Genomic DNA, 72,089 nt, shown 5'->3' on the forward strand with positions numbered 1-72,089 from the left:
CGAGAGGAGTGTCGCAACCCCATAGTCGCCTTTGACTGGACTTAACCATCCAGGGGTCCTTTGCCTTTACCTTTTACCTTACCATCTAAGCAGCACCCAGTGGTGGCACAACCAACAGGGCCTCTGCTGCGATTGTAAGACTCAAAGTGGTTCATTCTGGGCACCACAATTTAAGGCAGATCTTGACAAGCTAGAACGTTTGCAGTGGAGGGCAACTAAGATGATCAAGGGTCTTGAAACCAAGCCTTATGAGGAACAATTGAGGGAGCTGAATATGCTTAGCCTGGAAAAGAGGAAACAGAGAGGCGATAGGATAGCCATATTCAAATATCTAAAGGGCATGAAAGATGGAGCAAGCTTGTTTTCTCTTGCTCTGGAGGCTACGACCTGAACCAATGGCTTCAAGTTACAAGAAAGGAGATTCTGACTATACATCAGGAACAACTTTTCAGTGATAAGAACTCTTCCAACGGTAGAATGGACGCTCTCTGAAGATGGTGGACTCTCCTTCCTTGGAGGTCTGAAGCAGAGGTTGGGGGGCCATCAGTCATGTATGCTTTAGTTGAGATTCCTGCATTGCAGGGTGCAGAATCCATGTGGAAGAAGAATAAATATGTGCCTAGAATTTGGGAGATGTGCTTCATCCCCTGCAAACTTAGGATGCTTCTGAACTGTTGCTATTTTGGAGTTGGATTCAATCACATAGTGGCAAATCCAGGTTGCATAATTATCGTTGACCGGGGAGGTCTTGCACAAACCTACTGCTCCCAAAAGATAAGGGAAGAGCCAGGAAAATAGCCTAGAAAATGTAGAATAGCACTTGCTTTGGCACAAGGTCCCCACAAACAAATCAGAATGAATTGTCATTAAATAGCCAATATCTTCCAATCTCTCTGCAAACACATCAGGGTGAATGCTCCATAAACAGGTCTTTTGGAAGCACCCTCACACATGCCAGAACTCTTAAAAGCCAGGGGCTCTGTGTTGTATAGGATCTAGCAACTCTACCTAACATGGCAACAGCTGCATAGAAAGGCCCTTGCGATTCATCATGGAAGACTAAAGTGCTCAGAAGGGTTAAAACTAGGCCCTCTTGCGTTCGTTCTCTCTCTCTCTCTGGCGTGCCTTGGGAAGCTTTGTTCATTGGAGTATTAAATTCCACAGCTGTAAATAATCTGTAGCAGGAGAGATTATCAAGGCCTTGGGAAGAAGCAGCTTTTATTAATAAGATTGGGTCTCCCTGAGAAAGCTCACGTAGCTCTTTTCCACCCTTTCCTGGCTGCCGCTCCTCTTGTTTTTTGGGTTTGCTTTTTAGCGGGGTGCTCTGCGTCAGGATCCAGGCCCCTGCCTCGAGCTCTCCTATGCTGGCAGGTGTGCTCAGCCTTTGCCATGAGAGCACTTCCTTGCCTCAAGGCCAGCAGCTGGCAAGCGGTGAGGCTGAGACAGTTACATCCCAGTTTTGCTTGGCTGGCTGTGTCTGCAGCCCGATTGGTTTCTTGGGCTGGAAAGAAGGAACCAATGAACATCTTGGAACCAGGCTGCTGAAGTATGAATGTGTGTTATCAAATATTTACATCCCTTAATGGGCTTTGAGCGGGGCCGTCAACTGATTTTAATAATCCTTTTTAAAATAAATAAATATATTCCGGCTTTTGATTTGGGTTGCCAACCTTTCAATCAGCTTCTGGCAGCTCTTGATGGCCAGACATTAGCAGCCGATGGTGTTTCTTTTTCTACCCACTGGAAAGCTTTGCTTGCTGGTTCCTGTAGACCAGGCTGTTCCACACACCCCTCTGGTCATTTGGCAACTTTACATTTCATTTATTAAATCTAAATATGTTTGCATATAAGGTTTTTTTTGCGAGGATATTAGGAGCTGTGTAATTTTCCTCACATGTGAGATAACTGCTAGCTCCTGCCAAGTTTACTCTTTTCCTTTTAATCATTTTAAAACATGGATGATCCCCTACTAAATTAGCTTGCCACAGCAGGATGGTGACGGAGGGTGGGGTAAGCTTCAGAAAAGTAACGAATACTTTCAACATTCTGGAGGATCAACGTTTTCATACAACAGCTTCAGTGCTTCCAGCTTCAATTTCTTCCCTCTTATTTCCATTGCTGGGGAAAAGCTACAACCCACACCATCCTGAGTATAAACTGGTGGGGAGAAATGATCCTTAAAAATGCAATGCTATGCTTGTCCACTCAGAAGTAAGCCCTACTGTGAATCCATCACATCACATGAGGCTGCAATCCAGTGAGTCTCACTTGAACTCAGTGGGGCTTACTTCTGAGTAGACTTGCTTAGGATTTCATGGCAAGTTAATCGAGCAAGTTAATTTAGCTCAGGGAGGAGGGAGCTGAGCATAAAAACTGTCACTGGAGTAGCTAATTCATTCTCACAGTTTCTCTCTTTCTCCTTTGTATGTGGATCTCAGCTGGACATTTTTGTACTCTCTTTGGAAGCCCATTTCAAAGCTGCCCCCGAAACAGGAAGGACTCCCTGAGATTTTTCTTAGCTCTCTATAAGCTCATGGACCTTTGGCTACCTCATCAGTTCTTAGATGCTACAAAGTAGGTTAAATGATATATTTTTAGACCTACTTAGATGGGATACTGCAAGCTTTGATTTTCACGGGGGTCGTTGTGAGACAGAGGCTGCAGCAGAAACACGCTGCCTCCGCTAAACCAATTCAGTCTGCAGAAAGGTATTCTAGTCTGTGTGCTTCGTTTCTTCTGTCTTTTTGGATCAACATGGCAACCGCTGGCCTGGTTCAGATGTCATGACCTCAGTCTCATAAACCCACAAAACTCCCTCATCTTTCCAGAATTTAATTTCCCATTACATCCAAGCCATATCCAGAGTCAGATCCTGGTTTGCAGTCTGAGGAGAAACAACAGTTTCTGTGGAAATGTAAAGAAAATGAAGGAACATTCTTTCACCTCTGGTGGACTTGCCCTAGAGTGAAGGCTTTCTGGGAAATGATATACAATGAGCTGAAAAAGGTATTTAAGTATACCTTCCCTAAGAAACCAGAGGCCTTTCTTTTGGGTATTGTCGGCCAGAGCGTGCTAAAGAAGGACCAAACATTTTTTTATGTACGCAACAACAGCAGCAAGGATACTTGTCGCCAGGCATTGGAAAACTCAAGATCTACCCACACTGGAAGAATGGCAGATGCAACTGATAGACTATATGGAACTGGCTGAGATGACTGGCAGAATCCGAGACCTGGGAGAAGAGACGGTGGAAGAAGATTGGAAGAAATTCAAGATTTATCTACAAAAATATTGTAAATTGTATGAATGCTAAGAAGGATGCGAGAGTATAAACAACTTGGCACCATTAAGCTAGATGAAGTGAATTATGAAGATAAGCTAAATTTAAGAAAGGATAAAAATTGGGAAGTTGTAGGTTATATTTAAATTCTTTAAGATTTGAATAAAGGATAGTTAAAATCAGAGATATAACATTGGAAAACTAGATAATAAGAATAGAAATAATGGGATAAATTTGCTGGAAAAAATTTCAAACAGGAACGCAGGAGCGGGAGATGTGAGGGAGTCCAAAGAAGTGAAGAGATCTATGTCAAGAGATGTTATATTGTATTGTTTATTGGCATTGTAATTTAAACAAAATTGTTAATAAAAATTATTAAAAAAAAAAAAGAGAGAGAAACAACAGTTTCTGAAGTTTGATGTAACAGGAAACTGTCGTTTAACTAACCCTGGAAGTTTTCAGTAGTGGGGACTGTGCAGGTCCAAAGCTTGTTCTTGATCTAATAAACCATGGATAGGCTAAGGTCAACAAAGGTCCGTATAGATAAAGCCAACAAAGGTCCATATAGTTAAAGTTATGGTTTTCCCAGTAGTGATGTATGGAAGTGAGAGCTGGACCATAAAGAAGGCTGATCGCCGAAGAATTGATGCTTTTGAATTATGGTGCTGGAGGAGACTCTTGAGAGTCCCATGGACTGCAAGAAGATCAAACCTATCTATTCTTAAGGAAATCAGCCCTGAGTGCTCACTGGAAGGACAGATCCTGAAGCTGAGACTCCAATACTTTGGCCACCTCATGAGAAGAGAAGACTCCCTGGAAAAGACCCTGATGTTGGGAAAGATTGAGGGCACAAGGAGAAGGGGACGACAGAGGATGAGATGGTTGGACAGTGTTCTCGAAGCTACCAGCATGAGTTTGACCAAACTGCGGGAGGCAGTGGAAGACAGGAGTGTCTGGCTTGCTCTGGTCCACAGGGTCACGAAAAGTCGGACACGACTAAACGACTAAAGAACAACAGGCTAAGGTCATTATGTCTAAAACAAGCCATTGCCTACTTCTCAATCCTGAGGCTTGACTGACTGCTTCTGATCACGCCAACCTCCAGCCTATTTTCCATTATCATAAGTTTTGGCCTTGCTCCCCTCCCTAACCTGCCACCCTCCTGAGCTTGCCTCTTTTCCTCCAATTCTGAAAAGACTTTCTTTCAACCTCTGGTAAAGCTGTGTTCTTGGTGCCTGGGGTCAAGCCTAGCCACACTTGCCATCTTTCATCCCGACAAAGGCTATTTGCATTTAACAGCTGCACAACAGGCAGGATTTCCACCAGTGCAACTACACCCCTGCCCCAATTTGGAGATGAAAAACCCTGGCATGTTCAAAATGCTGAGCCTTTGCCAGAAAATTGTAAATCCAGCTCACAGTCATAGAAAGCTGCCTTGTACCAAGACGAACCTTCTGCATGCAAAGCAGATGTTCTACCACTAAGCCATGGTCGTTCCTGGGTTTTGGTCTTGACTCTTATACACCATTCCACTGGTTATGATCAGACAAAGAGGTGCCATGCCTTCAGATGCAGGAGTAAAGCACCCCAGAAGCCAGGATGCTTTCTACACTCTTCCAATCCTTAGTCTTCCTCCTGCTTCTCCGCCACAGATAATACTCCCCCTCCCTTTACAGTGACTGGCTGCGCATCTTGGAGATTGCTGGCTGCCAACATTCCACAGGCAGCGCAACAGAACGCCTGAGAAATAAATTGTGTTTTAACCTAGTTAGACTCCCTTTAATGGAGACCGGCTGGATAAGAGAGAGTTGCTCTCTGGGAATGGAATGCAAATCAAAGCCCATTCACCTCCATGGCACCTGTTTCATTCTCCGCCAGCTGACCTGGGTGGGGGTTTTTCATATATTTGGGGAGGAAGGAGGGTGCGGGTGATAGCAAATCAAGAATGAAACGTCATGTTCACTGCTAAACGGCTCCAGGCTCGGCCCAGCCTGACCCTGAGGTTTTTCCGTTATATCTCCATGTGCATTCAGGAAGCCAGTTGTTTTCCACATGCCTCCGTGCATTCAGCATGATTAGGCCCTCAAACATTCTCTACCTCCGCATATAGTTACTTTCATCAGCTGCCACCGCCCTTAACTGGGCGATATTTTCAATTTTTAAAAATACAGTGCTAAAAACAGTTGCAGCAGAGGAAAAGCTACACCAGAGATTAAACACCTTGGGGTATTAAAAGGGCTTTATGTGGTGCAGAAGAGACTTCAGCACCAAGTAAGATGCTCTTGAGAAACAGCCTCATAAGTGAGGTAAAGGTAAAGGTAAAGGGACCATTAGGTCCAGTCGTGGACGACTCTGGGGTTGCGGTGCTCATCTCACTTTATTGGCCAAGGGAGCCGGCGTACAGCTTCCGGGTCATGTGGCCAGCATGACTAAGCCTCTTCTGGTGAACCAGGGCAATGCACGGAAATGCCGTTTACCTTCCCGCCGGAGCGGTACCTATTTATCTACTTGCACTTTGACATGCTTTCAAATTGCTAGGTTGGCAGGAGCAGGGACCGAGCAATGGGGGCTCATCCCGTCACAGGGATTCGAACTGCCGACCTTCTGATTGGCAAGCCCTAGGCTCTGTGGTTTAACCCACAGTGCCACCAGCATCCCCATGAGTGAGGAATCATTACTAAAAAGGCCATCATGTAGGTGGCATGGCCCTGAATACCAATTGCTGGGAATTGCTGGTGGGGAGAACGTTGTTGCACTCGGACCCTGGTTGCATCTGAGTCGCCACTGTGAGAACAGGGCACCGTTTTTGTGTTCTCTTTGAAACCACCTGCCTTACTTCAGATGGCAAGGACTCTCTGAAGTCGGCCTTACTAGGCCTCTGCTTTCCTCAACCCCCAATACTGCATGAAATGCAGGTCTCTTGCTGAAAATAGCAGCCCTGGGTGGAGTTTCTCCTCCCTCTCTGTGATGCGCAGGACAAATCCTGGCTGCCTGCTTTAGCCAACACTCCCCCTTGGGCTGCTTTGCCTGGCTCTTCTTTATGGGCTTAGAGCAAAAGCCTTCTTGCCAGTCTCACGTGAAGCCGCAGCATGAGGGAATGCATGTGTTATTTGTTTACATCCGGTGGCCCTAGCACACCTGCATGCACCACACCTGCTTTGGTGTGTCTGAGCCAATGTGGCCTGAGTTAGCATGAAAGTGGAACTTTTATCTGTTCTAGACTTGCTGAGCCATACCCCAAGGGCTCCTGAGGTAATGGCCTGGACACATGCATGCTGCTTTATTACAACTGCTATTCTTTCTCTCCGGCTGATGAGCGGCAAGCCAGCCAGCCAGCCAGCTTGCCATATTCTCTGTGCCCGGGCCCCTGTGTACAGTATACTTTCCCTCCATGCTAACTTTGCTTTGCTGAAATGTTTGCCAAGAAGATAACTTCCAGAAAGTATGATTCCTGATGTCTTGCAGGGCGTGCTATTGTCAACAACCACCACCACAAACCCTTGGGCCTTGCAAGAAGGAGTATTGGACATTCAAATTAAACTCAGTTGTGTGGTAGAGAGCTGTGTGATTATAGTGCACTGAAGGTATCAAGCAGGTAGTTCTATTGCACCATGAGATATCTTAATGGCTCTCAACTCTGGCTTGACTAGAGGCATCACTGGGATTGCCGATTTCCTGCAGCCTCTTGCAGTGGGGACTGGCCCCAATGACTTTAGGCATGTTCTATGGGATGGGATGGTTGCGGGGGTGGGGGGGAGAGACCTCATGCTGCAATTCCTGCATCATGACTGTGTCAGTGATCCCCCTCCATGGCATAGTGGACACTGAAAAGCTGCCCTGTGCCGATCATCCAGGCAGAATAAATAAATTTATGGATTCCCATTCCTGGCAATGAAAGGTAGGGACAGTTGGAGGATTATTTTTGGGGGGAGGAGGGTGGGAAGAATAGCATCATAGAATTGTATAGTTGGATGGGACCTCCGATGATCATCTATTCCAACCCCTGAAATGCAGAAATATGCAGCTGTCCCATATGGAACTGAACCTGCAACCTTGGCGTTATAGTATTGGGACAGCCTGTGAGGGATACATCTCACTTGGCTTGAATCATAGGAGCCAACTCCTAGGGGCCGAGGTACCTTTGCCCCTCCTAAAATATTTGAGGGGGCCAGTCCCCCCAAAAGTTGATTGTCATTCAAATGGTGTGTGTGCCATGTCTTGTGGTTGATTATGCAGGGTGGGGTCGCCCCCATCTTTTATTCAAGCTGGCACCCCTGGCTTGAATCACAACATTTGATCACCATTGCAGAATGCATTGCACACCATTGGATGAGCCTTGTTCTCTGGGGACAAGTTGCAGTTTGCCAATGGCTATTGCCAAGACCTGAGGAGAATTGCAGTAGTGGGAGCATGTCAGCTCTGGTTCCAATGTCAGTATTCATTATACAGAGCCAGGGGTGAAGGACCTGTGCCCCTCCAGAGGTTGCTAGACTTACAGGACTCATCATAGGAACAATAGAAAGCTGCTGAGTCAGACCCTGGGTCCACCTAGCTCAGTATTTGTCTACACTGACTGGAAGCAGATCTCCAGGATTTCAGAACAGTTTCTCTCCCAGTCTTACCTGGAAAAGCCAGGAATTGAACCTGTGATCTGGTTGCAAGGCAGATGCTCTGCCCTCTGAGCCACGGTCCTTCCCTGATGATTTGTCATGCTAGCTGGGGCTGGTTGGAATGGAGGTTCAACAACATCTGGAGGACCACCTGTTCACCACCCTCCCCTGATGTGGAGGCCTCTACTTAGGCATGCAACCACTCTCCACAGCTCTAAACCACAGCTATTTGCTTGCTGGAAGAACCTCATTTTCCCAGCAACTCAGTGCAGCAGTCCAAATGCTACTAATCAATTATTCCACTGCAACCATAAAAAGCATTCGTTGGAGCAACAGCCTTATCTGGATCCTGCTCTACAATATAGCAAGTTTACTGCGGATAGTCCCACAGCTAAAAAACAAAACAAAACAAAGAAGAAGAACCTCACAATCTGAAAAGGAATTAGAAACACATTAAAATGGCAAAGGCATTTGCTAGATAAGTTTCTTGTGGGGTGGTGATAATGAAGAGGTGCTAGTTTTACTGTTTACAGACCGTTGTCTGCAGCGTGCTGCTCCTGTCCCAAGTCACCAAAGAGCCATGAGGCATCTCAGGGAGAGGGGGCTCCTTGCTTTCATTCAGGGCTCCTTGTGCAGATCTCATTCCATCCTGTTCAAGCCCAGAATCCGCCCTCCAAGGAGGTTTGTCCCAGAACAAATGGAAGAAATCACGGGACAAAGGGAAGTGCGGACGAGCCCTCACAATGGTCCCTGACGGGAGGAACCACCACAGAACACAAAAAAGCCACTAGGTGGCGCCCCAGTGTTGAGTTTCTGCCCGAGTCACTGGTCAAAGAAGCAACTATATGGCGAGAGTAAGTAAAGAAATGAGATGAGAAATGAGAAATAATAACAGTGAATGGTGAGTGGAAATCTGAGAAAAAGGAGAGAGGGGGTCAGAAAGGGATTTCATAGCCATTTCCTGCTTCATAGGATCAGCTTCAGGAAGTCCTTTCTCTTGTTTCCTTTAATAGAAGTCAGCACCCCCACTTAGGGGGCACATCTCACCTGCAGGGCAGCTGCAAAACACTCTGGTCTCCCCAATACAGCTGCATGCTGACAGCTGTGGTGTTTCTCTCCCTCCCTCCCTCCCTCCCTGCTTTTCTTTTTTCTGTTTAACAAGGCAGTTGCTGTTGGGCAGATGTAAGTGTTGAGCTAAAGTAGTTTTGAGATAATGCGTTCTGCAGAATTCCCAGCATGCCTTAGTTCCTTGGCACCAGGCCTCGGAGGTCAAGGGAGTATGAAACTTAAAGGGTCTTAAGTTATTTTAGCTCCTGTAAGACTGGAGGCCAGAGGGATGGGGGGAGTATGAGGAACCTGAGTTTCTCCAGAAAATGCTAGGCTAAAGCTCCCGTCATCCCCCCTAACCATTGGCCATGTTGGCTGGGGATGAGGGGAGTCCAGCAACTTTTGGGAGGCCACAGGTTCACCTTTCCTACTGCACACACAGCATTTTTGGGAATCAGATTCCCAAGAATGAAAAACTGTACTGCAGCAGCTACAGCTCAATCTGATGCAGAGACCGACTGATCTCATTGGGTGTAGGGGTGAATCCAACTCTGTGTAGGACTGGGCAAACAAAATGTAGAATTATTATTATTATTTATTCTGTGGATGTGGAAATAAGAAGGGGAAAATGAAAGGGAAGACTTTTTCCTCAGGATTCCTGGCAGGGAAGGGAAGTACCTGCCAGGGTGAGAGTCTGAGAGAAAAAGGGAAGCTCCCAGGTGAGAGCTGGGAGGGTCCACCACTTTCTGTGTGAGACAAAAGTTAAGAGCTACCTTTGAGAGAGGACTCCATGTTTCCTTTTCCTTTTCCTTCTTTCTCTGTTTTTGTTTTTATTTAGATTACCGTCTTTTATCTTATTGTATCATGAAAAAGCTTTAATATAATCTTATTTTTAAAAAAGGATTACTGGCAATTTTGAGCAAGCACAACAAATTTCATACACTAGTAAAAATAATAATAAAATAAAATGAGGTTCTCTAGGTCTGCAGTCACTGGTGGAGTTGTGCAAAGACCGCAAGAGTTGTGCTTGGCTTTAAAAATTCTACAGCACAATATTACTGTTCTATAATGTGTTGCAAGTAACAGGGCGTTGACACTGCAGGCACCAAACGGTATTACTCTAAGGAAGAGGATCTGGAGTTGGCACACATACACTGGACAGAGTGGACTATTGTCTGTTGTACTGGGACTGGAGCATCATCCAGCCAAGCAGCCCCTGGGGTAAAGCTTTTCAGCCAAAGGGCTTCTGCATTCTTTTCCAGGGGCCGGTGGTGGTCAGAGCCAGAGGCAAATGTTGGCTTAGTTTGTCCGCACACTCTGAGACCTCTCTCTACCTACCATCTAGGTAAGCAAGAGGCATCATCAGAGTCCAGGGATGCAGGTGAGCTAGGCAAAAACACCCAGGCAGGCCTTGAAGCAAGGTCAATGTGGGTGTGGCCTAGAAAAAGGGTGTGTGGCCAGAGAGAGGGGGCTGCATTTGACTCCTGAGACTAAGGTTCCCCACCTCTGCCCTAGCACAGTGCTTCAGACCCTATGTCTTCGCTGACTTTGCGGAGGGAGGAAACACACCGCAATTGCCTACATATGACCAGAAGTGCCTCCCAAGTCTCTCACACATTAGGCAGAGGAGTGCAGTCAGTGGCACAGTTAGATAATTCCAGCAGACGCTGGACTTTCCAGTCTTACCGGCTGGTGGCCAGGGCTTGCTCCAGGTTTTTTGTGGGCCTAACCCCTTCTGTTTTTTAATGGTCCTCCCTGCCCATTCATTCTGCCGACTGGTTCTGGACTTCTGCAACCTCGTCCCGCCCTGACAGCACCACCACCGAGGTCAGTCTTAAACAGATCGGACTCTGCAAAGAATCAGGTGTGAAATCTCTGCCGAAATCAGGACAGATACACAGGGCAGCACACAGGTGCCTTAGAGTGCTGTTGCGTCCCTGCAGCCGTCCTAAAGATGGCCACCCTCCATGTCACCATCTCTTTGTCTCCAGAGCTAGGATGTGACAGGGGAAGGATGGCTCTGTTTGAGCCCCACTGCCTCGCCTGCCCTGGTAGGCCTGCTGGCTGCCTTAGGCGGAAGCAACAGCCAATAGTGATGCTGAAGGGAGCTGTCTGGGTCAGGTGCAGCCCTGCGTGCTCTGCCTCACGTACAGAGATGCTGTCTCTCCTCCAGCTATACTGTTTCCTGCCAGCTCATGCACAGAGGGGTTTGCTTCTTTCTTTTTCCTTCCCCCGGCGGAGATGCTCAGGCAGACAGTCAGCTCCATTGAGATTAGCAAACTGGCTGATCCTGCACCTGCGTTTGGAGGAGGAGGAGGAGACTTTTGTACGTGCGCCAGCCGCTTTGAGGCAGGCGTGGGTTGCGGGAGGCTTGCTTTGCAGAAGGGTGGAAACTGAGGCATGGAGGAGCCGAGGCAGCTTGCCCCGGAGGTGACTTGTTGCGTCAAGCTCAGGGTCAGGACACACAGAGTCATGCCCCATGCACACAACAGATAGGATCCTTTCGCTTTGTGTGTGTGTGTGATTGAATATTAGGAAATCTCAAGCAAGAGGAAGAACAGGGACCCTGGAGCTCTCACCCTGGGAGGATTAGAGCGATGGCACCCTAAAGCTCTGGGGATTATTCACCTGTCAGAAGAAAGAGATAGTGCCTGAATCTGTTGCTTCTGCAGGGGCTCTCTTAACCCCTGTGCAAAAAGAAAAGGATTCTCGGGAGTGGGTTTTTCTTCCTTCCCCTTTGTACTTGGCGCAGGTACTTAGAAGGAAAAGGAGTGGTCAGGATAAGGAACAAAGGAAGCCACCAATTATTAGACAATCTATCTGTTCTCTACACTGACTGGCAGTAAGCTTCTGTGTGCATGCACACTTCTTCAGAAAGCTCATACCAAGAACAAACTTAGTTGGTCTCTAAGGTGCTACCTGACAATTTTTTTAATTTTTATTTATTTATTTCTATTGCATCAGACCAACACAGCTGCCTACCTGACTGGCAATGGTTCTTCAGGGTTTCAGGCAGAATTTTAGACAGTCCTGTTTGGAGGTGCTGAGGTCCTTTTTGCATGCACTTGGATTAGCAATGTGTTTATTTTCAGATGTATACACCACCCGGACCTCCTGGAGCCAAGAATACCCTACACTGCCCACCCCAATGTTGCTTACCTACAACTGCTGCAATCCCTGCTGGAACATGTAGTTCAGCACCTGATAGAACATTTCCATCAGGTTGTTCCCTCAACCCTGCTACAAAGAGCTCCCTTGCAGCCTTGCATCCCTATACCGGCCCGGCTAGTTCTATACAGCTTTGGAAATACAGCTCAGTGCTTAGCTCCCGCATTGTCCTTGAGCCCAGCCGTCGCCGCACAACTCTGTTCCGTCATCTGTACTCTTGAAACAAAAATGACCTATACTTAGTGACGAACATGGAAAGGAAACGACATGGTTGCTCACCTTGAACTTCAAGGATAGCGTGGGTTAAATAAATCAAGAAAGCAGCCTAATGCATTGTTGAATGAAATGACAGCCTCGTGATGCAGTTGCAGGGGATTCCCCCAATCTTTTGCAGTGAGTCCTGTATGTTCCAGAAACCTGAGCCATAGACTTTTAAGCAGTGGAAGGAAAACACTTCTGTCAGATGTCAGCCCAGGCCTGGAACAATTCTGGTCACCCATACATAACCTGAGCAAGGTAATGGAGGAGCATCTAGGAGTCTGATCCTTTACACAGTACACACAACTTAGTCCGATGGGCTTTGGACTGCCTGACTCTGCAAAGGATCAGGCTTGGTTGGAGGTTTTCCCCACCTCCTGTGGCATTTTAGGAAGGAAAAGTGATGGAGTGATGGAGATTCACAAATAAAGAAGGCTAGGGGGAAATGGGACATTTGAGAAGTCTGCCACAAAGGAAAATTGGGGAAGAGAGTGTTGGGAAAGGGTAGGAAAAGATGATTTGGCCATGTTCCAGAAAGGGGCACATTTGAAGGGGAAAGAGGTTAAAAGGGAGGCAGTAGAGCATGAAACATCAGGGAGTGGAGGACAGAGGTGGTGGGGGGTAGGGGAGGTAAGGAGAGCCATGTTTTCCCTGGGCTTCAGGTTTATTATCACGTCCAGCTGCGCTTGCCAGATGCCGCTTACTGCTGCATGTGCACACACATGTGTGCCAGTGGTTAATTAAAATGTGGGTGTGTCAGGACCTGAGCCTGCCTAGCAACTGCCCATACAGGACAGTTTGCCAAGGGGTTTCGCCTGCATATATGTTTGCCAGGCACAAGCACAGCAAATTCAGGCCAAGGAAGGACTGCTGTTTTTTAACTTTAACAGGGCAGGTGCGTTTCAAAAGGCCTTCAAAAGAGTGACGTGGTGCTTTATGGATGATCTCGTTTGTGGAGGGGCTCTAGGCCAGTGCTGAAGGACCTGTTTTGCAGGGTGAATGTCCCAGGATCAGTCCCCAAAAGGAGCAGAGAGGCTCCCTGCCTGAAACCCTGGAAAGTCGCTGACTGTCGGTGTTGACTGAGTTAGGCCCATGGTCTGACTTGGAAGCTTCCTTCTTCCCCTCTAGACACCCATCCTCTGAGCTGCAGTTAAGAGTTGGAAGAGACCACAAGGATCATCTGGTTCAACCCCCTGCAAATGCAAGAATCTTTTGCCCAATGTGTGTCCCGAGCCCAAAATCCTGAGATGCTCCACCAACCCAGCTATCCCAGTGATACCATACCAGTGATCTGCTTGCTGGGCTGTGTGACTCTCCATCATGCATACAGCTGCAAAACACACATTTGCCACCAAGTAAGGTGTGAAGTAACCCTAAAGCAGAGATAGTAATTTAAGGGCATGACACTCTGTACCATGCTGGTCAGGGGTCACCGGAAATCTCTGCACACTGTCAATCCAAGGGGGTTAAGGAAGTGTAAAACAGTTTGCAGGCTCAAACAAAACCCTGGAGGGTGGGTGAGTTTGAGATCAGCGGACACTCCTCAATTCCAAGCCCCACAACCCTTATGATAGCCCAGAGAAGAAAATCGGAGACTGTACTCAGCTGTGAAGCTCACTGGGTGGCCTTGATCCAGTCAAGACATCTCCATTTAACCTACCTCAAAGGGTTGTTGTGAGGATGAATTGTAAGGGAATAAAACTGTGAGACCACCTTGGGCTCCTTGGAGGAGACAAGTGAAATAAATGAAATGAAATACACTCAGCATTCACGCCCCCTTTTGCAGTTCATCCTAGCAGCTAGAAGGTGAGACGCAAGTGGCTGTTGGCTTCTTCCTTCCCATCCTCTCCGGAGATGAAGCCGCGTCGCGGAGCTTCGCCTTGTCCAAAACTAGGTGGCAGTGGCTGCTCAATTTTTATGAATGAAGCGGCGTCGGGCTGGGTGGGGGTGGGGAGGCGACTTGCGCGTGAGGCTGCTCCCCCCATTCTGGCTCTGTCGCCGGCTGGAGGGGGGAGGGGGAGGGGGAGGGGTGTGTGGCGAAGGAGGGAGGCGAGGCGGCCCCTCCCCCTCGTATTAGCATAAGGGCGGGGGAGGTTTACATGTCATTCTGCACGTTGCCTTTCAGCGATCCAGGCGCTTAACCAACCGGCCTTGGCAGCCGCCCAGCGAGTCAGCTGCTTCCGAGCGGCGAAGGAGGCTGGGCTGGGCTGAGCGCGGAGCCCCGGCGCCGGTTTTAAGGTGTCCCCGCACCCGGGCACGGCAGGGATCCCGCCACAAAGGGGCCGCCGTGGGGCAAGGGTGCATCGGCAGCCCGGGACGGACATTTTTTTTTTTATTAAAAAATTAAAAATAGCAAAAGTACAGTCTCTTTCTCTAACGCCCCCCCCCATTCATTTCTGTATTTTCTCATCACAACCCAGCAGGATTCTGCTTCCTTCTTGTGTGAAATCCTGCTGTTTGAGGGGTGGGGGAGAAAAGAAAAGAAAAGCAGCCGTGATCTCTCTGCAACACCAACCTGTCAGCGTGATGATTGAATATTTTCAGCAAGGGCTGCGAATCTGTCTTGCCAGGCTTTGACTGATAAGCAATTATCACGTCCTCCTCCGCCTTTTTAGCAGCCTTGTGACAGCTGAAGATTCAACAGGTGAAGCTTTCCCCGAGCTGCAGAAAGCTATGAATGTTGAATGTCTGCCTGTTCCATGTCTGCTCAAGAAAGAGGAGGGCTTCCTGGGGCCAAAATGTGGCATCCTTATTCACCCCCCCCCCGCCCCTCATAGCAGCTCTGCAGAGTGTCCAGCCCAGCAGAAGGGGGAACCTGTGACCCTCCAGAGATTTGGTGGACTGCAACTCCCAGCAGGACTGACAATTGGCCATGCTGGCTGGGACTGATGGGAGTTGGAGTCCTACAGCAGCTAGCAGGCCAAAGGTTAGGCCTCCTCCCTTATACTGAGGGGCTTTAAAAAAAATAAATAAATGAGTGCAATGATCTTCACTAGGTATGAGGATCTCAGTTCCCCTTGTGGGTTTTCCGGATCTGTCACTGCCTTGTGCCTGCTCTGGATCTGACCCTTCTTTTCACGAAGTGTTTGTGTGTAGTATCCTCTGCACAGACACATCTTCAGAATCACTTAACACTGATTAATTACCACTTAACATAAACTAGTCATTGTTCGGTACGTGCAGTTCATGGGCAGTTAAAGGATGGTTTCCCTTGCCTCTTCTTAAATGCATCTTTATGGATTTAGTGCATATTAGTAGCTGTGAGAGTAGGGAACCACTGGAAGATTTTATTTATTTTAAAAATGCAATTGATAACAGAGAGCTAGAAGAATCAGGAATGACAATAAAAACAAATAAACTGCAATAGCAGGTGAATGACGAAAGCAAACCAAACACCTGGAAATGTTTGCTTGGAACTTACTTCCAAGTAAATACATAAAACCCTATCCCAAGCCTGGCAATGCTTGGTCACATCTACCAAATGGAAGATGGCAGGATCTCCAAGGATGTGTCTCTACAAGGAACTGGCTTCAGGCACCAGACCCACTGGCAGACCAACTCTGTGTTGCAAATATGTCTGCAAACGTGACATGAAGGCTGGCAACGTTAACCCCAGTGTGTGGGAATCACCATGTGGGAATCCCTTGCAGACGACTATAGCATCTGGAGACAGGCAGGCAGGTTGAGTATCTACAGCAGCAGCAAGAGGAGGAATGACTGTTGGGAGGAGCACAGAAAGAATAAATGCTGTGAGAGCCAGTGTGGTGTAGTGGTTGAGAGTGGTAGACTCGCATCCCCACTCCTCCACATGCAGCTGCTGGGTGACTTTGCGTTAGTCACACTTCTCTGAAGTCTCTCAGCCTCACTCACCTCACAGTGTTTGTTGTGGGGAGGAAGGGAAAGGAGATTGTTAGCCGCTTTGAGAGTCCTTAAGCGGAATATCAAATCCAAACTCATCTTCTTCTGTGGTGTATCTGCAACAGCACAAACGGCCGCCTTCATCTGCCCCAGCTGCAGCAAAACATGTCTCTCTCTTATTGGTCTTTACAGCCACAGCAGGCGCTGTAACTATTCAACAGTTTGACTTCGCCCCCAAAGGCGCACCCTTCCAGTGTCTCCCAAGACAGGTGGATGCCAACCACATTGAAAGCCAAGAAAAAAGGACTCAATCCAGGGAGAGAGTTCTATTATCTTGGCATCACTGTCAAGGAAGCTCTGCCAAATATCCCAGTCAGCCAAGTCTCTGAAGGCAGAATGACACACAGCAAGGCCTTCAGTGATGAATGCACTCAGTAGGTAGACTTAGAGGAAGGAGACAGTCTTGCATGTAACTTGTTCCTATAGCTAGATGATCAGTTAATCAGGAACAATGGAGTGAAATAACTTACATGCACCCTGATTCCAGCATTATGAAAGAGTCTCTTCTGACAGTAGATTTGGGCTGCCACCCAACATGTTGATCATTTCAGTGATTATAATCCCACCTCTCTGCATCTGTGGGCACCATTTACTTAGGCACTCAGATGTCTAGCATATGCATGTGCACTGACCGATTAACCTTTATCTTTTTTGTGATTAAAAAAAAAACTCCAAAGGCTTCTAAAACTTTAAAGGGAATGAAGTATGTGCATACAGCTGGCATTTGAAAAGAAGGGAATTTGTGGCATCATGTAACTCCTGTTGTGGTGGACAGGCGAGATCAGGGTTCCTGGACAGCTTTATCAGTCTTCTGACACCAAGCATGCCTCTGTCTTGAGACTAAAGCTGCTTCCAGATGGCTTGATTATTGAGCATTCATCCTGATTTTTTGTGGGGAGGTCAGGGGTGATTGTGTCAAGCAAATATTGTCCCACAATTTCCCCATACTGTTCCCTGTCACTCTTCTTATTGCAAGATGTCTGGGGTTTCGGGGGGGGGGGAGTGGGTTAGTTGTGCAAGAGCTCCAAATCAACATTAACTGTGCGACTTGAATTTGTCCGTATGTGATTAAATCCCACCTGAAAAGAGCAACAGTCTGAACAAGAAATGCCCTGATGTAACCATTCCACCATTAACAGAATTTGGGGAGTGACCTTATTTATTGCTGCTAATAATTGATCTGGAATTTTAAACAAGTGCAAAAGTGCTTTACAATCTGTATTGTGTCTCTGCTCACTGTAACTGTTCCCCTTTTATGGATGGGGAGCTGAGGCCAAGAGATTTGCTCACTACCACAAAACAAACTCATGCCACAAAGTTTTCCTAGCTCCACTCCATCTACTCCACCATGCTGGCTCTGGAAAGCTGATTTTCAAATTCTCCACTTTCGTTTGCTATGCTCTTAGTACTAAAATGGCCAGTTATCACCTTTCCCAACAAGCTGTAAATCTCCAGTCACTGGTTTCCCACTAATTCAGTTCACAGGGCCATGCAGGAGTAATAAAACCTGCACAGAAGACATCTGGCTGACTTGGCCGTTTTGCACTGGGCGTTTGGTTTTCCTTGTCTGCTGGGTGGTCCATGGCAGGAAGATTCTGCAGAGAACAAAGCTCCTGAAGCAGCAGCAGCAGCAGCAGCAGCAGCAGCAGCAGCAGCAGGGAGCTTGTTTCTTGGTAGAACACTTTGTAGTTGAGATGCAGCATCCAGGCTTGTGCTGTGATGATGGCCGAAGAATGCTCTTGCTAAACATGGTGATTCTGTTTCAAGTGCCATTGGTAGGAGTCTTCCTGGGCTTGAAGGACCCTAGCTCACTTGTAGAGCATCTGCTATCCAAGCAGAAGGTCCAGGCTCAATCGCTGGCATCCCAGGTAGGGCTGGGAAAAACACCTGTCTGAGACCCTGGAGAATCACTTCCAGCCAGTGAAGACAACACTGAGCTATATGGTCTGACTCAGTGGAAGGGACCTTCTTATGTTGCTAACCCTTCTCAAGTGTGTTAGAACAAGTGATTCAAATACACAATTTCTGCCCTCTGAGGCATTTGTTTACAGGGCAGGTGAGGTAAGCTATGTTCAAACCACATGTCCACCACACCTAGACTATTTGTGTCTACATCCTTGGAAGAAACCAGAGATTCTGATGCTCCCAGAGGGATTGCTCTCCTATTTATCCCTTTTTCACTTAGAGATCAGCAGCTCCCCATTTCCCAGCCTGGATTAAGAGATATCACAACAATCCTCCACAATGCTTTCTGAACACCACAAAAAAGACTCCCAGAGGACAAATCCATGTCTGCCTCACTCCCAGGCACTCGGAAATGTTCTTTCATGACACAGAGACAATGTTCTCAGAGAGCCTCTCAGACTTGCTGCGGTGCAAAACTAATCTTTTCCCAAGTGGTGGTGAAAGCAGTCAGTTGTGGCATGGGCAACCTCATGCTCTTCAGAAGTTCAGAGCAGAAAGGAAATGTGTAAAATCAACAGTTGGCATTTTAGTTGCAAGTGCTGTTGCTGCAACTCGAATGGCCTTCCTTTAATCTTTTCTACAGCCCTCTAAAGAAAGTGAAAATGGTTGTTCCCATTTTCAAGATTGGAAGACTGAGGCTGCAAGGGAGTGACTTTCCTGTGACCACTTGGTGAGTTGGTGGCAGAGATGAGATTTAAACTGGAGTTTTCCTTATTTGCAGTTCAGTCTGTGCAGGGCTACACTAGCTCACTTGCTTTTGCTGCCACTACAATGATATTCCCACATTGCAGCACTGTTTCCCTTAGGGGCAAATGCCATCTATTAACATCTGTAGAAAATTTATGTATGCACGTATGTATGTAGTCAGGGACATTCCTGGGATGGTACTGGGACCACAGTTCTTTGTAGGAGCAGGTTCTACCATTTCTCTTTACATTGTCTCATGTTGCCTATATGGTAACAAGCAGAGGACTGTCCTTCAAGTCAACTTGTAAATGGGCTTCTTAGGTGGGATGGGATACTTTTGGGGTAGGCTGGAACATAATTGATACTGACCCAATGGAAGCTTCTGTCCCTGGACAATACTAGTGTGCGTGTGCGTGTGTGTGTGTGTGTGTGTGTGAAGCCTTCCCCTGTGTTATGGTCCCAATCAGCATCCTGCTTCCCTGCTGCCTATTTTGGGCAAAAGAAGATGTCAGGAACTAGCAGCAACACCCACACCTAAACAGTACAGTGGTACCTTGGGTTACATACGCTTCAGGTTACATACGCTTCAGGTTACAGACTGCGCTAACCCAGAAATAGTACCTCGGGTTAAGAACTTTGCTTCAGGATGAGAACAGAAATCGTGCTCCAGTGGCACGGCAGCAGGAGGCCCCATTAGCTAAAGTGGTACCTCAGGTTAAGAACAGTTTCAGGTTAAGAATGGACCTCCAGAACGAATTAAGTACTTAACCCGAGGTACCACTGTACATTTAAATCACACGGTTCCCCGCAAAGAATCTTGGGGATTGTAGTTTTATCCCCCAGAGACCTATGTAGTTTGGCCCAAAGTTTCCTTTTTGGAGGGATTTTATTTTAATGGAGGTGCATTCAGTGATGTGAAGCCTTGCCTAAAGTGAGTTCTCGCCACCTCAGCGAGAACTTGTAAGTTGTTTTGGGTCACTTTTGTGAGGAAAGTGGCTAATTCGTAACTCCTCCTCCTAAGTGCAGCTTTCAGCAGGTCTCTCTTATTCATGTGTTGTTTGCAGTGTCAATTTCTTTAAAACTTGTGCAAGTTGGAATGACCATCTGATGAGACAGGCTAAATTCACAGTCTCTCGTTACCTTGGAAAGGGCGACTTCCGTGTGCCCTCTGCCAAAAGCCTGACACGACTCATGTGATCTGAGTGCCTTAGGACAGAGGGAACAAGGATGATGTCCCAGCAGGTAGAATTGTTGCTCAGAGCAAGAGCCAGATGGATATAAGGAGCCACCTTAAGAGAGGGGGGGGGGGATTCCAGCAGACCATCCATATGCCCAAAGACACACTCACAGCAAAATGTTTCATCTACCATATTCCATAGCCAAGGCAACCTTAACAAAGAACATTTCCCTTCAGACTTTTCTGTGCTGCAGCTGGGTCTGAAGGTTTTCTCCCTCCCTTCTCTCTTTTTATAATAATTATGTCATTATTCCACCCCCCTTTTCATTCAGAGAAAAGAGAGGAGAGGTGATGCCAATGCAAAAGAATGGGCATTTAAACAGAACTAGATTGAACAAGCAGTGTGTGCCCAGAACAAGAAGTCTTTTTACATTGCATATGAACTTATACATGGCTCCATTCAGCATATTCCCCCCCGGTTTGAGCTCGACGCAGAGAATCAGGCATTCACAGCCCTGGGACTTACATCACTGACATTTCCACATTTTCATACTCAGCCTTCCCTGAGTTTTAGTTAAAAGAATCTAAAACACAGCTGTGAAAACATCAGCTGATTTGTTACAGGCAAAGGATATTCCATTTTTAATTGTTTAAAATTTGATTATCGTTGAATATTCCTAGGACACGGGTATATATGATATGTATGCATGCATGCATGTGCATTTTCCAGAACAATCTGGCTTTGTTGCCACCACCTCACAGCTCTCTCTTCTCTCCCTCTGAATGAAAAAAAGGAAAGTAATTATGGCATTCTTAGGAAGCCAACCCTTCATTGCACTGATGGTTGTCGAAAGACGTGCACCAGATCTGTGTCCATATCACCTGTGTGCGTGATATCTACCTGTGTGTACTCCAAATAGCCACTGTCCTGCTCCATAAGTTCATATCCCATTAAAGATTCTGCAAAAGCATCAGGGACATTACAGTGGTACCTCGGGTTACATACGCTTCAGGTTACAGACTCCGTTAACCCAGAAATAGTACCTCGGGTTAAGAAATTTGCTTCAGGATGAGAACAGAAATCGTGCTCTGGTAGCGCGGCGGCAGAAGGAGGCCCCATTAGCTAAAGTGGTGCTTCAGGTTAAGAACAGTTTCAGGTTAAGAACGGACCTCCAGAACGAAATCTTCTTAAGCATGAAGCCAGGCAGGTGCAGTCAGATGAATTCACATTGCTCCAGATAGCAGGACTAGAATGAATGGGAGGACACTGCAGGGAAATGGGTTTTGGCTAAATATTAAGAGAACATTCCTAACAGTAGGAACTGAGTACCTTGGGAAATGAGAGCTCTCCTTCCCTGAAGCATTTGAGCAGAAACTGGGCAGTCTTCTGTTAGGGATGCTGTCGTTTCATCCTAGATTCTGCACTGAACAGGAGTTTGGACTAGATGGTCTCCGGTGTACCTCCCAGATGTGTGATTCTATCAATCTTGAGGCAAAGCACGTCAGACAGAAACAAAAACATGTATGAAGAATGGAAAGACGCGACAGTGTCACAGTATGGAGAGAAAACTTAACACCGATCACTCCAGCTTGCAACCAAACTACAGCCTACAGTTCCTGACACTGTTCGGCCTTACATTGCAAATCAAGAATTGCTTTGTTGCAAAGTTCTGCTTCTTTTTCAAAGTAGCCACTTCAGGTGACAATTCTGGGAGCCCTCTATGTAGCAACAGAGAGCTGGAGAAATATTAATTAGGCTTCTCGAAGAGGAAAAGGGATTCTCCCACAATTAGCATGCGAAGTGAATTAGCATTCTTTCCATTAGAAGCAAAGGGTTGTCTTAAACCAATCTTCTTGTCCCCATCCATGCCAGGCAAAACCACATTCTTTTATCCAGGAAGCCTAAGATTATACAAGATTAGGTTTTTCTTGATCTCCCTTTTCATACTGATTGAATTGTTCCCCCTCGCACTTTCTACCAAATCCTGTTTCATGACATCACAGGCTGTTCCCATGGAAATAAGGATAAGGTCATTATTTATTTATTGTAGGTCATTAATAATAATAATAATAATAATAATAATAATAATGCAGCCCTTCAATCATACCCCCAATTTACAAGAAAGAATAAAACAATTCATGTGTAAATGCAAACAAAACATAAAATGAAAAGGCCACACAATCACAAAAGCAGCAAAGAACAGCCAGCAAGGTTAAAATCATATCTGAAAAGCTTGGGGAAATAAAAAGGCATTTGCCTGGAACCCAAGTCTCCTCACTGATTTCAACAGGTCTTAAAAGTGCTTACTGTTGTTGCTTAGATTAACAACCTTTAGATATTACTGCTAGTGTTAATGCTTAAGTAAAGTCCCCCCTCCAATACAGTCCTTTCCTGTTATTGTAATCTGTAGCCTAGACTATATACATGCTGTTACAACATACCTTGAATGCCCCACCTGCATTAGATCAATGACAGCATCATAAATGGGTGATTCTCCCAGGATGAATGGGGGCAACTTGTCCCAGAAGTCCCTTTGTCTTGTCAAGGGGCAAGGAACCTCAGTTCCGGGGGTGAAATGTCTGCATGACCCTCAGGACTTTGCCCAGGCCACACCCCTCCTCAGGCTCAAGGCTACATATATTGCTCCACCCACTTTTTGTTGGTGGCAAAGGAAAAAATAGGTATATAGAGGATGAATTCCTGGAAGCCATGATCCAAGTTTGGGGCAAGTACCCCCACAGAACCACAAAATATGCAGTAAAGTGTGGAAATATAGGCTGTTAGATCTTTAAATGTGCCCTTGTGAGTTCTGAAAACTCTTCTCTTTCCCTGGCATAGAAAAAGAGCACATGTTTGGTAAATTTAAAAAAGGGTTTACTTACAAACTCTTCAAAGGTCAGATTCATGTGCTTTCCCATACAGCATTCAGAAAAGTTGCACAGGCAGTAAAACTTGGTTTAGTTGCAAAGTGGTGATAGTTCCTAAATTATTGGTATAGGAACTCAAGAGCCATTTGGTCTGAGCCTGGAGCTGAACTTCTAAGGTGAACTGGAGGGGAGCAAAAGCTTGATCGCCTAGTCCTTTCTAAGGTGAGCTAAGCCTGGCAGCACAGCTTACTCTATGGTCTTAACCCCATTATGCATTAATTAGACTGAAGCATGTTGGTTATATGAGGCTGGCTATCCCACACTTTTTGCTTCTGGTCCTGCCCACCCTGGCATGTGCCCTCTTCCCCCAGGAGTTGCCTATGTGGGAATGCAGCTCATGGGCAGCCCTTATCCTTGTTCCAGCCCTTTCCTTGTCCTCCTAACTTTTAGGGGATGTGTGTTGTCCTCGTTTTTCAATTTCTGTGAATGATGAACACAAGCACACAGGCAGAAATATCCCTGCCATCTTCACCTTAAAGGGTTCATCCAATGCCTGTCTATGTCCCCTCTCATACAACTGTGTGCTTTTGGAGAGATTTCCAGGATCACATATTTAGAACTCAGCCCCAGAGAAAGACAGAGCATCTGCTGCAGTTTTACCACTGACAAACGTGTCTTAGTTTCTGAAGAAAAAGAATCGCCCTTCTCAGACACACATTTGCAGCTCAGCAGAGTTTAACTTTCTTGTGCCATTTCCTGCCCCATGAGCACTGGCTGGGTAGTATAACTTTGCTATCCCAGCCTGGAATCTAGATTAGCGAAAGTTTAGAATGACTGGGAAGCCTAATTTTTAGAAGTTTTATCTTCTAGGCTAGTGCTTTCCAAACTGCATCCAGGGAAAGTTTATCAGGGGCTTCTTCTTAAGAAGACTGGTAAAGGTAAAGGACCCCTGACAGTTAAGACCAGTCGCAGATGACTCTGGGGTTGCGGAGCTCATCTTGCTTTTAAAGGCTAAGGGATCCGGCATTTGTCCGCAGACAGTTTTTCTGGGTCATGTGGCCAGCATGACTAAGCCGCTTCTGGCACAACGGAACACTGAAACCAGAGTAATAGCAGATAAACTTCACTGCAAGACTGTGTGGCCAATGTTTACAACCTTCCTCTGCAATATGCTGTAACGAGAGAGTATTGGGCATGATCAATGAGGATATGGTCTTATTTCACATCAGATGGGAATAGATATAGCTGAATAGATATAGCTTGAGCTCACTGTGAACTCTTGCACATGCCCCTGATTTTTTAAAAAAAGTGCACAGGGGTTCCTTGATGGACAGGTCAATATGGAATGGGTTCCTTGAAGGTAGGAAGTCAGAAAACTAGCCTTCAATGTTCCAAATCAAATTGACAGTGCAACATAAGGCATGATGGAACAGAGGATGCCAATAATCATATGGTCACACTGGTGCCCTGAATCTATGAGTAGTGAGAGGTTTCAGGGGTTCAGCACTACTTGGGTTTGGTTTCTTTTCGAATAAGGTCCTTGGGGGTTTACTGGTGTTTTGCAACATTTTTATTTATTATCAGGCTGTGCATTGGTGGAGGTACAGTACAGCATAAAGCATTTCAACAGCAAGCCTCCTCTTGCCACATCAGGTCCTCCAGGACAACAGCCAACATCTACGATATTCTTTTTATAGAGCCAAAACTCAGATTCCTTATTCTCTTCCATATCTGACTCAGTCTGCCTCAAAACAGCCAGCCTGTTCTCCAGAGATACTGCTTACAGCAGGGGTCAGCAAACTTTTTCAGCCGTGGGCCGGTCCACTGTCCCTCAGACCTTGTGGGGGGCCGAACTATATTTTGAAAAAAAAAAAATTGAATGAATTCCTATGCCCCACAAATAACTCAGAGATGCATTTGAAATAAAAGCACACATTCTACTCATGTAAAAACACCAGGCAGGCCCAAAAAATAACCCTGAGATGCATTTTAAATAAAAGGCCACATTCTACTCATGTAAAAACACGCTGATTCCCAGACCATACGCGGGCCAGATTGAGAAGGCGATTGGGCCGCATCTGGCCCCTGGGTCTTAGGTTGCCTACCCCTGGCTTACAGCATCCCCAACTGGGAAGGAAAAGGCATAACCCTTTTCATATATTACCTCATTCATTCCTAAGGCCAGCTGTTGAGAGCCATTGGCCTATTATCTAGAGCAGAGGCCTGGTATATTAGGCCTGAGCCTTCTCCTGTACAGCCTATGATCTGATGCTCTTGCATCTTTGAGCCAGTCTGCATCACCAGATTTTTATATTTTTGCTAGAAGTAGAAATTGGCGATTACCTTTTTTCAACATATATTAGTCTTGGTTTCCTTGTGAAGATGGAAATACATTGCCTTGTTCTGAGCCATTATCAAAAACAATAAGAGAAGCTCAGTATATTAAAAATATACAGAGGTACATTGTCTTTTGTCATGTAAAAATCATGATTTCTCCGAAAGGCAAACTAGTCTCCTTGGCTAGAGCATTTTCCAGTACAGTGTAATTGCAATATAGATTCTTGAATTTTGTCAGGTCCACGAGTTGAAAATATTTAGCTGGGCATTCTCCAAGCCATATGTATTTCCTTGGACATTCAAGTAAAAACTTCATGGCTGGTGATATCTTAGTGTTACTAATATGAAAAAAATGCCTTTGCAGCATCTTCGCTATTAAAAAGCTATTCTTTTGCTACAATAAGCCAAAGCATTTTGAACATCAGAAACATTCCAGGATTTATTTTTTTTACTGTAATGGATGTTTAGTTCCTCCTTGGTTTGTTGCATATTTAGAGTATGGAATGTTGCTCTCTTTGAAGTCAGTGGATCAGCACTGATTTGCACAAGATAAAGATCTGGCCCCTAAATCTGTACCCATCTAGGGTAATTGAGCTGTGTTAAACGCATCTAGGATTGTGGATATGAAGCACCTACATTTTAGAAAGCTCATTTCTCAAATGATTACACCAGAATTTGGATACATGCAAAGGTGTATCTAGGCCCCCTTATCACCCTTGGCGAGGAGTTGGTCCCCCTTGAAGTTGGGGGACCAGAATCTCATAAAGTTTGCTTTTGGTTGACTTTTGCACTCCACCAGTTTCTTCCTCTGCAACCATAAGGTTTGGGTCTGCTCTGTTCCGCCTCCCCTCTTCCTCTGCTGGTCTGCCTGCCTGCCTCCCTGGTTAAGCTCACTGCTTTCGCTTCTGCCTACTTCCTCCCTCCCTTCCACCCCCCCCACTGGAACTCTTGCCAGCTCTCTCCCTCTTTCCTCCCTCCAAGCCCTGCTGGTCGCTCAGCTCACACTTTCAATAGCATCACTGGCCAGCTGAGGAGGGAGCCCTGCAGGGCTGCTGCGATAGCCCATGCCAGCAACCAGATTCCTCCACTGAGGTGCCCAGATGAGCCTGCTCAGTTTGCCTGGCCACCCAGAGCACTGGAGGAGTGGCCTGGGGAGCATACAGGCAGGTGGGTGGGTTCCTAGCCACTCTGAGCCAGGTGTGATTTTTGCGCTGCCGCCCCCTGCCTGTGCCCTTGGCTGGGGCCAACTCCTAGGTATACTTTTGGATATGTTATGGTTTACTAACAATAGTCCCCCCCCCCAATTTTGCTAACTTTGTATGCCCAAAGCATGTTCCCATCTCTGTCACCCCCCGCCCCCTGGCACTAAGGAACCAGGAAGAAGATTCTTTGTGGCATTTCCTTCCTTTACTTGCCTTCTTCCTCAGATATCAAGTCAGTGGTTCTAGGGTAGATAGCTACACAGAGTTCAGTGTCAGTTATTCAGACTTTTACAGCAGTGTTTAATCATTCACCACAATACAAAGAGTTGTATTTCTTCTTGCTTTTGTCTTCACAGATGGGGTTTTGGTCCTGGTCATACTGGGGAAACTCATTGCCCCAAAGGAATGTAACATTTCTAATACTTCCACAACAAATTTACTGGAGGAAGGGGAAACTACTTCTACACAAGAAGCAATAATTCCGGAGGGGACACTCTGGAGATAAAGTTCAGACCTGTGTCTTTATACCATCACATGTGGGTGGATGGGATTCAGTTATATTCCAGTGTCTTGGTGTACAAGGGAACAGCTTGAAAAGAGAAAATGAAATCAGAGCATCAACTTGGCTTACACTGGAGTCCATTGAATTCAAGACTAACTTTTGCTCCAGACCTTTTGTGTGACTTGGAACAAGCTCTTAAGTATCCATCTTCCTTGGCTCTCCATTCTGTTAATAAAGAAAATATTCATGTAGGTGAATGAAGAAAGTTATGGTGGAAGACTAAGGTCCAACATACACATCCCTTTGGTTTCCTAAGGAGGCTTCCATAAATGCTGTACTTCCATAAAGTTTTCCATATTAAAGTGCTCTACCAAAAAAGAAAAGAAAAAAGAAATTAAGTGTATGACATAATCTGTTGTGTATATAGCAGATTCATTCTCATGGCATGGAGATACAGTAGTTCTATGGATGCACAAGGTGTACTCTAGGATCTATGCAAAGCCATGGCAGACTACTGTTATCTTTTCTGGTGGGAAGTGGCTACCGAAGCATATGCACAAAGAATTATTCAGCACTCGGCTACAAAGCCCTTCAGTGGGCTGAAATACAGCTCAACAAAATGTGGCTTGAGTCTGAGCATGCAGGCTGCTTCGCTAGGAAGACAGCAGAGATCGGGTATATGATATCAGGCTAGACAGAAAATAATTCTCCACTTTTTCCAGTGGACAGTGCATTGGTCCATAGTCTGCTTCAAGAATGAGAACCTGTGGCCCTTCAGATACTAAACTACGTTCCCACAATCCCTGATTGACCACCCTAGATGGGGTTGATGGGGACTAAAGTCCAACAACATCTGGAGGACCACAGAATCTCCATCCCTAGTCTACAGTATAGACAAGTATAGATTTGTAACAATACATAAATTGCCTTTTTGATTGATGAAGCAAGTAAACTTGATCTGAGAGTACACCAGATGAACTGGTCTTCTGGGCCATGTAGATCTTTGTAGGCTCACTCACTACCAGGGCTACTGACAACTCTCAGACAACCAGATTACCATTTGCAAATTCAAACTGGGTTGACTTCTTCCTTTGGCTTGCATATATATATATATATATATATATATATATATATATATATGATCAAAAGCACTTCATGTGATTCAACCCCCCGCCCCAAACTTCCCAGCAATGCTCAGTCATCTGGTGATGCTTCTAGGTCTAAAACTATTTTTTGAGATCTAGACGCACGAGTCATGAGCCATAATAACTGGCCTTCTTCCATCTGCTCCATTTGGTATCAATTTGTGCCTGGAAAAGAGCATTTCCAGCTCCCAGCTGTGCATGCCTGCCTGCCAGGGCAGTTCTGATTAGATTTGCAGCTGTGCTTAACTTTCCTCTGCTTGCATTAGACTCTTGTTCTAGGGTTGAAGGGAAAGGGGGAGGGTGCAAAGATACAAAGGCCTGTAAGGGAGGAGCAATTCCTAATGGGAGGAGTGCACTATATCTTAACCACTATTATTTCCCTCTTGGAAGTATTATTTCTATGTCATTCTTCTCATCTTGTCTTTGCTAATTGCTAGCTGGGGATAAATAGCTTTGTTGGAAACCCTTCTTCACACCAACAATGATTCTTTGCTCATCTAGACATTAGGTTCTTGTCCAGAACTTTGTAATACTGCAGAAAAGCCTGATTTATCAGCCTTCTCATTATAATATTGGGCTTCTCCTGGTCCTTGGAATATGGCAGATATTTCATCACATTCCTGGATTGTTTTTGGTTACACACTGAGATAAATGAAGTGTCAAGTAATTGTTTTTAACAGAGAAGCTGAATACAACGCTAGGTCCTTATAAATTAGCTATTGTAGGAAATACAGACTTTCTTGCACAGTCATGAGAAGTAGTAATAAGTTAATGTTATACAGAGGTTTGGAATTACCTCGGAGGGAAATCTCAGCAAGAAGATAGCAGATTGAAGAAAAACGAAAGTGGACAGTTCTGGTGCTAGTTTAAAGTGATTCAGGGACTGGCAAGGCACACTATAATAGCTTCTTAGTTAGCCACTGTTATAGTTAACATAATATAGTCCTTCTTGTTGGGTAGACTTCTTGTTTGAAGGAAGGATGCTGCTGATTGGTGAGACCTTATTCAGGCAACCAACAGGAATCAATATTTGACTATTCTGGCTTCACATAATCTCTCATTCATCCAGCTTCTCTGCCTTTGAGCGCACCATGAACCTGTTGCTGGCACACAATGATTTGACATCAGAGTCAGCTGAAGGCAATTGGAAGAGGTAAGTTAATTTCCCATTTGGTAACTCTGAAAGGTAATGGTAGATCCCTAACAAATGGACTGTATGGTAACCATTGCTCCATGTTACTCTGCTATTGCTGTGTCTCATGTAAAATTATATTGTGTATGTGCGAAGGACACCGAGAGAGGTTGTATTGTCATATTAGTCCCATGAAATACAGAAGTTTTAATTAGGTAAAATGGAAAGGCCTCTAAATGTCTTGTCTGAATACTTGATGTTGTTTAGAATACAGCTAGTAGGCTGCCAGCTGGGACTAGCCCTAGGAATCATATACCAGTTTTGAAACAGCACCAGCGGCTGATGAATTTACAGTAAGTGGGTGGCAACTGCAGAGGGCTTTTTCATTTGTGGCTCTGCAGCTGAGAAAAGCTCTTCCCAAGGAGGCTCAACTGGTTCCTACTCATTTCTTTTTGTGCCAGATTAAGATCTCTGCATTATCACAGGCCTTTAAAAACACTGCTTTGAGTTGTTTTGGCAAACTCTGCCAACTCTGGTATGCTATGGTTCTTGTTTGTTACTGATTTAATGGGTTTTAAAAAACTTACATCAGTTTTATGCTTGCACTTGCTGCCCTGGGAATGTGCAGCTAATAGACCTATTATTGATATTTACCATTACTTTTTACATGATTACAGAACTGACAAGACACGTGTTGAGCCCATTTATAATGGATTTCTGTATGAATAGCCACAGTCCAAGTGACTGCCAAATTTTATCTTGAGGTAAGGCAACAAAGGTCTGAATCAGCAGCTTCCTTTTCATTTTTGCATGATGAGTTTTGTACGATTCAGAGGTCTGAGTATGTAAGTCAGAGAGAAAGATGAAGGCAATACCATCCTCTCAGCTAAATGCAACACTGGGCTGTGCACCAGCAGCATGACTGGGATTTCCCCTTTTCAGTACTACCATCAAACATCTACCCACCTTCTAAGAGCTGGCACATGCCTTGGTAGCTGCTCTGGAGGGGACCATAGGAAGCTGATTATTGGTCCTTCAAGTATAGATATGGGGAACCTTTGGCCCTCCAGATGTTGCTGAACAAGCATGGCCAAGGATGATGGAAATTGTAGTTCTGCAACATCTGGAAGGCCAAAGGTTTCCCACCCCTGATCTAATTGGGTATTGTTGACGATGACTGGCAACAGCTCTCCTCTCCAGAATTTCAATCAGGACACTTTCCATGCCCTCAACAACTATGATGCAGAATATTTGCAGTATCCTTTCTTAAGCTTATAGAGATATCACTAGCAATCCAGAGAATGGGAGTGAATAGCAGGGAATTAAGTCTGCCTGTTTAAAAATAAGAGTACAATGCACTCTTAAAACTTACTAACACCACTTTTACTGGACACTTTTGGGAGACACAGTATGGGGCCAGAAAATGAACAGTTGGTCTCACCAAATATTAATCTTTAATTAATTGTTATAAAACCATTAATATCCTGACTTTTGGCCCTAAAAAGAATAACTCCCAAGGCAACTTTCATTTATAATTAAAATATTGACCAATAAAGCCATCAAAAACAAACAGAACACATTTACAATGATCAATGCAGCAGAGAAAAATTCAGCACAACTCAAATACGTAGTAAAATAAAATGGTTTTGACAGAATGTCTAAGTCATAATCTGGCTTTGCTTGCTCTTTCCACAGAATTTCAAATTGTTAAACTATGAGATGTTTTCTAGAAACTACCTTGTGCTCCTTTTAAATATCTGTTATGAATGCAAATTGTATTGACACATCCTGGAAAGAAAGAAAGGACACACACACACACAAACATTTGATTAACCCTAAGTCAACATTATGATCCAAAAATCTGCTTTTGCAAAAAATTCTGGAAATAAACAATTTTATCAAATCCAACGATATCAAGAAAAAATGAACAACCACAAGCAAAATCAGGAATTTGTCCCAAAGATCAGGGTCACAGCAGGACAGCTCAGCACATTTCCAGGAAATGGCTGGTATAGAGATCAGTACCTTAGCAGCAGTGAGCTGCAGATATAATAGGAATGGGGGGTTTAGAGAGCTGGTGCTGTATTTCAGAAGATTATAATTAAAGGTTGCAAGGGCAGGTCCAAGGCTTTTCACCACAAATCTCTGCCCCCACCAAGCTCTGAAATTTCTTATAGGTTTTACAAGCCAGGCAAGATTTATGCGATTCTGGTGGCACTTTCCTAATCTCCCTTGCTGTCCACCCTCACAGGTGGAGAAGCATTTAGCAATAAGGAATAAATTTTAGTTCCTGGACATGCTAAAACCACAGACTCTTGGAGAAAGGCATACATGTCTCCCTTCAAACTGAGCCACTATTTATTCCTCAAGACCAAGATACACTTTCCACACACTAAAGCATCTCCTTGTGATCTTTTCAGCTTCCTTGCAGCAGCTTGCTCTGTCCCCCACCCCCGTATTAATGAAATTATATCAGCTTGGGAAGCAGGACTTTTACATGTACTGTAACCATTACCTCTATTTCCCTCTTCACCATTTCCCCACCTGTTTATCAGTTGCACTGCATCTCATTTCCACAGCTGCCGTTGCCTTGAGCTATACACAGGTGGATGTGTGCTCTTCCTACATGCTCCAAAAATGATTCCACCCAAATGATGTTTACACTTGATTTTAGCCAAAAGGCCAAGAAGCCAAAATAATTTTTACGAGTGAATGCATTATTCCTGATTAGAATTACGTCATTCTAATATGGGAATCACATGGTTGCCATATGAGATGATGAAAGGCTAATAAGCAAGGATGTTTCCCTTTAACCTTTCTTTTAGAGATATATTGGGAGAGCACACAAACACACACCACAAAGTGTTGACAGCTCTGAAACAGAGGTGTAGTGAAAACCATTTGCTGAAGGAAAGGCCACTTCACACTTACTGCATTGTCTATACCGAAAGCACTTGTATATAAAAAGTGTACATTTATCAGTGTGTAAATGCACTGTGAATAAGCACTGGGGAGCTGAGGCCACAATTATGTCCCCCTGGTGCTTATTCCCCAGTGTTTAAGAATACGTGCCTGCTAGTCATACTTTATTCCCCAAACACAACTGTGTCAAGTGTGAAGTGGCTGAGGCAGGACATGACCTGCAGTATATAGTGGTATGTATGTTGTATGTGTTGACATAACCTGGTACAAGAGCAGCTCTTGGCTTATTTTATCTGGTGACTGATCAGAGGGCAATAGGCTGGCATATTACACAGAGCCGTTCTGTGCCATAAATTTCCTCGAAAGCAAAACTACAACTGATGCGGGAGATCCTAAACAAGAACTCTGGAGCTTTTTAAAACGGGCAACCACAGTGGGAGTGAGGATCACAGGAGGGGAGAATGGGGCCTGCATGCTTTCCCAATAGCGCCATGGTGGGGATTTCAAGAAGGCAAAGCATGAGGTTTAGCTATACTTCCGCAGGTGCCATGGTTACTGCCCAAATAGTGCGCCCCCCCCTTCCCTATGGCTGTTATTCGCATTAAACACACACACACACACACACACACACACACACACACACACAAAGATATTGGATCTCCAGAAGCCAGTGTGTTCATTGTTCCACACCCCATAATCTAGCCCCTGCCTATACAGGGCAAGATGCCTCGTCCCGGAAACCCTGTTCTGGGAAAAGTTCGCTTCCAGACAGTGCGCTCACAGCCGCGGGGTCACCTCCTGAAGCTTGACAGACGGGGAGCGACGGGAGATTCATCCCAGATCTCTCGACTGCTTGGCGCGGTCTGTTTCTTAGGAGCAGAGCGGGTGTGTTGGAAGCCGGACCCCCCCCCCCCCCAATATCTATGGTGTGTTTCTTCGACGAGCTAATGGCCACATGTGCAGTTGGGGAGATGAAGGAACAAAAATACGGTCTCTGAATGCGCGCGCGCAGGTTCTCTGGACGGGTTGCCACAGGTACCAGAGACCTTGAGGGAGGGAGGCGGGGGGGGGGGAAGCGTGATAACAAAGCCATGTCTCGCCTGCCCCCCCCCCAACTCCTTCTCCTCGCTCATTATAATGTAGGAGAAACCGGGCAGAAACGTGTTTCACAACAGGAGCGCCACAAAACGTCTATATGGCAAACGAAACGAAATCCCGCAGGAGACCTCCTGGCAAGCCGGCGTTATCTTTCCGGCATTCGCCTTCGCCACCTGCCTCCTCCTGACACACTCTCTCAATCCACCGCACCCCCCCCCCCGCCCGCCCGCACGCCGCCTTTGTAAATCCGGCTCGCGCGAAGCGAGCGGCACCTTTCCCAGAGCAGCTGCTTCCCGCGCGCGCGCGCCCGGCCCCTCCTCTTCCCGCCCACCTGGGAGACGGACAGACTCCCTCTCTCCTCGCCTCCGCCGGCTGCTGGTGCGGACTCGCGACTCTGCACGTAGCGAATGGAGGCGGGCTCCTCCTCCTCCTCCTCCTCCGGCGCGCATGGAAACTGCTGCGCCGCGTGTGGTGGATCCCCCCCCCTCTATCCCCCCTATTCAGTTTCCGACGCACCATCAAGGGCTGCGTGTGAGACCGCGAGCAGGCGGGGCCCTTCCTCCGTCTCCTCCTGCCACATACGCGCCGGCTGCGCCTTTGCTCTTTCTGTTCTTTGGCGATGCCTCGAAGGGTTTAATCTTCGCTGCCTGCCGAGGGAGGGGAGTTTGGAGGTCATTTCACTTTCCTCTCCTTCAGAGGTTCAGTGCCCGCCATGAAGGACTCCGGGTGGGTTGATCGAGGTCAAGCACAGACCAGCACACAGGACCGGCCGTTTATTTCTAAGGCAAGGTGTTGCCTTATATTTTAGAGCGAATTGTTCGTTTAACACAGATCAATTCGCCTTTTGGCATATCCACACCTACAATTAACTGTCTCGCCTCCCCCCCCCCCGAAAATCCTGGGAACTGTAGTTCGTGAAGGGTGCTGAGTATTTTTGCTCTGTGGGGACAAACTATAGTTCCCAAGACCTTACGCCACACTTTTATTGATTATACAGCAGGGTTTGTTTGGCAGGGTGGCAGAGATTGATCCTTCATTACAGTCAGTGCTGTTGGAATGGCTTTCTGTTCTTTGGTTGGGAAGCACCTAACCAGAGGTGCCAACTTGAATAAAATATTGGGGAGGGGGGAGGTAAGCCTTGCTCTACATAATCAATCACATTACACAGCACACACACAACATTTGAATGGCAATGTCCAACTTTACACACATATCAATTTATCTGGTTGTAAGTTCTATTGAACTTAGTGGGACTTACCATATTTTTGGCTCTATAACACGCACCCGACCATAACACGCATGTAGTTTTTAGACGAGGAAAATCCGTAGGCATGCCACCCGTAGGCATTTCCTCCATAACACACATAGACATTTCCCCCTACTTTCTAGGAGGAAAAAAGTGAGTGTTATGGTGCAAAAAATATGGTACTTCTGATTAGACAGGTACAGAAGTGAACTATAATTGTACAAAGGCTTGTGAAAGTTCCCTCCCCAAATCACAAACTCTTCTTGAAACCCCCTGCAAGTGCATTGTTAAATACTCTTGAAGTACTGAATACCTGCCATAGGGATGAATGTGAAGTGGACTGGAACTTCTTATCACAGGGGTAGTGTTTTTATTACTGATAATTTCTATAAAACAAGGAAGCAGCTTGTGGCACCTTAAAGACTAAGAAATGGATTATGATTCATGAGATACATATTATAATTTCTATAGGACTTACTGGTGTGCCTGGGGTATTCAAAAAGGCTATACTGATAATGGACAGACATTCTCCGGGAAATGGTTTTACAATGACATTAAATGAATATACTGTGCAGAATGATTCTGGCATGCCTTCAGTTTATGGGAACTAGAAAGTCTTCTTACCAGAGTTTCCTAATTTTAAAATATGTTATTTTAGCATATGACATCAGCATAGAATTTCATACACTTCATAGACTGCAGCTGCACAATAATACATATTTTTAAGATTTATGATTAGGCAAATGTAGAATGGATACTCTCTCTCTCTCTCTCTCTCTCTCTCTCTCTCTCTCACACACACACACACACACAAAAAAAAAAAAAAACACCACCTGACACCAGAGAGAATTAGGTCTGTTTCAAAAACAAAATAATAATGAGAAATACCTTGATGACTCATTCAGTGACATATTCTTTGTACTAGAAATATTTATGGCAAGCTACTTAGTAACCAAACTTATGTAGAATAAATGAGGTGAGGAAGGGGCAACTTACAGCTCAGTGATAGTTTGGTATGGATGGTACACAGCTTTCTGTTAGCATTCCTGATAGTCACAGCTTCCCATGGGTAAAGAGATGTCTGAATAAGTCATGGCAAGAATGCTGATGTGGGGGCATTATGGTGCTGTGGTAGTATGCTGGTTTTTGTTCTAGCCAAACCTGTTTTCATAGCCATGTCCCTGCTCCACACCCTCTTTCATATCTGGCTTGGCAACCAGAGTACCAGGTGATGCCTCTCAGAAGGTTAGATTTGGTCTAGTCTACCAGTTGGTGCACCCTTGATATGCTAGACAGCTATCACCTGATCATTAAGACGGCGTGAAACAATACAGTCAATACAATGCCCAGCTGTATCTTTCCTTGCCATTGGTATCAGAAAAGGCAGTGCAGGTCCTGTACTGTATGATAGTAAGGTAGCCTGGCTTCATTTCCTCCTGTTCTTAGAGGAAGAATGCTAAAATGTGATGGCGAAAGGCAAAAAACCCCTGATTCGAACAATTTTTTCCAGGAGGAAAAAAGGAAAGGAAAGAAAACGATCTCTGAAGTTAAAAAAGTTGTTTGAGTTTTTTGTTGAACTGGGGCAAATTGCTGGAGTGACCCATGCCATCTGAGATGGGGGTGAAGACCTCTCTAGGGAACTCCTGATGTTTCCCTCTTTGAAACACTTGATACCTGGTGTGATCCGATCTGTTCCAAAAAGAAAATGTTTCCGCTCTGAAAAATCTTTATGAGCTCACGGATTTGTCCTTTCCAGCAAGGCAGTCCTCATAATAGTCAGGAAAAGCTAAGGCACAGGGAATTCCACTGGAGTCAAGGGGGTAAACCTCAGCCTCCCCTTTCAGTAAAACAATGGAATGCATGTGTCTCGTGACACCACCATTCTGATCCTGGACTATATCGGTCATATATTTAACTGAATGTCTTACACTGTTAATCAGAAACATACAATTTTGGAGACCCAGTGGTGCATCATTATGGTCAGATGTTCTAGGGCAAGACATAATTTACACACAGATACAAACATTTACGGACTTTGTGGTGATGGAATAGCAGGGCTGCTGTACCTGATTGTATTGCTGCCTTTTCCTCTTTGTAAAACATGTTTGTACCTATGCATTTCCAACATATGCAGATGGGTCCAAACTATCCTATCAAATTAGTAAATATATAGCTTGGCATGTCACGAATTTTGTTACTGTAGTTCTGGGCAAAGTGAACCGATGTTTCAGCCCAGTCTGAAACAGGTTCACTTGGAAGTGATTTTGATGGAACTTCCAAGTAAGTATGTTTAGATGGTCATCCTCTGGCCTTCCCAGGTTGTCAGTTTCCAGATAAATGCTTAACACTCATATAGCACACTTCAGGCTGGGTTAATGTGTGGCACACCTACTATGCCATGACTATGAGAGAATAATGTCTGTAGCTGAGGTTTGATCTAGCGACTTCCTGGCTCACAGCTCACTCACTCCATTAACCACTATGTGACACCAGCTTTCATTGTACAATCTGTGAGCTGATGGGGGTGTGGTGTGGTGGGGAACCCATGATGAGCATCAACAGCAATGCCTCTTCCCTTGTAGCAAGGCTTTGCCATTTTGTGAACTTTAAATGCCTATTTATGGTTCTTCAATTCTACTGTCTGAAAACAAAATCAGAAAGTGGAGCAAAAGCTGTCCCTACAACAAGACTATTCCTCCCTCTGGAAGCAAGGCTAACCACAAAGCATAAGAAGAGCCCTGCTGGATCAAGCCAATGGCCCATCTACTCCAGAATCCTGTTCTCGCAGTGGCCAATCAGATGCCTGGATAGCTCAGTTGGTTAGAGCATGGTGCTGATAATGCCAAGGTTGCAGGTTTGATCCCCATATAGGGCAGCTGCATATTCCTGGACTGCAGGGAGTTGGACCAGATGATGGGGTCCCTTCCAACTCTATGATTTTATGATATAGAGCAAAAAATACGAAGCATGGGAAACTTCTAAGCAGGGCAACGGCACCCTTCCCAATCCTTTGCATTGTACACGGCAAGCAATACCCCCCCCCCCCCATTTTTGAACACCAGGAAAAGCCTGTCAGTATTGCATGTGGGATGTATGTATTATTTGCACCCAGTAAGGTCTCTTGTTTGCTACTATTTCTGAATTCCGTAGTGCATGTTAAGATTTAGCAATATACACCTATTTTTAAAAGGATGCACAAAAGGCATTGCAGAGAGATACTTTGCTTTCATTCGCTGTTTCATTTCTTCCGAATCCTCTGAGAATCAGCCTGTATGGCTCTGTGATACAAGGTCTTCTGGCAAGCTTGAACAAGAGATGAAGGAAGGAAGAGGAAAACGCCACACTGCAGATTGTGAGCAGCAGCGTAGGCACTCAGACACAGCATTAGATTATTTACTCTTAACAACCTGCAAGGGAACAATCTGCATGAGACTGCAATGGTATCAGCCCTCAGTGGCCAATGAGGTACCAGAGAAATGTGGAGTGATCACAGACAAAGCCAGGAGAAGGAGGAGGAGTGCCCTAAAGCCCTGACCGAATTCTGGCAGCCCCAGACACACTGTTAGACTGCCCGTGGGAGGTGCTGTGAATGTGCAGAAAATTTGGCTACATAATATCCTATAAGTGGACGATTTAACTAATACACAAATGACTTTATGGCCCTGAGAATGAGCTGATTTATCATGAGCTTCGGGGCAATAATGTGCTGCTCTGAGACAGAGGAAGATTGAGAAAAGTTGAACCAGCCCAGTGCCTAGGAAATGGAATTGGACTTAGCTGTTGATGTTATTAATGCCTTGTTCCCACTCAGTCCCACTCAGACCCTGACTGTGATTAGCTAGTGTTGGTGCACCCAAGTCATGGATTTTTCAGACAGGCAAGCCCCTCCCCACATAATGAATCACAAGATGCGGTGCACACACACCATTTGGCTGGCAACTTGGGGTGGTGGTGGTCCTGCCCCCCTTAAGTATTTTATTGGGGTTGACCAAAGGGACCTCAGCCTCTAGTAGAATGGTATGCAACCATTCTGTTGGTGAGAGGTGAACATCCCTTCCACAGTGTGAACTGAATAGCTGCTCTGCTGGATCAGTTCCACCTGATCCAGTATCTCCAGCCATGGCCAGACAGATGACACCATCCCAAGCAGGGCACCATGGCAATAGCTGTTCCCTGTTGTTTGCTCCTAGATTGTAACAAGTGGGATTGGCGGGGCAGGGCGGGGCAGGGGGGACAAACTGCTGTTCAGGGTTCCAACCAGACAACCAATCCGCCACTAACCAAACCTTTTGCTGGAGACCACAGGAAGGAAGAGTTCTAGTGTGCTCAGATCCTGACTGGGGGTGTCTGACAGGCATCTGGTTGGCCGCTGTGAGAAAAGGCTGCTAGATTAGACGGCTATTAGCTTGATCCAGCAGCACCTTCTTACATTACAGTGGTACCTCGGGTTACAGATGCTTCAGGTTACAGAATCCGCTAACTCAGAAATAGTTGGGTTAAGAACTTTGCTTCAGGATGAGAACAGAAATTGTGTGGCGGCAGCGGAAGGCCCCATTAGCTAAAGTGTTACCTCAAGTTAAGAACAGTTTCAGGTTAAGAACGGACCTCCAGAACAAATTAAGTTCTTAACCCAAGGTACCACTGTATTATGTTATGTTCATACCATCTTCCAGGATACTGCAGACCTGTGGATTCCCTTCAATTTGCTGATAACTCCCTCTTGTGCAGTGATAGGTTGGGCTATATAAAGATCCATGGTTGGCAAGCTGAGCTTGCTATTAGCATATAGGATAAAAGGAAATGCTGTAGCTCAGTGGTAGAACCTGACTTTCTTTGCATGAAAAAGACCCCAGGTTCATTTCCTAACGTCTACACTTGATCTTAGCCAAAAGGCCGAGAAGCCTTTTGCAGGATACAGATCCCTCTGTAACTCTGCAGGTGGCGAGATTCCTGAATGCGGTTATCTCACACACAAAAACCACCAAAAAACAACAACAACAACAACAAAAACCAATCGGACAGTTATGATGAGAGCGCATGACGGACCTCGTCTCCAGTTCTCCTTTTTCTGTGAACCGTCCCTTGGATCTTTCCGGGCCCCAAGCTGTTATTTGTCACTGCTCAATGTCCCACCCTTGCATTGCGGTGTTCCTCTTCTGTCGTTAGATGTATTGGTTTTTATGCTTCTGTGCTTTTATGTTTGTACATATTTTATGGGCTAATAGCCGTAAATAAAGATTGATTGATTGATCATTTCCTAACGTCCCCTTTGGAAAGATCTTAGCTAGATGAATTGGAAAAAGACCCCTTGCCCCAGAGCTTGTGGAGAGCTGCAACTAAGCAGAATAGGCAGTACAGGGTCAGCCCATGGCCTGATGTGCTAAAAGGCAGTGTTGACAAGTAATCACTGCTGTAGTGCCTCTGCATGTGGAAGTCCCACTCTTAGGTATCTTAGCAAATCATTGTCCATAGGTCTTTCCTCCATGTGCACACCTAACCCTTTAAAAAACAATGCCACCGAGTGGCAATTATCACAATGAAGACACACCTCTTTGCTCTGGCTTCTGACCCAGAGACATATATTTATAGGACCTGGCTTATTTATGTGATTGTAAGTGGTTTTAAACTGTTTTTAGCATTGTGTTTTAATTGCTGTAACCCACAATGGGACCTTAGGATGAAGGATAGTAACTAATTATAATTAATCATCATCAACATCTTGTGATCATGAGATCCATCCATGGTCAGGGAACTCAAACCAGTGGTGAAGCTACCTGCTCGGGCGCCCGGGGCAGTGTGCATATGGGGGCAGGGCTAGTCACCATGGGGGTTGGGTTAGCTGCCATGGGGCAGGGCGAGCTGCCCACCAGGTGGGGTGGGGTGCACAGGGCAGGGGCCAGCCACCTCCCCCTTAGCTGGAGGGGGGCCGCAGCCAGGAGGGAGGCAGCGTTTGGGGCGCCCTGCAGGCCGCGCTCCACATGTGTCCCACACTGCATTTTCAGGCAGCGCTGGGCCTGTCCACTAGAGGGCGCCCTGCAGCCCCAGTGCCACCCGTGGCTCCTCACCCCCTCCCTCTGCTACTGACCCAAACTTTTGGAAGGGAGCATGAGGTTCTTGAGTCTCCCTCACTGAGAATTAAAGTACATCTTGCAACCCACAGCGGATGAAAGCTGTTCAGTGTAGGGAATCCCCGGGGGGGGGGGGGACCTCATTGTGTTGGGAGAGGAGAACACAACATGCTTGCCTTAGTGCTTTAGTTCCTCTGCATCCAGGACAATGTGCAGACTCAGGGGGCTTGATCCTCATGCTGAGTGTTGCTTTATCAGAGGCAAGATTTCCCGCATGGAAAGTACTTCCGAGTAGTAAATGGCAGTTTAGTAGCCCATTTTTGAAGTTTGTCATTGAAAATTTGCACTTTGAACAGGCATTTTGTAGAACATTATTTCTGAATGAAAACGTTTTGAGGACAGGATGTTGCCCATATTAATATTTGCTGCCTGCGCTCTTCACAATCACCTCGGGGAGGCTGGAATTACAACATGTTAGCTGACAACAACCAGAGATGCTAAATCTGGCACTGTGCTTTGTTTTTCACATATACTCGGCAAGCTGAGGCACATACCCAGTTAGGAGCCAGAAGGTATGGAGTGGGCAGGCAGTGGCTACATTGCAAAATCAATGAGAAGGATCAGTAGCTCTTCTGCATCACATTCCAGTTTAGACTTTCTTCATTGAGTGTGCATGTTGTTACTACAAGAGAGTGAGAAGGATGGTGAAAACATATAATGAATGTGCACCATTATGATTTTTTGTGTCGAATCACGTATTTATCCATTTGTGGATGTTGTCTTGACTTGTGTATCTCTTGGTTCTTGGAGAGGTAGCAGTTTCACATATGTTGTTGTTGTTGTTGTTGTTGTTGTTGTTCCATTCATGAACAGGTAGCTCTTGAAGAATGAGGAGAGAGGCCACTGTCACAAAGGCCCAGTTTTCTGGACATTTTTAATCTGGAGTTTTTAATGTAGAAATATCGCTATTTTGAAGAAAAAAATCTAGGCTCTTTTTGCAAGGTTGTATTTAATTCTCTTGATCCACTCTCTCTCCCAATTTTGAATTTTGGTGAAAATTCATTAAAAACAATATTCTCTCCAAATGTAACAGAGCTGTATCTTCCAAGTGCATCTTCCACATGCACACTTGGCTGAAAAATCATTAAAATACTACTCCAAACTGGAGGACGTGTCCCCAACCTTGTTTCAGATTTATATTCTGTTATGTTTACATCCGAGGTGATGGTTAGCTGAAATTCTGCTGAAGAGCAATAATGTTCTCACATGTAAGGGTAAAGGGAGAACATTTGCACCCTCAGAATTAGAAATTATTAATTCTAATAGTCAATTCCAGTTATAGACAACCTATAACCATGCAGCTTCAGTCAAAAATGGAATGGTGTTCAGTGACATTTAATCACACCACTGCTCACACCATGTAGGTGCCAGCAGCTTTATGATCTCATGCACGATTGCACAGGTCTAAAAGTTGAAATCTCACCATATGATATTGAAATTCAGTATGCCACTACTGCTTGCCTGTAAATGTGGGAATAGCTCCAGGCTGTTATCTTGATTGTTACAGAACTTTGTATATATGTATACAAAGTGGAAGATGTAGCCACAGCTCCGCAAGAGGAAGTGTTCAGCAATGGGTTGTAGGAGTGGCTGCTAGATCCTTGTTAGGAAGAAGCTGTTTCCACCTTAATTCCTATGACAGCTGCTTAGCTGTCATAAAAGGAAGACGGAAACCACCAGTCAGTCTCCAACTTTCCTTTGATGGATGACAAGGAGATTTACCTAAGCTTGTACATGACAGTTTACCAACCACATCATTTCACAATGTAGCATAAATGTCTGTTCGACATAGATTGGGTTTGAGGCTATTGTTAGGAAGGGAACAGATCTGAAGTAATCAACAGGGTTCTTTGAAGATTTCTACAACCTGATGTTGGTGTGTATTTTGATCACTATGCCAAGTGGGATTAACCACCAGGCTCCCTGAAAACTGAGACAAATTTATTACAGGGGCAGTAGGATTCTGTGCCCCTTATAGCAAAAGCCAAGTCCTGAAATACCTTTTGACTTTTACCACTGTCAATTTGCCTGATCATAGCCTGGTTTTTTTGTAGCCTATGAATCACTTTGGCAGGGCAAAATTCAGTCGTGACTCTAAAAGAAAACAAAGTTACAGTGTAAACTGCACGTATTGAATGTACATGCCGCCACCCCCAGCCAACGTGACTTCTTTAGCAACTCCTGTCTGTTTTCCTTGCATTGCATGATGCACCCAGCAATGCAGTTAGTCATCCTAAAATGTTAATGTGGGTCAGCATTTCTGGAGGTACCAGATGAACCTGCTTGGGTTTCTATACCAGAGTACAAGTAAAATGTGAATGGGATTTTTTAGTGCCAGCTTTATGAAAAATTATCTCATAATGCTTTGTGAAGAAACCACTAGCATGAAAAATTCAGCATAGAAGCATGGCATCAGGATCTCGGCTCTTGGAGGAAATGCACACATGATCCAAATGCATTGTGGCAATGAGATGTGGCTGGAATTGTAATGCAAAAATGCCTGGAAGAAACAGGCAGGCACAAAGAGTTGTCTCCAGTGCTAGCCCTACTAAGAGTGGATCCATTGACATTACCAACATTAACCATGTTCATTAATCTCAATGGGTTTACTCTGAGTAGAACTTAGCTTGAGAAAACACAAAGTATGTATATTTGTTTCTGTAGGGTTCTGCACAAATGTATTTGCACAAATGCATTGCAGCAGCATGGATGGCATTTGTTATTTCAAACAGGCACAAACATGCCACCAAATAGTAAAGGATATCCCACTTTAAAAATCTGTGTGGGAATCAATTAGCATTTTTGTGTGAATTCCTCAAAATAAACACATTTTTGCTTGCAATTTTGACAACACATTTTTACAAGTAATTTCCCCTAACATAATGACTTTTTGTATGTTGTTTTCACTAACATGTAGATTCTTTAACATGCACTTTTTGTGAGTACATGCAATTTGTAAACATCCTTTGGTTGGAGAACAGTATTGCAAAATTTGGATATGTGTGAATTCTGAAGGATGGCTATGCTTCAGTTTGAGAAAGTGTGAAGTGAGTAGGTACACTACCTTTAAACATGAACTGAATTTGTCTCACAACCCTATGGAAGTCAAATCTCTCTCTATCCTAATTATTAGCAAGTCAACAGGTTGGAGACTTTGTTTAGATTCCCACTTATCAGTTTGTATAATGTGCCTCTTTCTGTGGCTGACAGAAGAGATCCCCTCAGGATACTTTTCTTTCTGTCTCCCTCAAACTATAGTCATTCATATTCTGGGGTCTTCAGTTTACTCCTTACTGCCAGCCAAGACTGTGGTTGTGACATGTGCATTTTGTGGAGCCATAGCCTCTCCTCCTAAAATAAACAGAGGAGGGAGAAAGAAAGAAAAACAGCCAGGAAGCAAAGAGATCTTATGAGGGACAAAGATGGCATGACACAGAAGTTGCATATGATATGGGGAAAGGGGCCATAAAATAAACAGGCCAAATGGTAAAGAGAGATAAAAAGTAAGGGAGCAGGTGAAAGGGACCTGATGAGATTATGAGTCAAAGAAAATCAGGTGTTTCTGGTCTACTGCCAAGCATCCAGGTGCTTGCTTATGACTATGGAAAAGAAGCTTTCCTAACTTTCTCATTGCTCTTGGACTTTAGACACCCCAGTGTTGTGAACGGAAACTAGACTGGGGTCATTCTGGAGCTTGAAAGTTTTGTGAGTGATTCATAGATTAGTATGGGCTGGGGCACACATGATGACTCCCCCAGAGAGTGCCTCTGAAGGAGGCAGGTCTGCGCCCGGGTTTGTGGTTGGGCAGGGCTCATGTGGAGGTATCCAATGTGTGTGAGGGAGTTGTGTACTTTTTACCATCAAAAAAACTGCTCTAAGGAAGAGGGAAGGACAAAAGTGACTTCCAGTTTGTCACAAGACCAGCCTATCAGTTCTGCTTCAAATAGGAAGAACGAGTTTTTCCTCATGAGTCTGACGGAGGGTAGAAGATTCTACATCTGACCCAGCTGCCATGAGCATGTTTCTATAATGGACTCATGGCTAAAATGAAGTATTTATGTGCCCTTAAAAGTGTCATTTGTCTCCAACCACCTTGATATTCAGATGGGGTCTCTGCTCTCTGCTACGGCATCCATATTCATCTGTTCAGATTGCAGGAATGTCCGAGGCAGCAAATGACATTGCGAGCAAAGCGCTTCATTGTGTGGTTAGCAGAAGCGACCGACCGCACGACACTCTCTTTACTTTTCCACTCAGCTGAACTGAGTGCATCCATTGTAAATTCTCTCTCACTGGCCAACCTCCTGGGTTAATAAAGGTCATGGGTATGTTTGGAGACCATATGGTAATCAAGGGAAGCTGCTAGCAAATGTATCTCATTTTCACGGCCACCTGCAGATTAAAGGCCTGTGTGTCTCATGGATGGAACAACACCCAAGGGCCAAATTAGCTGTGGAGAGAATTTCCATGGGGGAATTTAGTTGCATGAAGAGCCATTTGATGGTGGTGGTGGGAAGCTCTTAGTCAGATAACCACAGATGAAGTGAACAAGCCCACTAAGCAATACTGTGAGTATGGCGTGACTGAAAACAGAGTCCAGACTCATAACACTTCTTACAGGCCAAGTTGTTGAGTTGCTGTGGTGAGGCAGTGGCTTAGGCATATGGCTGGCGTGAGGAAGGGACAATTGGTTGAGGAACCTCAAGCCCTACTCAAGTACTGGCACAACAGTGTCAGCCCAGTGCTTTTCCTGGGCAGTGCCAGGATGAAGAATTGTGAAATTATCCTGTTGTGGGTTTGGAGGGCAGGCAGTAAGGCTGTATGCCCAAGTCCCTTCTAATTCCAGGATCCAACCAGGATTCAATTGCTAGAATAGCCAGACAAGTTTCTTGGTAATGGCCTAAATATGGGTTGTTAAGGTCGCAAAGGAAGTGGCTCTGTGCCACAGGCCAAAAGGGTGGCTCCTCTGCCTCAACTGTCTGTTAGTTAGAATGATAAAAGCCAGAGTTGAGGTGTGTAGAAGCTAGAAGCAGAAGGAGTGAGGCTGGGAAGCCAGAGAGACACAGCTATGTTTGATTTCTGCTTGAATCCAAGGCTGTGGCTATGGGAGAAGTAAGACCTTCTTGGGGTGTTAATGCTGTGAGCCCCTCCATCTTGGCTTGGGTTGTATATATGTGTAAATAAACCATATGTCATAAAGACACCACAGTCTCCACTGCCCCTCATTTCGAGGAAACCATACCCTTTGGTAAGTGCCTGGGACCTCTGGAATCTCACACCTCTTGGAGATTGGGGTGGAATGCAACAATATAACTTTGATAATATATGGGAGAAGCCACACCTTGGTTTTCAAGTGGTTCTGGGTGTTGAACGGATTAAGTTCAACAACCAAGGTACCACTGTACTTTTTTCTCATTGGTGTTCCTGGATAGTGGAGAAATAGCTTAAGATGAACAGAAAGAAGATATTGTTATCATTATATTTATTTAAATTCCACATTTTCCCCAGACAGGGACTTCGTTGGACATTTGTTCCTTATTTCCTCAGGTCCTTAATAGGATTTTTTTTTTAAGAAAGAAAGAAAGAAAGGTGTGATTTCTGTGGGTGCTATTGCATTCCATTCTTACTAAGAGTAGATCCATTGAAGTTCAGAAACATATCTAACTTAGATTCATTAATTCCTACTCTGAGTAGCACTTTGTTGAAAGACCACCCTGAATCTCTAATTTTTCTGAACTGGTTAAATATTCGAATGGAATCTTATTAAATTACGTAGACATTAACATGTTTTTAGGTACCTTCTTTCCATTTAAATAATAATAATATCACAAATACAAAATTATTTTTCATAGAAGCCATATTTAGAATGACTTCCTATGAAAAATATGCTGTTAAACCCACACAATTATAATTACCCCCTTGTTGTCCTGTCCAAGTTTCCTTTACTGTTGTTTTAGATATGGGCCCATTAACCAAAGTACATTTTCACCTGGGGAACTCAGGTTTTCTCTCCTCATGCTCTTTGCCAAACTGATATTTTTAAAAAAAACGAGGTCAAAAGCCTTGCGACCCTGTTTGATGACCTTTCCTGTTTTTTAAAAATATTTTCTTGAAATATGTGGCGTGGCTCATTTGCCTCAGCCATGTAGGTTTGTTGTTGTAAATTGATTCTTTGTCCTGCGAGTGCAGGAGTTCTGTCTTGCTTGACGATATAGGCCAACCAGTCAGGAGGGTTTGTGTATAGAGGGCCCTGCCTGACAGATGAGGCACCAGACTAAAACCACTCCAGGTGTTGTCCAGGACTTTGATTAATTTGCCACCAGCATAGGGGTTTCTCCATACATTACCCCGCAGCAAACATATGCTTACAGCCATGGACCCCAAACCAGTCCTGGCTCTGTAGTGCGATGCACGTGGACAAAACACAGCCTTCATCTCCATCAGTTTTGCAATGTTAAGGTTCTTCACATATCTGAACACACTGTGTCTCATAACGATGGACGTTTTGCTAGTTTAAAAGAAGTCAGCCTAGAAGGGTGAAAGATAGCCAGCACGCAAAAATATCTTAAGCACAGGTCACAAAACTTAGAAGGGAACATTGTACAAAAATATGTGTAGCTCAGCAATGACCTAGCCATGTATGAACACAGTCTAAGAACAAGAGAACACAGTCTAAGAACTGGAGCAGACTAAAGTCTAATCTAGTCCAGCATTCTGTTGCCACAGTGGCCAACCAGAAGCCCACGAGAAGCCCACAAGCAGCACATGACCACAATAGCCCTCTTCTGTTCGTATGCCCCAGCAACTGGTTGCAGTGACATGCTGCCTTTGATACTGGAGTTAAAATATTGTTAAGTGCCACTCCAATATCCATGTAGTGAGAGGCTCCAGGAGTTCTGGCACTTACCAGGTTTGGTTTCCTTGGAATGAAGGAGAATGAAGACTGTAGTGTCTTTAGGATATATGGTTTTATTGACACACATATATGCAACCCGAGCAAAGGATGGGAGATATCACAGCATTAGCACCCCAACGGATCTTTCTTCCCCATTGGTTTCCAGCAAAGCCCTGAAGTCCAGCTTAGGTTCAGCACAGACCAAGAAATATATCTGTGTTTGCAGTTGCCAGCATCTAGCTTCCAGCTCTCTCTCACAACTCTGTGTATTCTCCTATGTACCAGCCAAGTGAGGGAAGATTGGTTAAAGGCCCATCCATTTGTTCAATGGCACACAGCAACTTATTTAGATATGTTAAATTGTGGTACTTAATTAGCAGCCAAAGCCACTAACTTGACAAAGGAACTGGTCTACATTCACAGACCCAGGATACCAAGAACAGGAAGGGATCTAGGTTATCATCCAGACTAACCTCACAACTCATAACAATATAGTTCTTATGGCTAGTAGTCATTGATAGCTTTAACATCAATGAATTTGTCTTTTTAATCACACAAGTTTGGTGGCAATTTTGCTGTAACAAATTTCATGTTTCTACTATGTGCTGTGTGAAGTATTACTTCCTTTGGTTTGTCCTGAGTCTCTTACCATTCAGCTTCATTGGATTACTCTGGGTTCTAGTATTATTAGGGGTGGGGGGGAACAGAGTACACCTTTATCATACTCAGTTTAACTCATATTTTTTCTGGACTAAAAAGCCCTAAGCACTGTAACTTTTCTTCAAAGCGAAGTTGCTCCAACCCTATTTTTGGTTGTCCTTTTCTACACCTTTCCCAGCTCTACAAACACAGTAATCCAAGGGCAACTGCACCATAGATTTGTATAGTGGTATTATCATAGGTGCAATTTTTATTTTCAATTTCTTTCCCAATAATCCCCAACGCAGAATACATATTTTTCCCAGCATCTTGGATCTCTGTGCCAGCTCTTAAACACAAACTAATACAGTGCTTTTTCTACAGAACTCATGGTCAATAGGAGCTGGTAGACCTCAAATAATCTAGTTATAAGAAACGGTGACTAAGGATGAGGTCTACCGAGCAGGAAGACTCCAGTTGCCAAGCTAAGCAGAAATTATACATGGTGTAATTTATATTGCCCAGCACCATAAGCAGAAAAGAATAGAACTGCCATCTAGATTTCTGCACTAATCCTTCCTCCATCCAAATGATGCAATCAGAAAACCCAACTTCTGTGGTGGGAATATATCCCGTCATTTGGGCAGATCTTCGTTTTCGAATTTGGAATGTTTTCTTTTGGTTTTGAAGTTTTGATTTTGCAGATGTTTTGGAATTATTTCCTGAGACTGGAAATAACAGAAGAGGAAGAAAGAAAGAAAGAAAGAAAGAAAGAAAGAAAGAAAGAAAGAAAGATTCACATATTACTGGCAGGCAGTAATAGCTCCTTCTGCATCAAGGTCTTGGATATGTTCATTCGGTGTACTTGAGATTTGTAAGCCACACAGTGCTTGTATCCAGCCCTGCTCCTCCCATGTGTCCATCCAAAACCTATGAAGAGCACTGGGTTGCATACTCCTGATGACACAGTCTGTACATTAGAAGTGCCAAAAATTTAAATGTTGTTGTAGTAAGAAATGCTGCTGCACAGTTTGTGCATTCTTTCCCCAAGCACTGCTTTCTGTACACTAGCAGGACTAAATGCTTTCCTCTCCACAGTGACCACAGGTAGATGGGAGGGGGGATACCCAGCCAGATGGGTGGGGTATAAATAATAAATTATATTATTATTGTTATTATTACTTGCAAACTCCTTATCAAGCTCGCCTGTGTGCCTGTTATCAGGGAGTACCATATTCACTGGACCATAATTCTTTTGGACTGCCCCTTGCACAGCAGACTCCGCAAACAGATGCTGAGTAAGATATTGGACCTGCGACCCACGGCTCTGTGAGAAAGCCAAATGAATTTCCTCCTAGTGGACAGGGACAAGGACGTTACTGCCTCAGTGGCTTCCTTTTTAATCTCCATCTTACACAAAAGGGTTCTTAATGAATCATCCCTCTAGGGAATAGACAGGGTGAAGCAGAAATATCGAGTACCTTGTGATCCTCAACAGCCTCATTCCTGTCCCTTTTAAATTTATCCTAGTGTTTTGAAATGTTTTAACTCGTAATGCCAATAAAGGTATTTGTATTTGTATTTATTTGCTTTCTGTACATCTGGTTTGGTGGCTTAGCACATAATCAGGAGGATGAAAAAACATCTGAGCAGATGTACCTTAGAAGCTTAGGATAGAGTTGCTGCCGCCATGTTTTTCATAGATGGGGACTTCATGCCTTTAACACCTACATAACAGGCAGAATTCAAGAGGTAGAACTTCCTCCAGCACAGAAGTGCAGTGATGGTGGGAGAGGGAGAAACCTATGGATGTTTAAGCCAAAGAATAGCCTTCCTGAAGCAGGTGCTCGCCATATATTTAGGACCACAATTCCCATCATCATGGCTGCACCGGCTGGGGCTGAGGGAAGTTGTAACCCAAAATATCTGGAGGGCTCCAGGAAAGCTGCCACAGAGCTTCTGCCTAGATCTCAAACTTGGGTCTCCAGCTGTTGTTGGACAAAGCTCCCATCATTCCTGACCATTGGTCCTGCTGGCTAGGCATGATAGGAGTTGTAGTCCAACAACAGCTGGAGACCCAGGTTTAAGAAACACTGGTCTAGAAAAAGACAGCACTGTTATTTTAGGGACAGATACCTGAGTTCATAGATAGGATCAATACAAGAGATTAAGCAAAAGAAATCCCATCCTTTGTCTACTGTTTGACATCAACCAATTCTACACCATGACTCTTTCTTACTGCTGGATAATATTTGTCCAAGAGAGAGCACAGACTGTAGTGGAACATAAGATGCTTGTTTGTACCCATTGAGGAACTCCAGCCTGTATTGGGTGGAAAACAAGATGGGGGGGGGGCACTTGAAGAAACACAGTCATGTGCCTTTCCTCTCTTGTACTAGGGGACTTAGAAGCAATGATTCCCACTAATCTCCAGGGATCATTGGGAACTGTCTACGCTAAGGGTCTTTCTTTGTCTTCATCAGACCAGGAAAACCAAAGTCTCAGGGAGGTAATCAGATGTTTTCCTTGCCTCAAAGGAATAAATAAACAAGCCCCTCTTTGCCAAGATCTATTCACCAAGCTCGCTTTTCCGTGGCAGGGAAAATAGCCCTGTGAAATCTCTTCTTTCTCACAGAAGGGAGTAAACAAAATATTTCAACCTGGTCCTTTGACTTCAGGGCACAGAGTTGTGGATCTTCTGATCAGTGTGGGAGAAAATGCACCCACCCTCCTTGTGGCTAACTAGGAGGCTGGCTGCTCCTTAATAAGCCCCAGCTGAAGACCCCACCCTCTAGGGCTCAGTAGTGGGGCAGATTTCCTCCCTTCTGTATTTGGAAAAAGGATTTAATTGACTGGTTTCTTCTTCCTGTTCATCACAAGCCTGCCATGCACATCGTCTCCAGAGTGGAGCATTCAAATAGGGCTCTGTATACTGCGGGAGGCAGTGGAAAACAGGAGTGCCTGGCGTGCTGTGGTCCATGGGGTCACGAAGAGTCGGACATGACTAAACAACAACAAATACATACATTTAAAGGAGAAGACTTTATATCAAGTGCCCGGACTTTTAAAGACACCTGAAGCCATCTCCAGAGCACCCCTATTCATATCAATCCTCTCTGGGAGTTAATAAGGGGACAGGGTTTCTGTAGATGCATAGAAGAGAGAATTTCAGCAGGTCTTAGCGTGGTGAAGCATACCACTTTACAGGATAGTCCTCTGTCTGAAGGCACCTTCTATTTAAAAAGCTGTCCAATCCAAGTCTGTTTTAAAGACAGACAGCTGTAAGAAGGGAGGGCATCAGGGAATGCCTTAAAGTGTCCCATCACCAGCATTTGGGCAGCAGAACAGGCACACAAGCCACTCAGTCACCGTCTTCCCCAATATGGTGGGATGTATTGTAGTTAAATTTCAGTCTCGGCTTCTAAATGAGCACTTGCAAATTTTATGCAAAGAAGCATCTTCTTTTGGTGATGCAATTCCTTATTTTGGGCAATGCATAAGTGACCTCCTTAGCACCTGCTGACATGCCCTCTTCTAAGCAATTCTTAAAGTCAAGTCAAACCCCATCATTAGCCAGAATAAGGTGACAGTCAGCAGATGGGGAAAGGGAATGGCGATGAGGTTGTGGAGGAGAGAGCTGTGTGTGCCATGGAGTTTGACATGTACCCTCTAAGCTAGCCTGCTCCCCTCAGGAATAGAGGGGGATGCAGTCCTGTTGCCAGTGTTTAAGTAAGATTCAGTTGTCGGTCTAGAAGAAGAAGAAGAGTTTGGATTTGATATCCCATTTTATCACTACCCTAATGAGTCTCAAAGCTGCTAACATTCTCCTTTCCCTTCCTCCCCCACAACAAACACTCTGTGAGGTGAGTGAGGCTGAGAGGCTTCAGAGAAGTGTGACTGGCCCAAGGTCACCCAGCAGCTGCATGTGGAGGAGCGGGGAAGCGAACCTGGTTCACCAGATTACGAGTCCACTGCTCTTAACCACTACACCACACTGGCTGCTAGTTGGTTTCTCCATACATGGAATGGGAGTGGCTCAGAGTAAGGTGCAGGAGCTCTGCCCTCTCTTCCCTTTGGTTACCCCAGTTAGAAATGTCAACTCCTAACCAGGCATGGACACCCTGCCTTTAAGAGATCTATAGCAAGAATAAGCTTGCTGAAGGCTAAATGAGATGTGACAATTGTGTGATAGAAACCGAGGGGCTCCTCCAGATGTCCTGTTTGTGCATTCATGATGATTTGTGCTCCTGACGCTTTTGGGATGCTCCCACACAATCCCACATTCAATACTATATGCGCCTGCAAAAGGTGTTTTTTTAAGGGTGGGGCAGCAGTCACACTGTTGAAATTCTGGAACTTGCACTAACATTCTTGCACCGATACTAAAGCAGAATAGATCCACCCCAATACACTATTATCATGTCAAGAATATGTTGCAGAATACACCTGCAATAAAACGTCTGTCTGAAAGGGCCCTGAATGTGCATTTCTTTTTGGTTTTATAAATTGCAGCCAAGAGGCAGCCTGAACTGACAAGAATCTCCTCCCTTAACCTGCTATTTGCCTTTCAGGGAAATCCTCCATTGGTTCCAGTAAGTGCACAGGCCTGGTTGCTCTTTGCATTCTAAAAAGTGCATGTCGATTGCATTTGTGCAATGAGATTGCCTTCCGCCAGACTGTTACAGTGTGGCTGCCTGCCAGTTTCCCTCATAAAACTGCACCACAGCCCAAAGGAGAAGAGGGGTGTGTGAGCATTCCAGTATCCTAAGCTCAGCTCACGTATAGCTGAGCCTGGGAAAGCAACCTGGGAAACTTTTTTTGCATGTGCTTCCTGTATGAAGTGGTTGAGCTACATGGGTAGCGATGGCAGATTGTGGATAAGATTGTTAGAACTGGGACGTTAGAGCGGCCACAATACATCATATGCATGATTGGGAGTGGGGGGAGCATCAATCACTTTTATGTTCTTACGTCTGGAGGAATCAGAGCAAAAGTTCCCAGGCTGGAGGATGCAGCCTTCAAGCAGATTGGCATCCTGGCACACCTTTATTTTAAAATAACTACCAACAATGTGGACAATGTGAGGCTAGGCATTCATACATGTACAATGGCTAAATGCTATACGTGTATAACTATAGCTCTCCTAATAGGCATCACTTATTGTCTGCACATTTTCTTCACAGCTGTATGCTGATACTGCACTACACACACACACACACACACACACAGAGAGAGAGAGAGAGAGAGAGAGAGAGAGAGAGCTTTGCACAGCTGGAGAGGGAAGATCCAGGTGCTGGCACCTTCAGCCATAACTGAGTATCCATTATTCCAGAGTTATACAAACATAGTCGTCTGTGGGCAGACGTGATTCCAGGCATGGCTCTTGCGGGAGCCCAGCGGAAATGCTCTTGGTTTCCTCAGCTGCTTGTAGCAATTTGCATTGGCAGGGGCCTCGGCAGCACCCCCGCAGGGCCTTGCCAGCATCCTGAATCCCTTGTGTATGTCAACTTTTGTCTCTCTCGATGAGAAGGGGCTGAAAGCCTCGAAACTGAAGAACTCAATTAATTGAGAATGAGCAAATGAGTCCGGCCTTGATTTATAATCAATGCTTTCTTTTCCTTAACTTACTGGTGCTGTTTTGTTCTGACTAGGCATCTCAGCTGTGCCCATGTAGGGCAGCCAGGTTCAAAGGGGCTCCAGGGCTCCTGTGTCATTAGACGTTGTGCAGAAGAGGGGTTTTCAGCGGGTGTAGATTGCGTGACTAGCTAAACCTGCGGAAACTATCTCCACTGCACAGCTATTAAAAGTGCCAGAGTACTGTCCTCATTCTCATCTGGCCTAATCCCATGGTGCACCAACCTAATAGCTCAAGATGTCTTAGGGATGCAGAAAAAAATTCATTCAGTTTGCATTGAAAGGCATATTTACTTCATTGTGCGTCCTGAAGCAAAGTGAGACACGATCCTCTTTCAAAATTTCAACTGCTCTGACTTTTGCAAAACTGCTCTCCAATGTGTACAAAAACATATATACTAGTTTAAGTTTGCATATCTTAGTGAAAATATCCTATTAGTGAGAATGCATGTATGGAGAACCTTTGACCTTCCAGATGTTGCTGAACTACAACTCCCATCAGCCACAGCAGACATGGCCGATGGCCAGGGATGATGGGAGTTGTAGTTCAACAACATCAGGATGGCCGAAGGTTCCCCACTCCTGTCCTATTGGGAAAAGCTTCCAATTACATATTTGCTTGTGTGTGTATGTGTTAAAAGGTAAAAGGTAAAGGTACCCCTGCCCATACGGGCCAGTCTTGACAGACTCTGGGGTTGTGCGCCCATCTCACTCAAGAGGCCAGGGGCCAGCGCTGTCCGGAGACACTTCCGGGTCACGTGGCCAGCGTGACAAAGCTGCATCTGGCGAGCCAGAACCGCACACGGAAACGCCGTTTACCTTCCCGCTGGTAAGCGGTCCCTATTTATCTACTTGCACCCGGAGGTGCTTTCGAACTGCTAGGTTGGCAGGCGCTGGGACCGAGCAGCGGGAGCGCACCCCGCCGCAGGGATTCGAACCGCCGACCTTTCGATCGGCAAGTCCTAGGTGCTGAGGCTTTAACCCACAGCGCCACCTGCATCCCATGTGTATGTGTTAGGCTGCTGTTAAAGTCTCAGGAGCAGAAACAGTACAAACAGTTAGCAACAGTTCAGAATTGCATTCACATTTTTCTGAACTCTTTCCCTGGAAAACTCCCTCTCCCTCCCCACCCCGATTCTAAAAGGGCAATGGCAGAGAAAATGATAAACAAAGATGAAAGCAAATAACTGTAGCAAAGGCAAGGAAACAAGATGAAAACTAGGGCTAAGAAAATTAACAGTTGAATATTCTTATATGGAGAGTGCAAGCAACAAAGGCCCACAGAGCATCATTAATCCATGTAAAACTAAACTTCTTTGAAGCATTTTATTAGTACTTTCTGACCTTCCTTGTTACCCTTGGGGGGGGGAGACCTCCAAACAATGCACAGTTGCCAGCTTTTCAACTAGCCTTTGCAGGAGTGCTTTTTAATAGAAAGGCGATGCTCAGACATTAGCAGGTGACATTGTCTGTCTCCATGCTGTGAAAATCAGCTTCAGTGGCTGATTTCTGCAGATCAAGCTGCTATTTATTTATTTTATCTAATTCACAACATTTGCATAGCACTTTATTGTAAGAAAACCTCTAAGCGGTTTACCAAAATTTAAATTGAACTATTTAATATAAAAATAAAAGGCAGTTGAAAACAGGTATTTCAAACAGTCAAAAGATAATTAAAATCGACAGTAAGCAAAGCAGTCAGCATTCTGCATGCTTCATGTCTGGATAGGTTCACCCAAGCAAGAATATTTTAAGCAGGTGCATAAAAGTGTGCAATGATGTCAACAGGCAGGGAGTTCCAAAGTGTAGGTGTACTACAGTAAAAGATCAGTTTCTTACAAGTGCAGAATGACTATCTGCAGCACCTGTAACAAGGCCAGTTCTGTAGACTAAAGCAGCTGATTTGGCATCTATGGGGCAGGGCGACCCTACAAGTAAACTGGTCCCAGGTTAACTTATTTAAAGAACAATAATAGTCTAGGCTGTCCCTTGCATCCTGATCAGTTGGCAACCTCAAAATATAGAAAATGAGCCTTTGTTGGCATGGGACGTCCACATCCATCTTTTTCTGCCTCACTCTCATGCGGAAGATGATGAGACCATTTAGAAGGGAAGAGTTGCTTGTTGAACTTTGACTTTGATGCAGCCATGACCTCTGAGACTTCGTTCCTCCCAGGCTCCCCGCAAAACTGCAAATGTGGGTGCTCTTTGGTTCATTCTCCTCCTCTCTCGACTTCGTGAACTGAGGAGACATTTCATTCTCCCACAGCACCTAGTTGTGAGGAAGCCGAGTGGTGCCCTGCACGTAGTGACAATAACAAGCACACCCGGCTTCCTTGAAGTGTATTTTCCTGGCAGAAAAGCTTTGGGGCAGGTGCGTTTCACAACTTCTCAATCATGGTGTGTTCTCAGGGCAGAGTCCAGATGATAATACTAGCTCTGTGGCAGGGCAAACAAAGGTTCCTTGGAGCCAGGAGGGTGCTTCTTCCAGAGACTGCATAAGTGCAGCCAATGCCTTTAGTCTGCCTGGTAACCTTCCCTGCCCTGGTGATCATCTAATGTCTATTGGAAGGATTTCCCCCCTAAATTGATTTTTGAATTATGAATTTATTGTTATTCATGTTTTATACTGTATTTTATGCTGTTTTTCTTGCCTCAATTAAGTGTTTTAAATTTGTTGTTAGCCGCCCTGAGCCCGGTTTTTTGAACTGGGAAAGGCGGGGTATAAATAAAAATTCATTATTATTATTATTATTATTATTATTATTATTATTATTATTATTCTGCATTGCCTAGTTGTGAGTTTGCATCCTGGCCATGGTTCCTTCCAGAATGTGGCTATTTTCAGGCTGGATTCTATCACATACCAGCAAATTCAGGTTGTGAAATTAAAGTTGATCAGAAGATCTTGCACAAGCAACCCGCTTTCGCAACAGATCGGGCTTCCCCACCCCCCCAGTAAGGAAAGCCATGGGAAAATGCATCAGAAAGTGTGGGAGGTAACCTTTGCTTTGCCGCAGCAGCATCTAACCTCCTCACACACAAATCGGAACGAATGCTAATGAAACAGCCAACGTAGTCTAATCTCCTTGCAAGCACATCAGGGTGAATGCGAAATATGCAGGTTGCTGTGAAGCTTAAAATGCATTCGCTGTGGCTAGCAGCAGACTGGGGCTTCATCTTAAACTGACTCCGCTGCCTTTGTCTGCACAGCCAAACAGGACAACTTGGGGGAAGCTGCGTGGGCTTCATGGTGTGAAGTATTTAAAGTATTCCTGTTAAACTGCAGGTCCTTCATAGTCTGCAACAGTTTGTGCAACAATAAAAGGAACGAAATATTTCCTACAAGCTAAAAACAACAGAGAAGCCATCCAAATATAACAGGGCAGATCAGTGGTTAATTCCCAAAGGCCGTCAGAAACAACCAAAGGGCTTATTGGTCAGCAGAAAGCAGAGAGGAGAGATTGCTAGAAAGGGAGTCCCTTTAATATGAGGGCAACAATAGAAAAGGCACGGATGGAGACTAATATGCATAAGTGGAGAGAGAAATGATTCTTTTCCCCTCTTTAGAATTCACGGATATCCAATGAAACTGACTGTTGGAAGATTCAGGTCAGATTAAAGGAAGTACTTTTTCACACAGCACATAGTTGAACTATGGAACTCACTCCCACAAGATGTAGTAACGGTCAGCAACTTGGATACATTTAAAAGAGGATTAGACAAATTCATGAAGTATAAGGCTATCAATCACTATTAGTCACTAACAGTGACTCCCCTGAAGACCTCCATGACTGGGCAGGGATATAACTGTTAATTTTATTGTTTTATTCTCTTTGTAAACCACTTTGAGATTTTCTTTTAACAATCAAGCAATGCATAAATTTTATTATATAAATTTTACTAGGGCACCAGGCAGGATCTATGTTCCCTTGTAATCTCCATGCTGTCTCCAAAGAGAACAGCTGTAACACATACTGCAAAAAAACTGATAATAGACAAGTTCTCAGTTTATCATAACAAACGTTTTCAGCATCAGAGAGAACAGGTGTCTCCTGGTGGCTGTCAACAACCACTCTCCCTTTATGCACCCTTACATTGCAGGCTCTTTGGGGCAGAGTCTCGCTCAAGCACTTTGTGCAGTACCTAACTGGCCGTGGTTTCAACCGGAGCTGAAGTACAAAAGAACCCGAAGGTGATAAAAGTCAGCACTACGAAAGAGAGAGAGAGAGAGAGAGAGAGAGAGAGAGAGAGAGAGTCCCTCCTGCTGCAGTTCAGAACGGAGTTGGCAGCAGACAAAAGAAGCGAGGTGGGGGAAACCCCAGCTCACAAACAAACCAGACAAATAGTACTATCCATTGCATCAACCCAATAAAAGTTGCCATTCCCGTTGACAGTTATGTCATCGCTCTCATGAGCACTTGGAGTGGAAAGGTCATGAAACACACATTGGGAAGTGCCAGCCACACAGAAGTTCCCTAAGCACAGTGAGCCACCACGGTCCATTTATTTATTTATTTATTTATTTATTTATTTATTTATTTATTTATTTATTTATACAAACAAACAAACAAACAAACAAACAAACAAACAGGCAGCAAAGTGGATTGCAGAAAGAATAAAACAATTCAATTATCAGTAAATTGCTGTGGGGAAAAAAACTATTTAAACCCTTCAAAAATACAGTGGTACCTCAGGTTTACAGATGCTTCAGGTTACAGACTCCGCTAACCCATAAATAGTACCTTGGGTTAAGAACTTTGCCTCAGGATGAGAACAGAAATCGCGTGTCGGCGGCTGCGCAGTGGCAGCGGTAGGCCCCACTAGCTAAAGTGGTACCTCAGGTTATGAACAGTTTCAGGTTAAGAACGGACCTCCAGAACGAATTAAGTTCTTAACCCGAGGTAACACTGTAACTGAAATCAACGGTAAGTTGACATATCAGCACCACCTTTGCACCATGCAGATTCCCCCCCCCCCCCACCAACTGATCCATCATCATTGGATAAGGATATGCCACCCAGAATGTTTTCTGGAATAAAAGGCTACGTGGAAGGAGCACGTCTGGTAATTACTCTTGCATATCTGACAAAAACAAACAGAGATTATAAGCGTGAAGTTCAGTGCAAAGTCAGTGTGCAGTAGGAGCAGGGCATTTGCAGGCAACCGGGTGTCCCCTTATAAAATACGTGACTTTGGTGCAAAATGTCTGTTGCGACAGAGATGGAACAAAACGACCCAAATGTAAAGCTGGTGTGGATTAAAAAGGGCTTCAGGTGCCGCAAATAGGAAGAAAGTACCAGGAGAACTTCTTTTAATAAATAATAATAATAATAATAATAATAATAATAATAATAATAATAATAATTTATTTATACCCTGCCCTTCCTAGTTCAAAAACTGGGCTCAGGGTGGCTAACAACAAATTTAAAACATGAATAATAAAGGAGGTGGGGTATCTCCCTGGTAGCAATGCACCTCACTTCTCTTGGTGGGGCCTCCAAAACAAATCTGAAGATTGATAGGGGCTAGGAGGCAATCTCTGAGGTTACCGGGCCCCAACCCATCTGGGGCTTTATAGATTAAAACCAGCACTTCAAACTTGGCCAAGAAATGAACTGGCTCCTGTACTTTTTATCCTATCCATCCTCCTCCTATACAGCCAGAGGGTGGTGGTCAGTGTTTTCTTGCTCAGAGTAGACCTATCCAGGACACGACTACCTTAGTTCGTTAACTTCAATTTCATCAGGTCTGCTCTGAGCTGAATACAACCCAGCTCCTCCAGATCAGCATGGAACTGGAATCAGCAGTATTATGAGGATTCATATAATTCTCTCCTGGGTAGGCAGGCCACAATCCACCAGAGCAGTTTTCCCTGTCGTTTTAATTCAGGGGATCTAAAACAGACCCATTCTCTAGGCTTCCTCCCAAGGGTAGCCAAGTGACCCATCCACAATGGGGACTATCCGGCAAACGTTTGGAATCGTTACGTTGGAACAAGTTAGGACGCTTGAGATTGGGAACAGCTCTGATTTCCCACTGAAAACGATACTTGCCGATCTAGGGCATGTGGCATCGTCAGCACAAAAGTGCCAGGAGGAGAGAAAGGGAGTGAGAGAGGCTCATGTGCTAAGAGGCACGCACACTCGGTATCCGAGCACAAAGGCATCAAGGCCAGGTGCAGCCCTAATGGAGGGAGCGCGCAAGGGATAAGCACATGCCATCATCTGTTTCACTCCCTGGCAGCTGATTTGGCCGGCGGACAGGAGCCTCAGCTGACTTGCCTTTGGCTTGCCAGCAAAGCCATTTTGAGACAGAGGTGCGTGTCGCTCACCACCGGCTCACACCACTGACTGCACGTATGCGCCTCAGGCCTTGCCGGTGCTTTGCTTTGCGGCGTTTCCCCTTCTTATCTAACAGGCAGCTGTTTGTGCCTTCCATTTTCCTCCCTTCTCTTCCTCTCCCCCGCTTTGCTCACCCCGGACTTCTGAATGTTGCAAAAAGGAAGACATTAAGTAAAGGCAATGAAGGGAGGCAGCTGTCTGCCAGGAGAGAGACATTCTGGCCCTCACGACTCCAGAACCTTTGCCAAGTGTCTGTACAGTGGTACCTCTAGTTATGAACTGAATTTGTTCCGGAGGTCCGTTCTTAACCTGAAACTGTTCTTAACTAGAGGCGTGCTTTTGCTAATGGGGCCTCTTGCTGCCACTGAGCCGCCGGCACACGATTTCCATTCTCATCCTGGGGCAAAGTTCTCAACTCGAGGTAACTCTTCCAGGTTAGTGGAGTCTGTAACCTGAAGCGTTTGTAACCTGAGGCGTTTGTAACTCGAGGTACCACTGTACAGTGGTATCTCGGGTTAAGTACTTAATTCGTTCTGGAGGTCCGTTCTTAACCTGAAACTGTTCTTAACCTGAGGCACCACTTTAGCTAATGGGGCCTCCTGCTGCTGCCACACTGCCGGAGCACGATTTCTGTTCTCATCCTGAAGCAAAGTTCTTAACCCGAGGTAATATTTCTGGGTTAGTGGAGTCTGTAACCTGAAGCGTATGTAACCTGAAGCGTATGTAACCCAAGGTACCACTGTACTCCATGGCTGCCTTTGTCTGGCCTTGTTGCAGAGAGGAGAATGAGGCTGGCTTTTTCCAGCCTGGCAGAAAAGACCTTTTTCTGGGGACCTGCAGTGCTGACCACAACCAGGTGGGTGACTGCAATCTGAATAGTCTGTTTAGCAGTTGGATTCCCACAACGTTTTCGCGCAAAGCCTATCCCACGGCTCCCTTTCACATGCTATCGCTATTGTAGGGAAGAAATAATACATGGGGTGTGTGTGTCATTGCTCACGTGCAGTATGTAAATGTTATGTACTGAGCTGAATCCTAGAACAACAGGATCCAGAATGCAGCTGTCTGATTGGTCCACAGGAGCCACCCAATCCAGCTCCAGGTGGAAGTGAATCAGTGACCTGATTGGCCTACAGGAGCAGCCTGGAATTAGCCAATCATGTGGGGCCCATTGTGTAAATAATGTATACATAGCTAGACGTTTTGGGGAAAGTGACATTCATTACTACTATGAGCTGAATAAAGAGCATGAAATTCACACTCGACTCCGAGTATATTTCAGTAAACCTGTAGGGTTGACAGCACTCTTCATTTAAACTGTGGCTTACTGTGATCTGTGAACTGGGCCATTTTGGAAATGGGAGGAAGAGTGCATACACACACTCGAGTGCATGTCTAAACAGAAGTAAGTCCCACAAAAAACTCACAAATTGATGTGGAAATGTTGAGAACTGATCTGAAAGTTGGAAATATGTGAAAAGGAGGGAAGCTGAAATTGGCAGATTCACCCGTCCCTAAAATCCTATGCACTTTCCTGGGAAGTAAGTTCCATTTAACCTATGAGCTCAATCCTATATTATTATTATTGTTATTATTATTTATTGAATTTAAATACCACCCTATATCCGGAGGTCTCAGGGCAGTTCACAGAAAAGATCAACATAAAGACCACAAAATATATAAACAAAATAAAAACAGCAACTCAATAACACCCCCCCCAAGAGCCACATTTTCAAAGGGCAATTAGATGAGCCAAAGGCCTAGCTAAAAAGAAACGCTTTTGCCTGGTGCCTAAAGGTGTATAATGAAGGCGCCAGGCGAACTTCCCTGGGGATAGTATTCTACAGACGGGGAGCCACTGCAGAGAAGGCCCGGTCTCGTGTTGCCACCCTCCAGACCTCTTGAGGAGGCACATGAAAGCCTGCCAAGTGCCCCTAGAAAAAATGGGACACCCCCTTTTTGTGTGCAAGATTGCAGTGGACATTTTGGGTGCTGTGATCTCTCGTGTTGGGCTCTTGCTCTGAAAAAAAAACACTTTTTCAACCTTAGAGTGAGGCACGAGTCACGTGACTAGTCCGGGAGCGTGTTTTGGAAGATGCATGTCCCGGTTATGGGTCTGAAAAAGTTAGATGGTATGTAAATTGTCTCCTCAAAGGAAAGTCCCACAATTTCAATGCAGCTTACTCTCAGAAAAGTAGGTTTAGGTTTGCAGTCTTCATCTCTCTCACATCTTTGAAACAGCCAATCGTCTTTCGGAGTTGCTTTCCCCCCACTTCTTAACCAAATGCCAAAGGAGTTACTTAACCGGTAAAATCTGTGATGCAGACGTTATTTGCCATATAAGTTCTTACTGGCTCCTGGGTATGAATATGCAAAAATAAATACTGCAGAAGGAGAAGGTTACAGGCCAGTCAGAAAGAGCGGAAGGGGGCCGGCCAATGCCAGCTCACCTCTGCAGACACTTGCTGCAACACCTGCCCCCAAAGAGCCTCCAGCCTCCAGTGCCAACAGGAGCAAATCCTTGATAAACAGTTTAAAAATAAACCCTAAGAGGAAGACGTCACCCATCTCTCCTTGGCGATCCTATTTTTGTTGCCAGGTTCTGTGTTTGTATTCTCGGGCCTTTGCCAGCTTTCCAGACAGCCCTATCACTCATGTGATTCTCCCTACCATTTTGGAATAGACTGGGGAGAGGGAGAAGCAGGTCCCCGGGGGGAGGAACAGGAAGATACCAGTTTATTTTTTGCTGCTGCTGGGCAAAGCAAGGTTGTGGAATGTGCGGGAGTAGGTCTGGGGAGAACGCCAAGCTGGGGCACTGCAGGTGGATGGACACAGGAGGGTTTTCGCTATTCCTAATCCCAGCGGCCAAAGTGAAGGACCAGTGAAATTCGCGGGAAGGGAAAGGAGCTGACCCTCTAGGTTGCAAGAAAGGGGCTGTCTGACGCAGAAGTCAATTTGCTACATTTTGGGCACATGTTTATTTTATGTATGCACGCACATGGTCTATAAACAACGGACAAGGACCTGTTTGCAAGCAGTTCACTAACCTTGAAATAGGGTCTTACGGCTTGATGGGTTGTTGTTTTTAAGGGCAAGGGGGAACGATATTCTATCAGGTGAAAGTGATTCGGAGTCATATTGCCTCCCTTCTCCCCCCGCCCCCAGTAGAAAGTCCTGTTCTGAGGCGAAAAAGAGTGAAAAAATGTGTTTAAAAAACCACTGCTAAGCAAACATTTGGGAAGATAAACAAATTAGCTCAGCCATGGTGAAGAGCCATTTTGAAGATGCTTGGGAAATACTCCAAGGAGTAAGCATGTTTGAAGCATAGAGGGAAAGTTGAAGAGGCTTGCGTTCCTTCCAGAGCCGGTGCATTGTTCTTGTTGGGAAGTAAAAAGGTAAAGGGACCCCTGACCATTAGGTCCAGTTGTGGCTGATTCTTGGGTTGCGGCGCTCTTCTCGCTTTATTGGCCGAGGGAGCCAGTGTACAGCTTCCGGGTCATGTGGCCAGCATGACTAAGCCACTTCTGGCGAATCAGAGCAGCGCACGGAAACGCCGTTTACCTTCCCGCCAGAGCGGTACCTATTTATCTACTTGCACTTTGACGTGCTTTCGAACTGATAGGTTGTCAGGAGCAGGGACCGAGCAAAGGGAGCTCACCCCGTCACAGGGATTCGAACTACCGACCTTCTGATCGGCAAGTCCTAGGCTCTGTCGTTCAACCCACAGTGCCACCCGCATCCCTGTTGGGAAGTAGAGATGGACTAATCTGTCCATTTTGGTTTCCTTCATTTTTCAAGTCTTCAGTTCTACATGTTTCCACACCTGATTTAAAAAACAAAAAACAAATCCTCGTGAAAATTCATCAGCATCTTAGTGCAGATGTCTCCTAATATGAACACTTTCGCCTAATAAACATTTTTTTCCAAAGCAATTTCCCCATATATAATGCATTTTACTGTTATTTTCACTAATATATGCATTCATATGCACTATTATATGCATTTTGACTGGAGAACTGTATTGCAAAATTTGAAGGATGGCTCTATTTTGGATCACACATTGTTTCAGACACTGTGAACATGGAAGGTTTCCCTTTAAATGCAGCTGAGCAGAATTTCTCCCCAATCCACATATCCCAGCAATAGTATTTTGAACTTGGTCTGGTAGCAAATGAACTTGGTCTGGTAGCTCCTTGAGCAGAGATGCAACATGCTCATGGTATGTTGCCTCAGCCAGCAAACCAGCCACAGAATTCGAGCAAGGAATGTGAGGGAGTTGTGGTGGCACAGTTCCATGGGTTTTTATATTAAAATAAGAACATATGAAAAGCTTGCTGGATCAAGCCAATGATCCAGGTGTCTGCAAGAAGGCTGCAAGCTGGACATGGGCAGAATAGCACCCAGCCCGGCAATTCCCGGCATAATGCCTCTGATAGTGGAGCCATTGTGGTCGGTAGTTGTTGATAGCCTTGTCTTCCATGACTTATCTAATCCTTTTCTAAAGCCATCCAGATTGGTAGCTATCACCGTCTCCTGTGGGAGGAAATATCGTAGTTTAACTATGCTCTGTGTGAAGTAGTATTTTCTTTTATCTGCCCCGAATCTTCCAAATTTCTCCATGCCATGCATAATTTAATTACCAGATTTTTCAGTGTATAAGACGAGCATTTTTTATTTAAAAATTATGTTAAAAATTGGGGGTCATCCTATACATGGATAGTGCAGTGTGGGGAGGGGCGACTGGTTGCTGCTGTGAGCAGGAGATTGTCATCAGTGATCGGGCAATTCATTGGTGGCTGCGGCAAGGGCTGTTGTCGATTGGCTGCCTCTGTGGCAATAGGGCGGGCTATTGGCGGCTGCTGGTGGCAACCGGGCATACAATTGGTGGTTTCGGCACCATGTGAGATTGGCTGCGTTTGTCAGGTGGGTGAGAGATTTTCGTCAACCCCCCCCCCCAAAGATGAACAACTCTGGGCAATCCTCCCCCCAAAAAGCTTAACAACTCTTGGCAATTCCCCCCATTTTCTTAATTTGGAGTCTCCCAAAATAGGGGTGTCTTATACACAGGGGCGTGTTATACACGGAAAAATACAGTAATTTCTATCATGTCACCCTTCACTCTCATATTCTCTAAAATAAAAGTCCCAGATGCTGTAACCTTTCCTCATAGGAGAGTCATTCCACCCTTTGATCATGTTGGGTGCTCTTTCATAGAATCATAGAATCATAGAGTTGGAAGAGACCACAAGGGCCATCGAGTCCAACCCCCTGCCAAGCAGGAAACACCATCAAAGCACTCCTGACATATGGTTGTCAAGCCTCTGCTTAAAGACCTCCAAAGAAGGAGACTCCACCACACTCCTTGGCAGCAAATTCTACTGTCGAACAGCTCTTACTGTTAGGAAGTTCTTCCTAATGTTTAGGTGGAATCTTCTTTCTTGTAGTTTGGATCCATTGCTCCGTGTCCGCTTCTCTGGAGCAGCAGAAAACAACCTTTCTCCCTCCTCTATGTGACATCCTTTTATATATTTGAACATGGCTATCATATCACCCCTTAACCTCCTCTTCTCCAGGCTAAACATGCCCAGCTCCCTTAGCCGTTCCTCATAAGGCATCGTTTCCAGGCCTTTGACCATTTTGGTTGCCCTCCTCTGGACACGTTCCAGTTTGTCAGTGTCCTTCTTGAACTGTGGTGCCCAGAACTGAACACAGTACTCCAGGTGAGGTCTGACCAGAGCAGAATACAGTGGCACTATTACTTCCCTTGATCTAGATGCTATACTCCTATTGATGCAGCCCAGAATTGCATTGGCTTTTTTAGCTGCTGCATCACACTGTTGGCTCATGTCAAGTTTGTGGTCAACCATGACTCCTAGATCCTTTTCACATGTACTGCTCTCAAGCCAGGTGTCACCCATCTTGTATTTGTGCCTCTCATTTTTTTTTGCCCAAGTGCAATACTTTACCTTTCCCGAACCCTTTCCAATGCTACTATACCCTTTTTGAGCTGAGGCAGCCAGAACTGTTCACAATATCCCAAATGTGGTTGCACCATCAGTTTGTATAATGACATTATGAAATCAGCAGATGTTTCTTCAATTCCTGTCCTAATGATCCCTAGCATGGATTTTTCCCCGTTTCACAGCTGCCTCACACTTCGTCAACCTCTTAATCAAGCTATCCACTACAACCCCAAGATCTTAATCCTGGTCGGTCACTGTCAGTTCAGATCCCATGAGTGTACATGTGAAATTAAGACACACACACTTTACACTTGTTTACAATGAATTGCATTTGCCATTTTACTGACCCCTTAATGGGTCTGGAGAGGTCCTTTTGGAGCTCTTCACAATCTCTTTTCGTTTTAATGACCCAGAACAATTTAGTATCATCAGCAAACTTGACCATCTCACTACTCATCCCTAACATTAGATAAGCTATGAATTCAAATATTCTTTAACAATACTTTCTGTCAGCTTTCCTGGGATGGGCAATAGTACTTTCCAGAATCCCTCAGGAATGGACACTTTGGGACAAGTTACATATTGTTGCTAGAAGACCAACGATTTCACATTTCAGTTCTTTCACAACTCTCAAGTGGATGCCATTCAGATCTGGTGATTTGTCACTTTTTATTTTGTCTCTTGGGTGTAGACCTTTGTCTCTTGCCAACACTATCTGCTTCAGTTCCTCAGTTCCTGTGAAAGTCATTTCAGGCAGTGAGAAAGACAGATGCAGAGAATTCATTCAACTTTTATTTGCGATCTCCTTATCCTCATTTGGCAGATTTAAAGTTAAGAAAGTAGGGCCTAGTGCAGGTGTAGTCAACATAGCACACCTCAGTTTTTCTTGGACTTTAACTCCCCTCATCTCAGATTGCTGCCATGCTGACTGAGAACTGTAGTCCAGCAACATCTGGAGAACAACATTTTGGTTAGCCCTTGTCTAGTGGCTTGCTATGTTAGTTACCAATTAAGCTTTTCCCATTCTTTGAAGAGCAGTGGTGGCCTGAAGCAAAATGTAAATACGACATCTCTCTCTCTCTCTCTCTCTCTCTCTCTCTCTCTCTCTCACACACACACACACACACACACATTTTGTTTAATAGTACACAAACCGGAGGGTGGAGGTGGAAAATTGAGTCTCATTTAGAAATGTTCTCCTTGAAAGATATGCCTGATGTTGCTATCCTCTGCTTAAGAGAGCAGGTAAGAGAGGATGGTGGCATAAGAAAGAGAACATGGGGTTGCTGGAGGATTGACAGAAGGTTCTCGAAAGTGTGGGGTGACTGTGTTTGTACGTGTGTGTGAGTGTGTACCAGAAAAACCTCGAGGCCGGCAGCGTGTGGTTTTCTGCGCCCTATCTCTCTATCAGAAAGGCTATTGTATTTCAGTGCTGGGAAAAGGAAAAACACCAAGGCGGCTATCCTTCTTTGAGTGCAAGCCGCTCTGACACGCTGATCCTTGGAGAGCACTTGATGTTCTGCTTCCAGGTGCAGCAGCCAGTTAAGGGTAATTAGAGTGGAAAGGAAACCAAAGAGGCATCCCCTTTAATGGTCACCAGACTGGCTGCTTTCTGGAGCTGGCAGGTCTCCATAGGAGAAGGTTATTAGAGTTCTTATTTCTATTGTCCTTGGAATGGATTCTTTAAAGCCATCTGTGCAGAGCCCAGGAGGAACTCTTTGATCTGATTTGTAAAAAGCCTCCACTGAGGAGGAGAGAGTAAATGTGTTGCACTTTGCTGGTGCCTCATGCTCCCATTAATTAATGCAATACCAACATGACAAGTGGCTCGAAGACCCTAATGAGACCCTAAGTGAGTCCTGCACAAGCACAAAAGAGCTGATTACCTGATTTGAGGCTGAATGCAAGATGTAAGCTGGAGACAAATGGAGGGGTGGGGGTGGAGGGGAGACACCGGGGAGCTGGTGATGTTGGCTAGAGGAGTGCAGAGCTTTGGATTGTCCTGGGTTTGGGTTTCCCAGGCCCAGCACTCACCAGCTCATTGGGAGGTCCACAATCACTTTTCTCTGTCTCGGTTCCTCATCTGTTAAATGGTCATTAAACCTACCTCACTTTGAAGAGAATGTGTAGGCACTGAGGGGAACTGCAAGTGGAATTTACAGTGGTACCTCAGGTTACAGACGCTTCAGGTTACAGACTCTGCTAACCCAGAAATATTACCTCAGGTTAAGAACTTTGCTTCAGGCTGAGAACAGAAATCGTGCTCTGGCGGCGCGGCGACAGTGGGAGGCCCCAATAGCTAAAGTGGTGCTTCAGGTTAAGAACAGTTTCAGGTTAAGAACAGACCTCCAGAATGAATTAAATACTTAACCTGAGGTACCACTGTATACAAGTGGCATAGATAGAAATGGGAGGTTCAAATTGCCCTCAGAGGGCATTGCTGGTGTCCTTTAATGTTTGTTGGCTCTCTCTCTCTCTCTCTCTCTCTCTCTCTCTCTCTCTCTCTCTCTCTCTCACACACACACACACACACACAGAGAGAGAGAGAGAGAGAGAGAGAGAGAAAGAGAAAGAGAAAAAGAAAAAGAGACATAGCATATTCTTACTAGAGATTTAAAACAGGCATGACAGAGATTTAATCTCTGCAGGTAAGTCTGGGAATTGTAGTTCTGTGCATGGCTACAGAGATGTCTACCAGAGAGCCTTCAGAAACCATAGCAAACTATAAACTCCAGAGATCTTGGTGGCAACCCAGCATCATTACTATGCTGCTAGGATAGTTTTATGATGCTCCTTTCCAGCCTCCATTTACTATCCCTGTGAATGCGGGTTGCTCTAACCAATTGCTTTTGGTCAGAGCTTTGTTAATAATGCTTCTCTGCTACTCTGTACTTCCATATGGATATTAAACACATGAAGCTGTTGAGTCAGATACTCAGTCCATCTAGAATGGCACTGCCTACTGTGGACAACAGCTCTCTAAGGTTTTATGCCCCACTCCCAAGATCGCTTTTTAGCTAGGGGTTGTGGGAATTCAATCTGGGAGCTTATATATGCAATGCATATACTCTACCACTCAGTTATGGGCCCATGGTTGTATGTTCATTTTTATTTTAAAAAGAAATTGCAGTAACACAGGGTGAAGGAGATGGGACAAGTCCAAGGTTCTCCCATCCATATTAGCAGTGGTTACAATGCTTCTTTCCATAGTCTTATGCATTGGCCTGTCAGAATCCGGCAGACTCTAGGAATGGGAAAGGCAGTATTTCAAAACACTAAACCATGCTGATGGCCGAATCTGTCAACTGCTTGAAGTTCCCAGACCCTCCAAGTGTCCTTATTTTCCAAGGATGTCCCTGATTTAGAGAAGCCATCCTGGTTTCTGATTTGATCCAGGAAAGTCCCACTTTTCCTTAGGATGTTCCTATTTTCACTGGAGAAATGTTGGAGGGTATGGGGTTATCCAACCCCCGGGCTGTCTGAATGCAATCCTGTATGGGGGAGGTTTTTTTTAATGTTTAATGATTTATTGTGCTTTTATACTTGTTGGAAGCTACCCAGAGTGGCTGGTGCAACCTAGTAACGTGTATGGGGTATAAATAGTAAAATTATCACTGTGGAATGGGACGTCCCTATTTTCATCGGAGAAATGTTGGAGGGTATGAGTTCCTTGACCTGCAACGTGGTTTCGTGGACTCTCTGAAGTCCTTGCTGAGATGTAAGTATGAGATTGATGCAAAAATAATGCCTTCAAACTCCTCTTGTGATACCTTTCCTTCAACTGAGCAAGTCTCCTTGAGTTGTATGCAAATGACTCCTAGATAAATATGTATAGTGCTGCATATCATAGCCACTAACTTATCTGTTTCATTCCTTAAAAAAATCAAGTGAAATTTTGCAGTTGAAATTTTCAACACCTCCTCCCCAAAAAATCTTAATCTTAGGAGAAAGCTAGTAAGTATGGCAGGAACCCCTTTTAATATGACTGCATCTCCAGCAGTTCCCATCTGTCTCCACAACATCTGTTTCAATTACCAAGGAGTATTGTAACACTGGGAAAGCACTTAATAATTATTTTCAGCTATTCTGACACAATGAGATGCCTTAATTTTCTGCTTCCACAAGTATTTCCAAATATCTAACCTGATATGCCTACTCAGGACTTTATCCAATTTTTCATAGTTACTTTCCCTTTCTTCACACTATGCAAGCAATAAGGGATATATTTCAGATAACCTACTGTACTTTTTTTAAAACCCCCATCCCCACCCAGTAATTTCTAAAATTTATTTCTTGCGATAAACTAGTACATTGCTGAAAAGCTATAATTCTTAATCTGGAAATACTGAGAAAAGAGGCAATTATAATTTACTCTTTACCATTATGCCACTAAAAGATAGCAATGGATTCTTTTAAAGGGGGGAAAAATATCATTTGTAATAAAGAATATAATTACAGTACAATTATTATCTCGGGTGATTTTTAGGGCCAGTTCTGGAATGCCTTCTAATAGATGTTTAGTTATTTTGCTTATTTCCTGTAGGACTGTTGTCCAGAAGTTGGATTTTGGGGCATTCCCACCACATGTGGATTGTAAGTCACTTTGAGTTACTTGTGAGTAAAGTCACATCACCACCACGATGTTTATACAACTGGCTCCCTGGATGATCCCAACATGGTTCATACAATGGCATTGGTGAGTGGGATGGGAATTGTGTCACTCATTTAGCAACGCCACACAAAAAAATTCCACTTGGTACCAGGGATGCTCACATAGCCACATCACGCACAATACTCAGGCTGCAATCCTGTACCCATTTACCTGGGAGTAAGTACTATTGAACTTAATGGGACTTAACGTCTGAGAAAACATGTCTAGTAGGATCGCACTATTAACCTCAAAATCACCATGCTTGGACTAACAGAGGGAAGGATACCTTTTCAAAAACTCCTTGCTTTTGCACTTTTTAAAGTCAACTTGGATATTAACATGGAAAAAAAAAAAAAGAACTTAGCAATATTATTGTCTGGCTCACCAGTTCAGAGGTGTTGCACTCATTTTCAGAAATACAATCCCCCGTTAAACACTTGTTCAAACCTGAGGATATTAATGGAAATATCTAGTATGTAAAGGCCTGTGAAAGCCTTTTATTTTCAAAATTTGCTCGCTGATCTTCAAATACCTGATGACGGGTCTTTGAGATGTAGCCAGTAATCTTTTAAAGTTTGGTGCTTTTGTGCTGCTCCAAACCGGAAAAAACTCTTGGAAGAACTCCTAGACGCTCAGAAGTGGGTCATGCTTGGGAATCTTGGAGCGTAACTCAGGAAAGGGCTCTTTCCCATTTTGGTTTTTTTCATTCTCTGTGGCAGGTGATGAGATCTTGTGAGAGGAGGGGGAAGGAATAGATGCCACCATGCGTAGGGAAATGCACTGATAACCTGATGCAGAGGGTCTGATGCCTGAGTCTGGGTCAGAAACAAAGACAAGCAGCAAAATACGATGTATGCTAGCAACAGTTTGTGAAACGGGTGCTTTCTGCCAAGTTGTCATCATACTGAGCATGTCCGCGCCAGTTTCCTTTTTCTGCATTCTGGTTACTGAAAATAGCATGAAAAACTGGCAGAGTCTGCATTCCTCATCCAACGAGCAATTGTCACCAAAAGCTGGCTCAGGCATGACCGCTGGCAATTGTCACCAAAGATGAGTCAATTCTCATATTGTTACCCCAAATGACATTACCATGGAAGTGTGCTGGTTCAATGCATGAAAGCTGCAAGGTCCAAAGGGCTGCTTCCTCTCTAGGTCCCGTCTACCAGAACACATGCAGCACCAGTATGCCCACACCAGCAGCTCTTACCGGCACACACATGTTGAACTTGTATGGGTGGAGCTATGGCAAGAAGCCTCTAGACATCATTGCTCT

At 44.9% G+C, this 72,089-nt stretch overlaps 2 long non-coding RNA genes across 3 annotated transcripts; one reads left to right on the plus strand and one right to left on the minus strand.

The window, feature by feature from the left end:
- Positions 1–933: 933 nt before the first annotated feature.
- Positions 934–27,004, plus strand: LOC307212263. Its single transcript, XR_013836916.1, has 3 exons — positions 934–2,708; positions 8,438–8,744; positions 26,874–27,004. It is a non-coding gene; the product is annotated as an uncharacterized lncRNA (long non-coding RNA).
- LOC307212247 lies at positions 24,534–33,750 on the minus strand. Of its 2 annotated transcripts, XR_013836883.1 has the most exons (3): positions 33,648–33,750; positions 25,892–27,386; positions 24,534–25,709 (listed from the first exon to the last, which is right to left on the minus strand). It is a non-coding gene; the product is annotated as an uncharacterized lncRNA (long non-coding RNA). The 2 variants fall into 2 exon arrangements; XR_013836884.1 differs by having other exon boundaries at positions 24,534–27,386.
- Positions 33,751–72,089: the final 38,339 nt, after the last annotated feature.

The sequence above is a fragment of the Podarcis cretensis genome (assembly GCF_951804945.1).
Source record: "Podarcis cretensis genome assembly, chromosome: 3".
NCBI classification, from domain to species: Eukaryota; Metazoa; Chordata; class Lepidosauria; order Squamata; family Lacertidae; genus Podarcis; species Podarcis cretensis.